Raw genomic sequence first — 72,089 nt, 5'->3', positions numbered from 1 at the left:
TAACTGTAATACAGCACAAAGCCAAAATTTTACTTATCAACTAATCAAAATGTACGATTACATAACAGTTCATATTAATTCAGAGATATGTGTGTGTGTGTGTGTGTGTGTGTGTGTGTGTGTGTGTGTGTGTGTGTGTGTGTGTGTGTGTGTGTGTGTGTGTGTGTGTGTGTGTGTGTGTTTGCATGCTCCTGAACTGTTTGCTCTTGGCCCATGATTATTCCGCTGGAGTAGGCTCTAGTATCACATGGCTCAGCCTCTTGACGCCATTACATATGAACTGGCGAGCTGACTCTTGTTTCCTGCAACCATTTGCAGTATTGCCTCATAATTCTCTACAATGCTTCTGATGTAGTGGCCACATTGGGGATAAATCTGCCACTGTAGTTCACTAGTCCCAAGAAGCTTCAGCAGCATTTCCAGGATGACCTGTGTTCTCTACGAAATCAATCTTTGAGTTTGCTGCTCCGATGCTATTTCACACACAATGTAGCCCCTAAACACAAGCTCAGTGTGAAATAATTAACACTTCTTGTTATTGACTGCCCTTCTGAGAGTTGTTGTTCAATCCTGAAATGACCCGTAAAAGACTTCAGCTCTATCTCATGCTCTATCTACGAATGAGCATTGCATTCACTACAGAAAGTTAAATGACAGAATTATTTTTTGTAATTATGACTTCTGTGTCTCATAATTATGATTTAGCATCTTGTAATGAGATCCCATGATTACGAGACATTTATCTTGCTGTGGCAGTTGCAATGTGCAAAGTATGTGTCGATTATTTAATATATGAATCAAGGTCACTGTGTATGTTGTAAACCCTTCATCAGAACTCGACTGCTGTTATTGGATGATGATTCTGTAATCCCTGTTGCTGTTTTATGATTAAGTTATGGCTAATGTTACGCAACTGAAACACTTTGTTAAGGTTTGGAAAGATTGAGGTTATGATTATAAACATTGAATGTCACTGTTGGATTGTGACAGAACACACACCCCCACCTCCTGCATGAAAGGTATTAAAGTTGGAAGCATTAAAATGGGTACGGTTAGGGTAAGGCGACTAAAACACGTAAGGGGAAGATTGTGCTAACGTTTTTAATAAAAAGCAACAGATTGTGGCAAGATTGTGACGGGTCACAAGCTCCGGTTTCCAGTTGTTCTACCACCCCAAGGTGCGACACATAAAAGACACATTATTTCCTCCATCAGCACTGAACGCTCGCACTGGATGTGAACCGTGTGCCACAGAATCCCCCTCTAGGAACATGAGTATTAGGGATACTGGGCTCGCCCCACACTTAATCATTATCAGGTATCAGGACATCTCAGCATGCATTTGTATGTAAACTCCAACATTTATTTGCAAATGGCTAGAAAACAAAATACAGAGACAACTGTAAAAAAAAAAATGTCCCCGTGGCAACTGTTGCTACGGTGAGGCGGCCTAATTCGCCAGTAACTAAGGTCTGCCATCATTTCTCCTCCCCACAGCTACGAGTAACTCCAGATATTCCTCTTGGAAGAGGTGGCCACACCTGGACTAACTGGCTGATTTCACACTTCATAGGATAAATCAACATATTCTGGATCAGCTCCAGAGCTACAGGAACCTGGTGAATCCTTATCCTGGTTTTGAGAAGCCTAAATGTGCGTCAGGGATATGTCTGCCATTGTTGGTTGGCTTTAATGATGTAATAACTAGTCAGAAAAAACCCAATCTGATGATAAAACATGTAATGGCCTGACAAAAATAAAGAATATGCATCATGCTCTCATTATCCATTACTGTTGATGAGACGAAGAAACCAAACCCTGCAGACACGGTTTCAGTGCAGCAGTGTCAAGAATATAATCTATAATCCCAGCTCCTCAAAGGAGAAATAACTGAGAACGGCAGGTGTGTGGACGGCAGACTGATCAGAAACCTTAAAAGGTTCAAATGAAGTCTACAGAGATATAAATACCAAGGGTACTCAATGTTCCCTGTAAACATCCAAAATGTGATCAAAGACAAGAAAGCCCTCAGAACCAGGATGCTTATACTAGTTTGATCTATTTCCACAATTATGGTTGGCTGCTGCTTTTGGAGCATTGTATTATTATGCCACCTTGGCGCAGGATATTAGTTGGTTGGCTGGTCGATCCACCACTTTAGTTTAGATTGAAATGTCTCAACAACTATTGGATGGATTGCTGTGAAACTGGGTTCAGCCTGTCATGTTCCCCTCAGGATGAATTGTAATAGCTTTGTTGACTTTAATTGGTTGTATACTTTGCTTTATGATCAAATACCTGCAAAACTAATGACATTCCCATCAGTTTAGTACTAATTAGCAAATGTTAGCATGCTAACATGCTAAACTAAGATCGTGAACATGGAAAATGTTATACCTGCTAACATTAACATTGTCATTGTTAGCGGGTTAGCATGCTAATATTAGCTTTTAGTTCTAAAAGACTGAAAGTGAACAAATCTTCGTGCTCTTCCAACGCTCGTTAGCAAACATTGTGTAAACAGGCACCACTTTCTCAAACATACTATATGCCATATTGGGGACATAAAAAAGGGATCCCAGAAACTACGATAATGGTGTTCTTCTCCACAGACTTGTATCCACTCCTGGTTATGACTTAACTTACTGTTAACCACTGCATCGCTTTCACCAAGTCATTATTTGAGGGACATCTTGCCTTTAAGTTCAAATCTTTTGACTCTCAACACCATGGCACCACCTTCAGTGGGACTTGAATATGAGTCTTGTTAAAAACATATTTAAAAAATATAAGAAAATTAACTTTATGAAACAGAAATGAAAGTTAAAAGGATCACCAGAAGTGAATAATTCTCTAATTGATATATTTAGGGCCCAGCATTAGGTTTAAGTTGGGTTTCTGCTGCAGTTTCCCATCACTTTCTGTCTTCAGAGACATACCCATGTTTGGCCACCTGGATACTGCAGGCTCTACTGGTCTCACTGTGTTGAAAGAATAATACAAAGATAGTGCTGAAATGATGAGTTGCAATCTTATCTTATAACCAACTAAGGCAAAAGTACCAAGCTAAATTATTCTGTACTAATAATACCAATACCAAACAAGTGGTTCAGCTTCAGTCAGTAGTTTTTGACACAGTATAACTAAATAACTAGTCAATTAATGGGACAACTCATCAACAATTAACAATTAAAATTGTCATCAGGCCTGTAGGCAGATACATGTAAGAAGTTCTTTAAAATAAATGAAACTAAAAATACATTTAAACTACAAATGTAAATGAATGCAAGGTTTGTATTTTGTTACACAAAAATAGAAATTGTGATTTGTATAGAAATCTATCTGCACATATTGCGGCCTCTGTACAACTCTGCAACACCTGGCTCCGCTAAATCAGAACAACCCATGCAACCACTGTAACACTGCAATAATGCAGAGCTGAGGGCCTGTCTTCTTTGAAATAAAATTAACTTGTGTCCCAGAGCAATGCATCAAGTCCGAACAAACGTCGCATTGACACGCTGAGCTAGCAAACACTGCGTAGTATATCCTGACTGCTGCTGCTGCTGCATGAAGAGCAGCTGCCTCGAGACAGAATCCTGATGAGGATGATGTCAGAGGATGGGAACACATTTGTCCAACATCTGCCAGCAGGGAAGTGACTGCAGGACAAACCCACTGCATCCCTCTGGCACATAACATGCACTCGCAAAAACAGAACGGCATGCTTTATAAGCTCCGAATGGTTAAAAGCAATTTGATATGTGCACAGATGCAAAAATACATGCACAATACATGTCGTGCTCATCTGTATGATCATTGCAGTAATGTCACGTTAACAGAAGTAAAGAGCGGTTGCAGAGAGTGGAGGTGAAATGCATAATCGGATATGTGTTTCCCTGCAGGCTAGTAGCCGTAGCCAGTAACGTTACACGGTAGTGCAAATCAAAAGCCCCACAATGTCTTACCGCATCAGTCCGGACTGCCAGCCTCTGCTGATCCATTCTATGATACAAGGCAGTGGGATAGTGATTTCCCAATGACGACATCGGACATGTGCAAAAGGTAAAATTGCAATATCCGCCTTATTGGTCAGACTCTCCAGAATCTTTCCTCTCCTCTTCCCTTACGTTGCATCGTTGGTTGATTTCTGCGCATCCCCAGTGCACCATCCTCATCTACGTGGCCGTAACCACAACCCACCTCTCTCTCTCTCTCTCTCTCTCTCTCTCTCTCTCTCTCTCTCTCTCTCTCTCTCTCTCTCTCTCTCTCTCTCTCTCTCTCTCTCTCCATCACGCCTGCTGCACTGACATGAGCACACTTTAAAGGTCCGCCAAGGAGACTGTGGTTGCCTCCATCCTCCATCTGTTTGCCTGTGACGAACATATTTCGATAGGGGAAATCTGTTGTTCATGTTAATCCTATCAGGAAGAAACCTATATATGTTGGTGACAGTCCATGACCTTGCTTGTTTTGCATGTTGTAGAGGATTAATTGATGAGTCACTCGACTTGGTCCTCTATAGGCTATATTCAGATAATTAATAAACCAAAATATTATTTGATTGAGAAATTAATCAGCAGCACATTGCATCGACACCTAAAAGAAGTTCCTTTTTGCATCCATTCATAGTGGAAATGTCTTATTTATAAAAAGGAAGACACAAATTTCAGGAAACAGGTGACAATTAAATATATACAGTATATACATATATACAGTATATATATATATATATATATATATATATATATATATATATATATATATATATACAGTATATATATATATATATATATATATATATATATATATACAGTATATATATATATATATATATATATATATATATATATATATATATATATATATATATATATATGCATTATGTATTACATAAATAAAATAGATATTTATTCTGATTTTCCCATTTAATGTTATCCCTGCTGAGTCAGCACACATGTAGGCATGATTTACTTTTCTGACCTTTGTTTGAGGAAGTAACCACTTTAAATGTGTATGAAGCACTTATTCACATTAATGATGCATTAATTAATTTGTAATTATTCATTCAGCAAGATAAATTCTGTTGAAGTTCAAAACAGTCTGCACATTTAAAACATATCCCACATATCTGTGTTTTCTGATAAACTGAGAATGAAGTTGTAATATGTGTAATGTGCAGACTTGATGCATTGCTCTGGGACCCAAATTCATTTTATTTCATTGTTGCAGTGTTACAGTGGTTGCAAGAGAAGACTGGCAGAATAGCAAGAAAAAAGAACAAAGTGGTGCATCAAATTCAACAGAATGCAGGAAATTAAGTGTTTGATGCTCTAAATTGATCAGTCAAAAGTTAACTGAGTTTGTTGAATATGTTATGGCCAGGTTTCAATAGCCTTTATTTATAGGCTTGGGTACTACCAAAAACAGTACACAATACAGCTGTATTCACCCTCTGTCTGAAGAGTAGTGGTTCAGCGCCTGTCTCTTTAAGACCCCATCCTGAAAAAGCGCAGTCTGCTCTGATTGGTCAGCGTTTACGGGTCTACACTGAGCTATGTTTCAATATGGGGGCTGAGTCGTCCGAAGGCTGCAGCCCCCGAATTGATTGATTCAGGGGCTGCAGCCTTCGGAGGACGCAGCCTTTGCGGTCTTTAGAGGCCGGGTCCTCCGTATATCGCGAAGGCTGAACCGAGCGGTCTACAACATGAGACGGTCCTGTCTACGGGGGACTTCCTGGTACGTCACCAGTTGTTCACGCCCCTACCTTTTGCCGCTCCCGTCGTCTAGCAATTCTCAGAAGTTATCAAGCGCAGTTGACGGCTTACTTGAGCATTTTTTCCCAGCGAACGGAACCAGAGATAATACTTTCATTTTTTAATTTTCAATCTTAATTGAAGATATGCTTTATCACCTGCGCATCATGTATTTAAGACGGTCTCTGGAGACCCCCCAGATGATGCTCCCCATCAGGAGACACAAGGGGCTTTATTGTGGCATCCCATCCAAGTCCAGCAGCAAACTTTATCTGTATATACTGTAAATGTTATATTGTTTTATAATATATTTCTGTTTATAATCAATTAATCATTTTCATTCATTTTCATTCATTGATAGTTAGTTTTCTAAATTAAATAATCCCTTTTCTAAATTAATAAATCATATGTACAAAATAAATCCTTCATGAACCTTAAAGTCAATTAAGTTTTCACAATATATTCATCATTATATATATAATTTACATTTAATTTGTCAACAAGTTTCTCCAGCAGAGAGAAGAGTCTGTCCATCCTCTCCCTGCCTCCGAAGGCTGCAACCCCGGAATTGAGACACAGCTACTGTGTCCAAAACACAGACATGCTAAGGTATTGTTAGCATGTCTGGGTGGGAGTTAACCTGAAGTCTAAACAAGTGAAGTCAATGTAAAATTGAGAATTACCACTAACCGCTAGCTAGCTGTTCAGCTATAGTTAAATTAATGTTTTGTCCCTGCCCTGCACACAGCTTGAGACCACCACTGTTAACACTGATCTTTTCAAATAAAATGAGTGCCTTCAATTGCATTTTAGGGGATTAATATTTCAGCTACAGTGACATTTTTAACAGTCAATACAGAAATGAAAGTTTGTTTGTTAAACGTTACCTTCAAACTGCACCTTATTTATTATATATATCGACAACCTGCCTATTGGCTTTTTTACCTATATCAACAATTATTAATTAAGCCTGAATTATTCAGTGTCCACTAGTTGGTTCTTAACTTGTTATACAGTAAAGTCAATATCTATCACTCATTTACAATGATGTGTCAGAGGTGTTCCTTTGGCCAAAGCAATTTACAATTACATTTATTTGCAGCAATTCGAAAATAATACATCGAGTTGAGTTCACTTAACTACAAGGTATCAAAGGCCTTGTACTACAAATAAAACAGCATTTTTATTTGACAGTTAAATGTTTGAATATGTGAAAGCAATTGAATGTGAAAATAAAATTAGTTGCAAATGGTTCAATATGTTGTTTTCATGTTAAAAGTTAGTATAGATGGTGAGGGTAAGAAAGGACAAGTAAAAAGTAATGTTTATATTTCTAAAACAGTAGAAAATATTTGCAGCACCTAGAATGAATCCATATCTTTTTGTAGTAAAATCTAAATAAAAAGGTTTACAATGGTTCAATTAACTGTGTTAATCTGCGATGTTTACGAGCATTTAAGGTCTTCACGTCTTTATAATGAAACATCCATCATGGTGCTTTTGTCACGGTTCAGGACAGGGGAGGACCCAAATGCAGGATGCCAGACAAGGTTTTAACAAAAAGAGAGCTTTATTTTACAAAAGCTAGCAACAATACAAAGTAACAAATAAAACTGGAAACACAAACTCACCAGAGGTAGACACGAGGGAGCACACCATGTAACATCAATGACAAACTGACAAGGAACAATGGGACAATTGATGAATAAAAAATATATTTTGACGGCAATAGATTACATTTGGGAATAAATATTCTAGCACATATAGCTGATAGTTAAACACGTGTCAGTCTAATGTAAATGTACAAATTATGTATATCGTTGTTATTACTGTCACCTGTCCATCACTTTGGTCAGATTGTCAAAGAACTGTCACAATGTTTATTTAAACAAAGCCAAACAAAACATACAAAGCAACAACTGAGGGAGTAGCTATTAAATACAAAAAGAAAAAGTAAACTGTAAACACAAACCAGGAAAGACACGGGGGAGCACGGGGAACAGACAAGGAACAAATGGGATAGCCAGGGATATATACACACAGACACTAATCAAGGGAACGAGACACAGCTGGAGGAAAAAGGCAAAGACACAAGGGCAGGGTGAATGGACACAGGAGGATCAAATCAACAATCACAGATTTGCCACTGATCTGATGGATTTTCCACCCTTGACATTATTGGCTGCTCTCTCCATCTCTTCAAGGAGTGTTGAGCCCCAGTTGGTTTTCCTCTTGTAGATTCTTGGCATCATAGCTTTTCTAAAAATGTTTAACATATGATAGACCTAACCAGTTATGAAATACAACAGTGAAATACAATGTAATGCTTTAGAGGCATAACTTAGCTTCAGTATATTGTGGAAGGGTAAGTTGAACCACTGGTTCAATTTACCCCACAGCATTTGGCTCAATTTGCCCCATAGCCAGCATTTTGGAAAACACTGCCTAGGTTTACCGTTCAGGCCAATCTTTAGCGTAATGATTCACATGGTTTTATACATTGGCAAATCACCAATCTATTTAATAAACATTTTTAGATCTGGATACATTTTCTTTAACATAACATTCATTATAGCTGACATGCAGACAAGGTACGTTCCTGAATTTATGGTCACATGACAACAAATGTGTACAGTTGCTTAGAAACTGGGTAAATTTACCCGCTGGCTCATCTTACCCCACTCTCCCCTACTATGTCGGCGAGGAGGATGAAACAAAAAAACGAGTCGTTCCCTCGTCTCTGCCGCTCGGACCCAAGCCAACATACAAACTATCAAAATGTAATGTTACACGGAGCGTACAGACCCAGTGCCACAGCAAACACACAGATATATAAGCCCCACGAGAAGATTAGAAGATAGCAGTGATATCCGACTCTCAGAGTTTCAGCAGTATGCTCTAATGAACTGACTGACTGACCGACAGACAAACAGGCTTACACAGGAGTAAAAAATACAGAGTAAATATATCAACACTAGAAGAGAGCGATATAGTTGTAGAATACAATAGTCAGTACATACATCAGAATACTCAAAAACTTAGAATACAATAAACCCTTAGAAGGACCAGGGTTTATTTTACCCTTCTATTTGCATGACTTTTTCCATATCAGCTGTTTAAATAATGTAATTACAGTCTTTATAGATTATACTCTCAAGGTGTATGCTACAGTGTAAAAATGATAACAAATCAGTGTTATCAAGTATGGAGGAAGAAATTGACTACACAGAACATTTGACTTTGAGTGTATCTTTTGAAAAAACATGGTATACTCAGTAAAAGATACAAGTAACGACCAAGTGTGACCACAGAGACCTGGGGCTTGTCGTGTTCTTTAATTTGGAGTTAGAGCTTCTACCTTGAATCAATCCAGTAAACTTCTTAATTATCTCAAAGCATTTATTAAAGTGATATGACAGCATAGAAAATACACACGGCCATGGATAATTCCCTTTTACCAATCCACAGTCCACATTTAAGTAGTTTGTCAGTCTTTTGGTTCAAAGAATTGTGTCCTCTCAAAGCTACACTTCCTTCATATATTCTTTCCCTAGGGTGTTGTCCGCTCCCATTTGTTGGCTGGGGCCAGGTCCGGTTGACCCTTTTTGGCGCATAAGCTTGTCCACGCCTCTTAGCGCTGATGTCTTCCTTGGGATTCTTCAGTTGCCCTCTAGCATGTTGACATTAACATCTTTTTATTTTGAAGTTATATTTTTTGGGCTTTTTATGCGACAGAGAGAGAAGTGTAGATTGTGAAAGGGGGAGAGAGAGAAGGGGAACGACATACAGCAAATGGCCACGGGTTGGACTCGAACCACGGGCCGCTGTGGCAAGGACTCAGCCTTTGTATATGGGTCGCCTGTGTGAAATAAATAACTCCTGAATGTATTAATCCACACTTGATAACTATCATATGTATTTGTTTACCTCAATCAATAAGTATTATGCACTGAATGTATAATTAGCACTGTAATAAATATGAATGTAGACACACTATTGCAGTGTTACTCATTGCGCGGCTCGCCAAGCTTTAATTGGTGGCTGGCGTGGCAGTGGGCTAAATAAAGGGGTGATATATATGATTATGCAGTCAATACAGATATTTCATAACAACAAGCAGGGCTATTACATACAACCCATTAAAACAATGAAAGTGTCTGCTCTATTAGCCTACAAATAATACAAATAATGAATAATAATAATTGATAAAAGAAGCAACTATAGACTAGAAACAAGATATTTAAACTTGCTAGGCACTACACTGACTCACTGTGGAGTTGCCAGTTTTGGCGGTCTATCCAGCACTACAATGGCGAATGTGCTCTTGGACGGGTAGATACGTGGTGGGCTAGTAGGCTATAAATAAACTTAAGGTCATCAAAAATATGTTAACATGAACATGCTTATGAATATGGACATTTGCTAAAAAAAAAAATGTATATCGCTAAATTGGAACATTTAAATTGGAGGATACTACGACCAACCTGGCACTTCATACTCGCGTTAGCTTGGCTCCGGTCGACTCGTTTCACCTTTAGGCCTACATGCTAGTTAGCACGTGTTTCTACAGACGTAAAATGGATCGATTTCTTATTAAAAAGTTGCACACCAGGTGGACAGAAACAAAGTGTGACAAACGAGGAAATTTAAGATTTGGCTTTGGCGCATCCAACAACCGCAAATCGAGAGGAAGATGCTGGAGATGTGGTTTGTGGACAGACAACAGGTGCTCCCGTTAAAAAAGAAAGAAAGGTACGACCCATACAAGACGAGCATAGGAAAATTCAAGACAAGTGGACAGGAATTTTTATTTGTCCTCCACGAGTCAAACCCTTCGTTCTTAATGTGCAAACAAACCCGCTCTGGTTTCAAGAGAAGTCATTTGGAGCGGCTTTTCCAAATGACGCATCCAAAATTCAACAACATTTACGCACCTGGAAGAGAAATTAGGAAAAACTAAAATAGAGCAGCTTTCTTCTGTTTCTGGACAACAAAGGCTCATACACAGGACAACTAATACAGCTGAACAATTAACTGAGGCATCTTTTGAGATCGCATGGATTTTGGCTGGGGCAAAAAACCTTCTCAGACTCAAATATTGTGAAAGACTGATTTTGGCTACAGCAGAAATATTGTTTGCAGAGTTTGACAACATCATCCCAGTATTAAGGTAATCCTGTTTTTATTGAATGCATTGGTTGGCTGCATTGCATATTGTATGTTCTGGGTGGGATGACAGATTAATAAACAGACGTGCTTTTCATACTTTGCGGTAAAAGTGGCTCTCCTATTGACTTTGTCCTATCAATGTGGCTCGCACGTAAAAAATAGTGAAGACCACTGCACTATAGGTACGCTCCTCCTTCTGAGGGTGACTGAAGAAAATGCAAGCTCAGCATGACTCAGCGCCATGGGGTGTGGACAAACCCACACGCCAACAAGGGGCCAATAGGAGTTGAATGTAACGACACATTTCAGTGAAACCAAAAGACAGTAACTGTTTCAATATGGTCTGTGGCTTGGTGCAGCTGAATTGTCCACGGCTGTGTGTATTATCAAATGCGGTCATTATCACTTTAATAAATATTATACGAACATTAAGAAGTTTGCTGGATTGATTCAACGCAGAAACTCCGTCCTCCAATTTGAACTCTGACACCTGTGCTACCGGTTGAGCTACCGGGACACCCTACACTAACATTTCTTTACCTGAGTAGTGAATACATTCAGTACAGAATACTTATTTTCAGTAGCAAACTATTACAAATTGTGGTAAACAAATACATATTGATACGTTCAGGAGTTAATTATATCACAGGCTGCTGACAGGAATTCAATTTTATTTGTTACACTGGAACAGCAATGGAGCTGCTAAAGCATAACCTTTTTTGGACCAGCGCCTCCCTATCCATTATCCAGGTCCCTTACCTCTCCCCCATCAAATATAATATAGGCTAATTGTCTCCCAATTTTAATGTTGATTAATATTCTGTTTGTATTATTATGATTATATAGTATTTATTATTTATATTACATATTGATTATACTATCCATCCATCCATCGTCTACCGCTTATCCGGGATCGGGTCGCGGGGGCAGCAGCTCCAGTAAGGAACCCCAATCTTCCCTTCTCCGGGCCACATCCTCCAGCTCCGACTGGGGGATCCTGAGGTGTTCCCAGGCCAGTGAGGAGATATAATCTCTCCACCGAGTCCTGGGTCTTCCCCGGGGTCTCCTCCCAGCTGGACGTGCCTGGAACACCTCCCTAGGGAGGCGCCCAGGTGGCATCCTTACTAGATGCCCGAACCACCTCAACTGGCTCCTTTCAACGTAAAGGAGCAGCGGCTCTACTCCGAGTCTCTCACGGATGGCTGAGCTTCTCACCCTATCTCTAAGGGAGACGCCAGCCACCCGTCTGAGAAAACCCATTTCGGCCGCTTGTACCCGTGATCTCGTTCTTTCGGTCATGACCCAGCCTTCATGACCATAGGTGAGGGTAGGAACGAAGATCGACCGGTAGATTGAGCGCTTTGCCTTCTGGCTCAGCTCTCTTTTCGTCACAACGGTGCGGTAAAGTGACTGTAATACCGCCCCCGCTGCTCCGATTCTCCGGCCAATCTCTCGCTCCATTGTCCCCTCACTCGCGAACAAGACCCCGAGGTACTTGAACTCCTTCACTTGGGGTAATGGCTCATTCCCTACCCGGAGTAGGCAATCCACCGGTTTCCTGCTGAGAGCCATGGCCTCAGATTTGGAGGTGCTGATCCTCATCCCAACCGTTTCACACTCGGCTGCGAACCGATCCAGTGACTGTTGAAGGTCACAGACCGATGATGCCATAAGGACCACATCATCTGCAAAGAGCAGCGATGAGATCCTCAGGTCACCGAACTGCAACCCCTCTCCTCCACGACTACGCCTCGATATCCTATCCATGAAAATCACGAACAGGATTGGTGATAAAGCGCAGCCCTGGCGGAGGCCAACATTCACGGGAAACGAGTCCAACTTACTGCCGAGTATCCGGACACAACTCTCGCTTTGGGCGTACAGGGATTGGATGGCCCTCAAAAGTGACCCCCTCACCCCATACTCCCGCAGCACCTCCCACAGTATCACCCGGGGGACCCGGTCATACGCCTTCTCCAGATCCACAAAACACATGTAGACCGGATGGGCGTACTCCCAGGCCCCCTCCAGGATCCTTGCGAGAATGAAGAGTTGGTCCGTTGTTCCACGAACAGGACGGAATCCGCATTGTTCCTCTTCAATCAGAGGTTCGACTACCGGCCGAACCCTCCTTTCCAGTACCTTGGAGTAGACTTTACCAGGGAGGCTGAGAAGTGTGATACCCCTGTAGTTGGCACACACTCTCTGGTCCCCCTTTTTAAATAGGGGAACCACCAACCCGGTCTGCCAACCCCTAGGCACTGTCCCAGACTTCCACGCAATGTTGACGAGGCGTGTCAACCAAGACAGCCCCTCAACACCCAAAGCCTTCAGCATTTCTGGACGGATCTCATCAACCCCTGCGGCTTTGCCACTGTGGAGTTGTTTGACTACCTCAGTGACTTCCATCAGGGAAATTGACGATGATCCCCCATCAGCTTCCACCTCTGCCTTAACCATAGAGGGCGTGTTAGTCGGATTCAGGAGTTCCTCAAAGTGCTCCTTCCACTGGCCGATAACCTTCTCAGTTGAAGTCAGCAGGGTCCCACCCTTGCTGTACACAGCTTGGATGGTTCCTCGCTTCCCCCTCCTGAGGTGCCGGATGGTTTTCCAGAAGCACCTTGGTGCCGACCGAAAGTCCTTCTCCATAGCTTCTCCGAACTTCTCCCACACCCGCTGCTTTGCCTCTGACACGGCAGAAGCTGCCGCCCTTCTAGTCCTTCGATACCCTGCAACTGTTTCCGGAGTCCTCCCGGATAACATAACCCGGAAGGACTCCTTCTTCAGTCGGACAGCTTCCCTGACCACAGGGGTCCACCACGGTGTTCGAGGGTTACCGCCCCTTGAGGCACCTAAGACCTTGAGACCACAGCTCATCACCGCAGCTTCAGCAATAGAGGTTTTGAACATCGCCCACTCAGGTTCAATGCCCCCAACCTCCACAGGGATGGCTGAAAAGCTCCGCCGGAGGTGTGAGTTAAAGATCCCCAGGACAGGAGCTTCCTCCAGACGTTCCCAGTTCACCCGCACTACCCGTTTGGGTTTACCAGGTCTGTCCAGAGTCTTCCCCCACCCCTTGATCCAACTCACCACCAGATGGTGATCAGTCGACAGCTCCGCCCCTCTCTTCACCCGAGTGTCCAAAACATGCAGCCTCAGGTCAGATGATACGATTACGAAATCGATCATTGACCTTTGGCCTAGGGTGCTCTGGTACCACGTGCACTTATGAGCATCCTTATGTTCGAACATGGTGTTTGTTATGGCCATTCCATGGCTAGCACAGAAGTCCAACAACAAACGACCGTTCGGGTTTAGATCAGGGAGGCCCTTCCTCCCAATCACGCCTCTCCAGGTGTCTCCATCGTTTCCCACGTGTGTGTTGAAGTCTCCCAGCAAGACTACGGAGTCCCCTACTGGAGCCCCCTGCAGGGCTCCATTCAGGGTCTCCAAGAAGGCCGAATACTCAGAACTGCGGTTTGGGGCATAGGCACAAACAACAGTCAGAGTTTTCCCCCCCATAACCCGAAGGCGTAGGGATAAACTCCAACGTAGCGGCGCTCAGCCGGGGGCTAGTGAGTATCCCCACCCCGGCCCGACGCCTCACACCTTGGGCAACTCCGGAGAAGAATAGAGTCCAACCCCGATCCAGGAGTACGGTTCCAGAGCCAAGACTGTGCGTGGAGGTAAGCCCCACCAGATCCAACTGGTAGCGATCCAACCTCCCGCACTAGTTCCGGCTCCTTCCCCCACAGAGAGGTGACGTTCCACGTCCCCAGAGCCAGCCTCTGCTGCCCGGGTCTGGTCCGTCGAGGTCCCTGACCATCACTACCACCCATGTGACAGCGCACCCGACCCCAGCGGTTTTTCCCATGAGTGGTGGGCCCACAGGATGGATGGATAGGAGGCACCACGTAGCTTCTTCGGGCTGTGCCCGACCGGGCTCCGTGGCAAACCCGGCCACCAGGCGCTCGCTGTCGGGCCCTCCCTCTGGGCCTGGCTCCAGACGGGGGCCCCGGGCTTCCTCCGGGCAGGGTCTCTCCTTTCCTTTCCCTTTCTTTCATAAAGTCGTTTTTGATTATACTAATTTTAATTAATTAATAATATTACATTTTTTACCTTCAATTGCCCTAATACACCATGTACCCAGGGAGCAAACAAAGCCATTTTATTCAGGAGTGTTAAACAAATGCAACGGTAAAAAGTTTGAGATTCAAACTTTAATCAGTGTCATAGACTGCAGCCTGTCACACGTTCCATCCACTATTAGTTTGTTTTCATTTTGTTTTACCTTGTCATTAATTCTCTTATCATTTCAGATCCTGTTTCACCCTCACTGCCTGCAATCAACTAATTCCCCTCACCTGGTTTCCCTCATTAGTCTTGCAGAGGATATATACCAGTTCACTCCCACTTGTTCCCTGCCAGATTGTCTTGTGTTTTCCTGCCAAGCTCTCCAGCGATCTTCTAGTTTATCTGTGTGCTTAACCTGCCTGCCTGTTTCTGGACTCCGATTCTTCTGCATGCTCCTTACTGGCTTTGTTTGCCTATTGGACTGACTTGCTGGTTTTTGACCTTGGATTACTGTGTAAACTGAACTATATTGTATTCTGCCTGTCTCTGTGTCATGCTTTTGGGTTCAGGTCTGTCAGAAACGAGTAAGACATTCAAACTAAATCAGAAATGCGTAACAATTTGCACTCTTAAGTGTTCCAACGATAAACGAGCACAAAGGAACAAGTCCGAGGCACTGCGCCAGCCAACGGAACCCATTTTATTATTATTTTTTATATATAGTACCAAAGCACAACTGACTTTTCACATTGAACAGGTGCTCTTTTATTAAATAAACTAAACGCTCATGTTATCCAATTTAACGTTTCAGTGTTTACTGCGTTGCGCATTCAAATTCTCTTCTCTTCTCTGCTCTGTTTCGCGATGGGCGGGGACACACACACAGAGCGGAGAGAAGTGCAAAGAAGTCAAAAATCCAACACCTTAATTATAAATGGAGCGACGTCGTCGACTACTACGAGCAGCCTGAGTGCAGCTTGTCTGCTGCTGGTCCCGACCAGAGCGGTAGTTTTTTTTTACCATCAATTCCATCCATCCATCCATCCATCGTCTACCGCTTATCCGGGATCGGGTCGCGGGGGCAGCAGCTCCAGTAAGGAACCCCAATCTTCCCTTCTCCGGGCCACATCCTCCAGCTCCGACTGGGGGATCCTGAGGCGTTCCCAGGCCAGTGAGGAGATATAATCTCTCCACCGAGTCCTGGGTCTTCCCCGGGGTCTCCTCCCAGCTGGACGTGCCTGGAACACCTCCATAGGGAGGCGCCCAGGTGGCATCCTTACTAGATGCCCGAACCACCTCAACTGGCTCCTTTCATCAATTCCGATTAGTTTTATTCATGATTTATCCTTGGAAAAACATTCAAGCATTTGAGCAGTGGTGGCTGAGGTGCTGTTCTGTTTTTTTTTTGTTGTTTTTTTCAAGCAGCACTATCGATCAGCAAAATAAAAGTCTAAAAACAACACAAAGTTGCCTGAACACTGGTCAGAATCAATTCAGAATTTGGTTTATTGCCAAGTAAATTTACACATACAAAAGACTTTGCCTCGCTCTTTTTTTTCTTTTTCAAATCTTAGATTTAGCAACATAGCAGAGCCTATAAAGCAAACGCCCCCCTTACACACACTGTCCAGCTAGCCGCTACAGCAAGTGTAACTATTACACTTATGTATAATTTAGTCTAGGTCTAGGACAACAAAACAAAAAAAGTATTCACCGTCACATGGAAGACATTTAAAGGCTTTACTGTTTATTTCTCATCTGCTCTGATCCACAGCTGTCTCTGAGCTCATTCATCTCTGTCTCTCTCTCTTAGACTTAATGGAGTCATGGATGAACACATTGTGGCAGGGGGGTGTGGTTAGGGCACCGGCTGCTGGGGAGAGATGGGAGTAATAGAAGAGTCCAGCAGTGACTGGTGCTACCCCGTCGTGCTGGTTCGTGCCACACAGAACCGTATTGACCAACGGGTCAATACGGTTCTGTGTGGACTATCGAGGTGTCCTAAATTCGGTGATTACCTGATTCCGTTCAGCTGTCTGGCTTCCAGCTGAGACACTCCCATCTCTCCCCAGCAGCCGGCGCCCTAACCACCCCCCTGCCACACACACGTTTTACTGCGGGCCCCTCAAATGCCAGAAATACATGTAAGCAAGACTGCATATGGAGAAAACCTCAGAGAACCCCAAAGCTATTCGCGTCTGACCAAAAGGGGTAGGATCACCCAAAATGTGATACCACTATAAAAATGCTGTGCAAGTGCACCAATGAGAGCAGGGCATGTTGTGGATAAAAATGAGAACACAACCCGCACCTGTAGTGCATTACCGGTAACATACTCGGGTTTGTCTCGAATGAAGAATGAACTCAATTGCAATTGAACTTTCATCTCCAGTGAATTTCCCTTTGAACCTGTTTTATGTTTAAATCTATAAAGGCTCCAATAGCTATTTATTGTAGTGAACTTACGGTGTTGGCGAGGAGGTTCTGACTCTACATCTGGCCCAGTAGTGGACTTTTCTCATCCGACACCTCCCTCCCTCTGTATCATATCTGTCAACCCTCCGGTTTTTCCCAGGATTATCCCGTAGTTTTCCTTCTATCCCAGCTGTCCTCCCGTTTAAATATTTTCCCATAATTATCCCGTATTTCTTACCTTTCAAAAGTAGAAATAGGCCTAATTTAAAAAAGTGCAGTGGTAAAGTGGCCTCTGGTAAAGCAGGTGGCAGTATTATGTTTAACTTTAGCTGAAAAACGTTATCCGCCAGTAAACACACAGAAGAAGAAAACAGGAACAATATCACAGAAGAAGACGAAACACTATGGATGAGAGTCACAGGGAACGGGAGATAGATGGAGACGCAGTTGTACCTGTTGTAAAACAAAAGCCACACAACTAAAAAAAACACAAAAAATAAATATTGCATGGTTAGCAACATTGTTGTTTTATTTACAGTGACAAGGCTAGGGGCCCTGTTCCCGCAATTGGGATTGAGTGAGGATAGGCGGAGTCCGTCAGAAACCTTCCCTTATTTTGAAATTCCAATGTTGACAGGTATGCTCTGTTTCTGTCTTGTGTGTTTTTCAAGTAAATATTAATCTAGCTGTCATCTCAAAGGGAGGTTTGTGCTCAGACAGTGAAAGCCAAACTGTCTGATCCTCCCAGTTAACAGTGCATCTGGAATACTGCCATACAGCCCAGATCCATGGAGTGCTGTAGTGATGGTTGTCCTTCTGGAAGGTTCTCCTATCTCCACAGAGGATCTCTGGAGCTCGGTCAGAGTGACCATCGGGTTCTTGGTCACCTCTCTTACCGAGGCCCTTCTCCCCGATTGCTCAGTTTGGACAGGTAGCCAGTTCTAGGAAGAGTCTTAGTTGTTCCAAACGTCTTCCATGTCAGAATGAAGGAGGCCACTGTGTTCTTGGGAACCTTTAAGGCAGCAGAAATTGTTTTGTAGCCTTCCCCAGCTCTATGCCTCGACACAATCCAGTCTCCACAGGCTTCCTTTGACCTCCTGGTTTGGTTTTTGCACAAAAATACATTGAGAACTGTGGGAGCTTACATAGACAGGTGTGTGTCTTTCCAAATCATGTCCAATCAATTGAATAACATAACAATATGTGGAAAAAGTGAAGGGGTATGAATACTTTCCGGAAGCACTGTCCAGGCCTGAAGCTCTTTCCCATCTCTGTTCATTTCAGGGTTATTCCTTATGACTATAGGTGACTGTGTGAATATATGTTTATATCCTGTGTCTACAGTTAGGTTCTGAACCTGTCCGTGCATTAAAGTCCCCACTCAGAAGGTTTTTGCCTTGGGCTTAAAAGTCTCTGTGCGTAGGGAGCTTTAGAACTCTTCTTCATGGTATGGTGACTGTGATGGAGGGGCGTATATTGTATATACAAATGGCTATCTCTCTGTCTCTCCCTCTCCACTGACACAATTGACTCTTAAAGGTCAGGTTGGGTTACACACACCTGCAAGTGATACAGGCTCATAAATATCTTGCTCCTCATGAATTATTCCAAAGCTTACCAGTTGTAATGAGCATGTGCATCCAGGCTGCCGTCAGGTGAAGCGGTCAGTGTGGATGGAGCAACAGAGCCGGGATGGACATCTCTGTTTTGCCCAACAACAACCACCCAGAGAAGTTCCTCCAGCTGGACGTTGGGATGTTGCCGGCCACACATGGCATGTTCCAGGTCGGGTCAGTCCTAACCAGTCAGAGATACTGGCAGAACAGAGTCTACTCCCAGGTACGGACCATGTCGCAGTCACAGCCACTCTTACTGTATGTTCATCTCTCTCTATGCTTATGTGTCTCGTTTCTCTCCTTTGGAAAGGATAACTGTATTTGTTCCTTAAAAATGATTTCACAATACAACCCAACCCAAATACATTTATGATGTGAGTTTAGTCTGCTTGAATGATCTTATAGCAGAGTTCATCATCAGAATTTGGTTTGAAACAAAAGAACAGGACAGTGCTGCATGCTTTTATTAGCCGTGCTTGCGCCTGTCGGGTGTGCGTTGAGAAGCAGTAGCGCCGAGATCAAAAAGTGGCTGATGGTGTGCTGCTCGTGTTCCACCGGCATATACCCTTTCCTAACGGCAGGTGCAGCTTGAAAGTAGTATGTCACTGTCAGGCTGTCACACCAGTAAAGTCCACTGATGCATGTTTCTCATAAATTAATATTTTATTTTATTTATTGGCAATGTTGCACAACATAGCGCCGTAAATAAAGAATTTTATAACGTTGAGTTTCTCTCGTCTATCACCAGTCTGAGTACTAATCAATAACAGAAATTAAGAGCCAAATAACTAAACGATTCTTGTATTATCAGACTCATAGTGAGAAAATTCCCCGTCTATCATATCTACTAAGCTGGTAGAAAATGTCTCATGCCAGAATAGCAACAAGTACTCATTCAAAGTATGGTGAATAATTAATGTGCCATGCGTATGCCTGGTTAATGTTCCATGATGTGGAGTTGTATTTAATGTGTGATCGCATTCTAATATTAAACAAGCCACAAATAATACCAATAAAATGTAGTTAGTTGGCTCTAAATTTCTGTTATTGATTAGTCAAACTGGCTACTGTGGCTAGGCTAACATCATCTGTGTTAGACTAGCCCTTGTATTATGTTAAGGGTCAATTTGACCCATTTCAGTTTTTGAGTTGACCAAAGTTCTGGTTAACTAGTCATTTTCTTCCTGAAATTTTGTGACTTTTCCTCATTTAGGGTGATGAACTGGGGTGTAATATCTGAACACTTAGATGTGTAGTGGAATGTCTGTGCAGAGTTTGTATACAAAGATGATGTCTGGGTCATTTTGACCCAGACACTTTGATGTGGGTAGGTAGCTGTTCAGATGTCTCTTTGATGCACTTTATTTTGATTGCATTTGTTTACATATTGACTGGCTCTGAACACCCATTTAGAACCAAGTGTGTGTGTGAATTAGGAGGAGGAGCTTTCTCACGCTTGTCCTTGTCAGTGTTGTAATGTCATCTCTCTGAGACACACAATAAAAAATGAGCTCCAAAAGATTTACAACTGAAGAAGCTTTATCACAGATTCTGGGCTGTGATAGTGATGTAGAGGAAGAGGTAAAATGGTCAACATCACCACACCAAAGACGAGGAAGACTGTCATTTTCCAATGTCATCAGAATGACTCCAGGCCCTACAAGATTTGCTGTCACACGAGTTGATGATATTCAATCAGCATTTCAGCTCTTCATATCCCACCAATAGAAAGGATCGTACTGGACATGACCAGCTTGGAGGGGAGGCGTGTATTTCAAGAGACATGGAAGCCACTGGATCAGATTGACTTGTACATTGTAATCCTGGTATTAGCCGGAGTGTACAAGTCAAGGGGAGAAGCAACTGCCAGTCTATGGGATGAAGAGAATGGAAGGCCAATTTTTCAAGCAACAATATCTCTGGAGTCATTTCACCTGATGTCTCGGGTGATCTGATTTGACAACCATGATACCAGAGCTGGTCGACGTGAAAGAGACAAACTACCTGTGATCAGAGATTTATGGGATAAATGGGTCGAAGTTCTTCCTTTGTTGTACAATCCTTGTCCCCATGTTACTGTAGACGAACGCCTTGTTCCATTCAGTAAAACAAGAACTCTTGTGTGAAATCCAAGAATTACATCTGCAGAAAGCACACAGTCACATGATGCCCATCATGTGGAGAGCATTGACAATGTGAGGAGAATATTTTGAGAAAAAAGTCAAATTAGTTTTTTTTTTTTTAAAGTAATGAGGGAAAAATGTTATGTAATGAATTGTTAAATATAGTGTTGGATTGTTGGCTGTTGAATAAAAAAATGTATTGTCCCTTTTCTAAATGTTCATATGATCTAAATTGAAGTTCTTATTGGTTTTACCTGGTTCTTTGGCTGTTTTACACAGTAAGGGTCAATATGACCCTAAACCTAATTAACGTATTTCTCTTTTCAACATAATACAAAGGCTGGAGAAACTGTGCTATGTTGCGCAACATTGTCAATTAAAACAGAAAAAATGTTCTTTTGGGGAAATATGTATCAGTGGACGTTACTGGTGTGACAGTCTGACAGTGACATACCACTTCAAGCGGCACCTGCCGTTAGGAACCGGTATATGCCGGTGGAACACCAGCGGCATACCACTCCAGGGATTGGCATATGCAACTGAACCATAGCGGCATATCATCAGCCACTTTTCGATCTAGGCTTCACTCCCGGAAAGAACGTTTTGTTATGTTAAAGGCAAATTCACAATTAATGTGAACGTAAAATGTATGATAATGGTACCGGGTTAAGAAGATGTTAGTGTGCGACTATGTCTGTGTGTACAATACTAACACATCACCTGGCGAAACAACCTGATGTTACCTATTAGCTCAATACAACAGATTACACAATACAGTTCAGTGAATAAAAACCAAATCAACACATGTACATACATTTACAACAGTTTAACAGTTCTATGTTTACTTAACCGTGTAAAGTTAATGTATACTCAATAATACACTATGCCCAGTGGAGGTTTAGTTCATGAATGGAAAGGCTACTTAGCTGTTTTAGCTTAGCGGCCGAATCCTTTGAGATGAAGAATAGCAGACGTGCTGTCTTTGTTGTTGCAGCGTGCTCCGGTCGAGTTGTGGTTGTTGTTGTTGTTGCTGTAACAGTTCAATGAACTGTGTGCAATACGGAAGAGACTGGTCACTCCGTTTGTTACCTTGTAGAATACAGTTAGCTCCTTGCTAACTGCTTGTTGCTCCTATTGTGAAGACTAGCTGGCTGTGGGGAGCCACTGCATGTACTAAGCTTTGTTACTGAAGATTAGCAGTGCTGGCTAACTGGAAGCCACGCTACGGTAACCAATCGCTCCTGTATATTGAGTCCTCAGGTGGAGTTTAGGGCACTTTCGAATGCAGACACAGGAAGTGGTTGCACGTTTTCACACCCATAGAGGATCATGGGAAATTGAAATCCATGGCTCAGTCGTCATGATGTGAGTCCCAACACCACACCATCTATCCTTCGACCCTGGTCATTTAAGTGATTGTGAATGTGTAAGAGAATTTGCACAACTAAAGTACAATTTAACTAAGGTTACTTTCACACCAGTTGCCTGTATTACAACACAAGTTCAACTCTGGCTGGCTGTCTTTGGGTTGCTCCACTGAGCCTAACATCAGTCATCCTACATGAAGAATGCTATCTCTGGCTTTAACAATCCAGCTGTGAGCATGTTCATGTGAAAAAGGCAGAATTCTTCATCACAGCAGCATCATCAGAACCATGAATGAGTACCCAAAGGAAAATGTACCCAAAGGAAAAAAATGTACCCAAAGGAAAAAACTTAATCTGTCACTTTGTGACAGATTAAGTTTTTTATCTATCTCTAAAGATAGATCTTAGATCTCTTTTTAGCCAGAATGCATTTCACGCTCATAATGTCGCATTCATTATCATTGACGATAATTAACTGCTTTTTTTCTTTCTTTTATTCTTTACATTTCCTTTTACTGTATCATCACAAAGTCTCCTCATTTTATTCTGAACTGCAGTGATGGAATAAAAGTATTGAAACTGTCAGGAAATAATCATCATCATGTAGGATATGTGTGTCTCCAGTGTCTTCTCTTAAAAGCCTAGGTGGATGTGGTAAGATTTCAAATTGCTGCCTCATTGTCTCCACAGAGGGAGCGAAGGGGAAACTCTCCTCCATCCCCAGAGGCTACTTCTGTGGTGTTTGATGCCAGATACCTGGAGAAGCACATCACACCTGTCACTCTGAAGTCCAACATTAAAAGGAATCCTCTCTACATGGACATAAGATCCATAGAAGTAGTGGACAACAAGAAGTCCAAGCCTTCTTGGACTGTCAAGGAGTATGACACACAAACAATCCACGGAAACCTCTCCGATTATTTAAAGGTAATGTGTGGAGCGGAGGAGACGCCGTGGATGATGACAGGATGAATGGCTGTTAGGGGGATGGATTGGTGCAAAAACAAAAAAGACAGACAGGTGGACATTCACTGTGTAGACTGTTTGTCTGATTTCATAATGTTAGGGAAAAAACCTCCAGATCTGTTGGTGCTACTCTGCAGACCAGTAACTATTGTAAAATGAGCCAGAGGCTGAGTCAGTGCTCTGTGCTGTATTATAAGGACATGTGCACCATTTAAGTACAATATCAACCAAACAGAGGAACATCTGCACTTCCTCAATTGCGAGGCATGGTATACGTCGTAGTTTTGCTGACTGACATTTGTTTTAAATCTGTGTTGAGTGAACAAAAACTCTCTGACCAATCAGTGGTCTGCAGGGTTTTTACGTCACCTTTTAGTTTCGGCTCAGCTCACTTGGAACCTCGGCTGAGATAGTACTAATGAAAATGTACCAGGAAACGCAGCATAGGGTAAATAAGTAGCTATCAACAGTTTTGGATAATTGCCAATTTACACAGGAAAGTTTAACCTAGCCTGCATCAAATGGGAAATATGGTGAATTTTGAAATATTGACATGTAATAAATAATGAAAAATATACTGGTAAGTTTCTGCAGTAATATTAGTAAACGACTGCACGACACTGATAAATCACAGCATTACCGTGATATGGGGGATCAGCTTTTGTGCACTGCCGAGGTGCTCTAGAGCAAGGCACCGGACCCCCACACTGCTCCCCGGGCGCTGTATAGTAGCTGCCCACTACTCCTAATACTACGATGAGTCATATGCAGAGTCTAAATTTCACTGTGTGTGCGGTGCTACCATTTCCATGGAACCACAGAAATGCAACTGAGTCACCTCATCAATCAGGTAATAAAATAAAAAGATACAATTATTGGTATTCTACTATTTATTTATGTGTTTACACATTAAAAAATACAATTATTCTAAAACAATATGTCGATATGCCGTACACAAACACCCTTTACCTTAATGTACTCAGATAAACTTGAATTTGAAACCAAAGTTTGTGCAGGAGAAGTAGGAAGCCAAATGCTTCTCTTTAAAAATAAATCTATATTCATGAGTCATTTATATTTTACTGGCTCTTATGTTTTACCTGCTCTCTCTGCTCCAATGTTTTACATTTTCTCATCAGTTCTCTATTTCTCTTTTCTTGTGTGAGAAGCATGCGTCCTGAAGGTTGGGCACTGATACATGATAAACATACCATTACTTTAGCCTGGAATCATTCATATCATATTCAGTCGAGGGATGAATTATTTCTCTGCTTGTTGTATTTGATGTAATGAAGTAACACTGCCACCCGCTGTTCATTCTTAACTTCACTGACTCATGGTTCATACACTCCTTTCCATTGCTATAGTGCCATCACCACCGATGGGACTAAATTTGAATGTAAAATTAAACCAACTGGATACATTTAATATCCATCCATTCATCGTCTACCGCTTATCCGGGGTCGGGTCGCGGGGGCAGCAGCTCCAGTAAGGAACCCCAATCTTCCCTTCTCCGGGCCACATCCTCCAGCTCCGACTGGGGGATCCTGAGGCATTTAATATGAAAACTCTAAATAGTAAAAAAAAAGAAAAAGAAGAAGATAGTAATAATATTTCAAATACCAAATGTGCCCGATGCCAACTTAAAATACACCCTTGTCTTATTATATAAGTAACAAGGGACATTTAGTAAATGTTGACTTTAAAGTTATATGCAGCTAAGCATGGAAGCATTTTTTAAGGTATTTTATTACTTTACAAGTAATGTGGAAATCATTCCGTAAATTGAATTAGTAATATTCAATTCAATTGACAACTGGTTTTCCCAAACTTCGATTTTGGCTACAAAATGACAAACATACAGCGAACAGGCAGGATACAAACTAATAGTGTGTACAGGTACTGATAACAAATCACTGGGGTTACTTGTACATGGTTATGTTTTCATTTTCTTTGCAGGAGGAAGAGAAGACCCCTAAAGATCTGGACTTTTGGCTCGAGGATCTCTACACACCAGGATTTGACTCTTTACTGAAGAAGAAAGAAGCAGAACACAAAAGAAAAAGACTTTGCAAAATTCTTTCTTCAATCATTTTGTGTGTTTGTGCAGTACTTATTGTTATCATAGTGCCAGTTGTGGTTCTACACAAGAAAACTGATTGAGGACATTGCCATTGTATAGTGCAACTTTTAGTACATCTTCTTTACTGTTGCTAATATATTGTTCTTTTCTCATTTGATTTTGACAGAGAACTAGAAGTAGAAAAGTGTCTGGAGATATAATGCACATGATTTGGTTGCACAGCTGCCACACTCTCCCTGAATGAATGGATATCTATTGGCAAGCTGCAATCTGCAACACTGGTCACCTGTCTGTACTTCCAACATGTTGGAAGTAAAGTGACCCACTCGACCTCTCTATGGCCTAATTTGTGTTTATTGGGTAGTATTTTTGATATACACTCCTCAATTCCTTATTTCATATTTTTCCTCAAAACATATGATAAGAAAGTAATTACTCCTCACCATGGGGCGCCTGGTTAAGTTTTAAAATGAAGGAGTAAACTTGGAAAACTACATAATTGGTGAGGTGGTCTGGGAGGCTCCCCCAGAAATAAACACATTTCCTCAAATCAAACTGCTCTTGGATAAGGTCAAGCGCTGTCAGTGTCCTCACGTTATTATTTAAGAATTGTGTTTCACAAATGTATTGTGGCCAGTTGAAAAGGTCTGGTTTAAACCTTAAAGGGGACATACAGAACAATCTGGAGTGCCTACCAACACACAAACTGTGAAATAGGACAACCCAGTCAGTGTTTTGTAAAAACATGAGATCTAACAAGCTTCTGTCAGATTTGGCTCCCCTTCCTATGTCACTCGAGGCTCGTTAGAATATACGTGAGGATTTACGCCCATGGCTTCCGTTGCAATTTTGCTCGCAAGCCAATCAGGGCAGACTGGACTTTTTATCGAGGTGGTCTAAAAGAGACAGGTACTGAAACTGAGCGTTTCACACCCACAATACAAGTATGAAACTGAAGATTAGCACAATATGTCTTTTTAGGAATATTTCTATCCACTGTGAAATGTGACTGGTTATGCTGACTGTGTAAAACACGGACATTAAGCCTGACATACCTTCGAGTTTGGATCTGGCTGGAGCCTAGTTGGAAGGAGTTGTCTTAGACAGTGCAGCACACAAACGTTCCAGTTGCTTCACACAGCAATTTATCGCCAAGTTGATTTACCTAAAAATTCTTAATTCCTAATCTTCTGATGTAAATTGCGAACAAAGAAAACTATGGATCAGCAAAAAGAAATTGTACGCCAATAAATTCATGATGTGCACCCTTTTTTTTATTTCCTATCATTATAGGCCTAGTTGTTGATAGGCGACCCTCTTGCTCATATATCACCTATGCAAAGGATTGTGGGTGAGAAGCATGCTGACTTGTATACTTCAAAATGTAGGCGGATGCAGTTGAACATTAAACCTTTAAAGATTACAGCTAAAAAACACACAAGCAAAATAAATGCTGTTTATTTTTTATTACTATTTAAATTATTTTATTTTTATAAAGGCTTTTAATGTTTGCACTTAGCATAAACAATGTGGAACATATTTTAAGTCTTAGCAGATGGATTTATTTAGTTTGAAATTAAATACATTTGACTTGTAGTTTGTTGTTGTGCACGTTGTACATTTAAACGATGTTGAGCAATTGTTTTAGTAGTTACAAAGTAGTTACCTAGCTTTAAACATATTGTAACCACTCTTCAGAAATAATACAGAGCACAAAAGGAGACTTCAAATGTACTGATTTCATTTGATTGATTTATTGCAATAAAGATGTACAAAGTATTGGTAATCATAAATGTTAAAATGTTAGAAAAAGCATATCTGTGACTGTTAACAGTACAGTGTATCAAAACATTACTGCTTCAACCGGCTGGGTCGATTTCATCCACATTAGTGTGAAAGCAGGAGAAAACAGGTTTGATCTGCTTTTGACGTGATGTCTTTTCTTCAAAAGGCATTGAAAAGATAGAAATACAGACTCAAAGAGAAAAAAAAAGACACAATTTGCTAAAAATCAAAAAGGCAACAAAACAATAAGATAAAAATCAACATGCAAATTAACTTACAACCAAAACCCAAATTTACCAAAGAAAAACAAAAGATTGTGGAGAAAATCCTGAACTAAAATAAATATCTTTCTCCACATTGAAATTATTCCACTCCCTTAATTTATGCCAATAGACTAAGAAGTGTATGTACAGGTTAGTAAGTTTGCAGTGTGGACAACATCATGGCTCAACACATGACTGATGGGAACCGGAGAGGAAGGGGGGCTTTGGCAAAGAATCCATACAATGATTTGGAGATGTAAAAAATGATGACATGGTGGCCGACACGGTAGTATCGTCAGACAGGGTTCTACTATCTATCGGGAGCTGAATGAAGACACACAAACACTATTATTATGTTGTAAAATGTTGACAGGAGGTCTTTTTGTTTCATTTAATGTGACATATCAAAGACAAAGATCCCCTCCAGGTCAGACTAAAACATTTATATGTGTTTATATAGGCATATATATATTCTATAATATACAAATATAGAGTAACCCGTGTTCTTGTTTGTAATATTGTTGTTCTGTAACAGTAAGGGAGAGTGAGTGCTTCACAGCAGAAGACACACTCCTAGATGTTGTTATAATGCACAATAGCCCCCAAAAGTCAGAATGTCTTTGTAGATCACAATATTTTTGTCCCAAATGCATACTACGAATAAAGTTGACTAAAAGTACAGTATGTGCTGTATACTTATTGTCATAGTATTTTGTTGCAGTTAAACAGAGATCAATGTATGAAACCAGTTTGTACCAACAGGCGATGATGCAACACTGACGTCAATCGAAGTGTAACTGCAGTGACTTTGTGTTGTGCTTTATAAAGTCGGGTCACTGGCAACTAACAGATTTATTTGTATTTGTTAATGGACAAAGCAGCAGAGGTAGAAGTATCTTGACTTTTAGTCCCTAGTTTTGGACAAGTATACTTAGTGTTGTTATTTCTTAAGTTTAAACACAAACAGTACATACATGTACAAACCAAGATCACAATGTAATTCAGTCTGATTGGATCCGCCATTTATAATACCAACATGGATGTGGCTCCATCAGCTCTGCGTCTCTTTGGGTCCACCACAGTTTGGATGGTTCTCTTCTTTTACACATGACGTGTTCAGGAAGGTTTGACACTAAGACCTCTGCTAGCGCTAACAGTGAGCAGGGCAGATATTTTGGCATTTAGGGGATGCTATTGAACGCTATAACTTAAGCAGGGAGTGTCTTTGACTGTGCCTTCAATCAAAAAGGTTTACATTTCATCAAGAAGGACATACTTTTCATACTTGGAAAGTACTCAGGGTATATTTAATACACTGGTGAGCATGAATGTGTACATAGTTAGTGTGTCTGTACTGGATGCATATGCACTCAGAACAACCTCTCCTCACATCACACACATGCATACATATGTATATAAGTCCAGGCCTACACATTATGCAGGTGAAGCAGAGATGCAGCTGATGAAGGCCAACAGCACAATGAAGCGGACACACAGTTCTTATACATGTTGGAAAATAAAGAGACTACAGCTACTTAGCTACAGTGTTCATTATTATACAGTACATTCAACTAACCTAAGCGTCGTCACAATCCCCATTTGAAATTGCATACAGAGAAGGACAGAGTACATGAAAGTAACAAGCTGAATGTTGAAACTGCCCGTTTCTGGGGGACACGCAGAGAAAAGTACATAAAGAACCCTGTTTCATCCATTGGTTGTGAGGCAGTTTCTAATCTATAACCAGAATAGAGCTTTTCTTCTGAATTGTGTTGCAGTTTAGGTCTGATCTCACTTCACACTTAATTGCTGACATTAGCAAAAAGTGGAAGTATGGGATAATGCACAAGGAGCGGTGCAGCCATTTGTTGTTGAACTGCAGTTAGCGACACATTATCCTGCTTAGAGCAGACTCCTCATTTATTCACAATTCAAAATAATGATTAATTTTTCAACGCTCTCAAATAGAACATTTATGTGGGCTAACCTTAAACTGTGTTCACACTTAACACATTGTTGCTTTATGTCATTCATGCAAATGAAGTGTTTCAATAGTCCATGTTTGTTCTCCTTTAAGGACAGCACCGATGTTCGTTGTAAGCTAGCAACTCCAGTTTCAAAACGTACCAGTAACTTCCTGTTCGTTCTTCATTTCTCTTAAGACTTATCTTGTCTGCCTATTTTCATGAATTGGAACTCCTTGGGGTAAGTAAGATTATTTTACCATGTGTTGAAACATTTTAACTGTAATGTCTTTGCCTCAGATTGGTCTGCCCAGGGTCAATTTTGCAACCACTTGTGTCTTTGCACTGATTTTTATAAACAATGGTGGAGCTTCAAAAAGTACCTTTGCACTCAGTCTGAAGGCACCTCTAGAAAAACTTTAGAAAAACCTTTAGAATTTGGGAAAACTGCGTCAGAGCTGTGTGGTTATCTGAACATAACCCTCACTCTCTGGTCAAGTCAATATTCTCTAATATAGAACAGGGGATACATCTGACCCATTTACAAACATCACATTTAAAATGTGAAAGGGTCTATACATGGCTTTTCTTGGAGACATGGTTCCCCTAAGAAGGCTACAATCCAGTTCCTAACGTGGCCTTTATATGAACTGAGGCGAGTAGATCCTTTCACATGGACATTTATTACAAGCACTCACGCAACACAAGCTCATATGCATAGAGGTATATGTTCACTCAGCCTTGACACATTCTAATGTCACATTCTTCCTGCCAGCAAGTCTTCCAGTGTGAAGCTCGTGTGTTGTTCATTCTCTCTGCCCTTCTGGGCTTCATGGGAATGGGAGACCAACAGTCCGTCATGCACACAGGCGTGCACAAGTGCAACACTCAGGTACTGTGGCACTAACTTCCCCGGCAACACGCAGGCCTACAGTAAGCAATGTAACAGACTAATGCAGGTGGACTATGGGAAGAAAATTAAGATGCATATACAGTAAAGAAGACAATTGTGCTGAAACACTTCTCATAACATGTAACCAAAGGACCTCTATCTGCATTCACCCACAAACCGTCCAGCCAGTATGGCTTATAAGAGAAAAGGAACTCATGACAATCGTTAGTTCTAGCATTAAGGCAAGGTTTTAGCTAGCTCGTTGGGTAGAGCAGTTTCTTTTGAGGGGAAGAACGTACATGTGGACACAGAAACACAAAGGATGTTGAAAGAAAGACTTAGTAAGTCACTCAGCAGCTACAAGGGAGAGTCTTTCCACCAGACAGGGCTGATGGGAAACTAGGTTCACGTCATCTTTTCTGACAAACAAGACCTCAAATTTAAGACCCAGATAAACATTTTTAGGCACCGAGCCTAAAAAGTCTTGTGAGCAGCTGAGGTTGTTGTGAATATTCAACATCTTTAAAAAAAGGAAGACTTAAAAGAGAATAAAAAATAAAAACACCATGGCCCAAAATAAAAATATTGATTAGGGTATAAGAGAAAGTCTTCAGGTGGACACCCTTCATTAAATTCATGCAACCCACTCGCATAAATACAATGCGCCAACTAAGAAGGAATCACATTTACAACTCAATAAAACTAACTATTATCCACTAATATAATAAGTAATATTGTCAATCTGGATAGAGATTATAATTTTGTCATCTGATTCAACTGGAAGGCACATCCATAAGGCTTGTGTGTGTGCAAAGCGTTCTGCATGGTTCTCTCCCAACATTTAAGGATAACAACAGGGTGATTATTGCTGCATCACAGACAAAACAACTGGTCCAATTTACGTTACAAGTATTATGACATCAACAATATTCCACATTATGAAAACAACAACGGGAACACTGTGCCTGACAGAAATCAAACTTTGACAAAAAATGAAATGAGGAAATTAGAGAAGAAACTATAACTAAAAGAGAAAAACTGGAGACATCTTGGAATAAATAGGAAGAAAGGAGCAGAGTGGGCAACCTTACAACAACCATCCCCACCCCAACACTCCTCCATCACTTGTAGGCTTTTAGACATCCAAGTGTGGATTAATCCACCGTGGAAAATAAATTTCTTCATTCCTTTTTGCTGGGAAACAACTTTAAATGAGACCATGCATGTGATGCTGGTTCATAAAAATACAATTGATTTGAGATTAATTGAGATCATTTGAGACAGTTTAAGGACATAAAGGGCCCAAATTCAATACAGTTTATAGCCTCTTACAGAAAGGACAAATAACTCGGCGTTGGCAACATTTTTGAACAATTGTCGAGAGGTTCATTAGAAGCATGTGCTTATCAACAGCAGCTAACAGAGTGCACTGAGCCAACGCGGCTGGCTGCTGTTAGTTGTTGGCACTTGCTGTGCGTGTCTACAAGAAGTTTGTACAAAGCTTCCTGCAGAGCTGCTGTTTGCCGTTTACTCTGCGATATCCTCCAGAGCAACAGAGGCTGAAACCATTTTCCTACCTGCAGCAGGTATTGTGCGCCCTGCCTCATGTCCTCTGCAAACACCGGCGTGTAGAAAGCCTTGGTCTCATTCTTCAGGAGCCAGCGCTGGTACCGCGCCTGGTCTGTGGCCAGATCTTTGAAGTTTGGCCTTCTGTAGCCCTGTGGACACACACAGAAAATATAACTAATCCCACAACCTTACATGGAATTCTGCATTTCCACGGTCAGTAATTACAGAATGCTTCTTTTATTCAGATCAACAAAGTCCTGCTCTGAATCTCCTCATCAGGTACTTTGTTTATTTCTGAAGAAAAGCGCTCACAAAGCGGCTCTTCAGCCAGGAAACTGTAATGCCATTAGCAGAGAGTGTTTACACCGTTTAACAGGCAGGAAGGTAGATCACAGCCACAGAGCTGCTGGACTGCACAGAGCCTGCATTCATCCAATCAAAATGGCCTTTCCTTTGTGAAGCAGTTATGCCTGGCAGGGGATTTGCGAAAGGCTTTTTACACCGTGTATACGAGAGTGGAACAAACACATCAACTGTATCCCCACTGATGTGCTCATTTCTGAGCTCCGAGGTGACGCACGGAGTTATACTGCGCCTGAGCAAAGACAGGTAAGAAATCACACAACTGTGATGATGCTTTCAAAACGGGAAAATTATCTTAAAATGAATAAACAATGAGATCCGTAGAGCAAGAACAGAACATATTGATCATTAGCTGGTTGCAGCAGCTGTTGGTCCTGATATAATCACAAGGAACCCTGGACAGCAGAGTCAGTATCTGCTAATATTACTTACTTACTTACTTTATATATTTATTTTTTTCGCTATTCACAGGGACGCTTTTTTAATTGAAATTGTGCAAATTCCCAGGCTTAACTTCCCTTGTTCTGCCCTCTGTAACTCTAGTTCAGCCTCTCACATAGCTACATGCCAGCTGCTGCGTCAGGAGGGTTAAAAAAAGAAAGAAAAATACTGATTTTTGTTTCATTAGCTTCAAATCAAACAGACATCCCTGATAAGGTTAATTACTTTGTGCTGTGTGACACATGTGCTTTCATCAATAATATCTTATATGTCTGAGTGGAGTCTCTGAAGCCACGGTGCTGCATGTTTTTAGATCATCCGTTTAATAGCCACTGAGTATCTACTCACCGTGCGAATATGACCACAGATCATCAGGCCTACGTTCTTGGTGAAGCTGTAGACCAGATCCAGAAGAGCTGGCCGAGAGTTGGGGTAACCCGTCATCACCAAACACTGGGGTCTGCAGTCACACACATCCAACAGCAAACATCAGCACGTGTCCCTTTCCATTGTATATATCAAATATTTCATCGTGACATGTGCAGCATGACCAGCTTTTAAATCTGCAGCCACTTTTTCGTCGGACCTTCACAGTGGCCTCTAGCCTCCTCAGCACAGGACAGAAAAGAAGCAGAGTAGCGCACATCAAAGCAAATATGTTAAGCACCATGGGATTTATTGGAGGCGGTGAGAGGAGACAAGAGGGCGCTCAGAGAAACACACGAGTCCTTCTGAAGACACAGAAGATCAGCTGCCTCTAAGCTCCTGCTCGGTGTGCTGCCATGGGAACATAATCACTAATACGTCCCCACAACATGTGCAAGCATTCAGAGAATGAACACAGGGGACATGCTGGATATAGAAATAATTATACCTGCTTTAGGTTTTATTCATATTGTAGTTACATCCTGTGAGGATACTAAAACATATGTGGTCTCCATCTCCGTACATGAGTCACATGGGACACAAATAGGTCTGGGTGATTCAGGGGAATCATATCTCCACATCTGTTGTTGTCCGTTACTGAATACAAGCACGCTGTGAGTCAAAACTAACAAAATACATTTTTCAACTTTACTCATGTTCGGCAATACAAAGCAACAGTGATTGCTTATTATGTGATGTTGTGTACATTTAACATTTCATGTTATTTTATATTAGCCATCTTATATCAATATTTAAAAATATCCTATTAATGTTCTAATAGTGATTTCAAAATTAAGTTCAAATTTTCTCCCCACAACACAAAACACTAAAGTGCTTATTCTGTGTTTTGATTGACTGAGCATTAGTGTGTGGTGCAGTGTAAACTATAAACCGTTTGACACGACGCCTCATTTCCCTGTGCGACATAACTTGATCATCTTTCAACCAACCTTTGAACATTTCTACTGACAGAAATGTGTCTTTACACTATTTTAATAAGGTCACGGTCTTTATTTAATACTGATGCATTGAGAAGTTGACACATTACATGGTAATGTTCCCCAAACTAAAGTATCAAAAAAGCAACTTTCTCAAATGATACGCGCAGCATACAATTTCAGGCAGCACCGCTGTATGTTTATGGAAGGAGCTGTGAGCCTCCAAATATTATTACATAAAGTCATACAACACCACCAAATATAGTAAGTAGGCCGTTCTATGGCAACATGGTCTGACGACAGCTTATTCATGAGGCTGTGGCTAATGTTTTAGCATGCTAACAGAGGTCTGTCTGATTATATTTCCTCTCATGGGATGCAGCCCAGTCCAACTCTAATGACAGTAACTACAGGTGTGTGCAGTCCGTAGGGGTGCTCCTTTGTGTTTTGTACCTGAAGTTCTTGATGTGGTCCTCCACTCCGCTGAGGTGCAGAGTGTGGGTCAGGGCCTGGTGGTAGGTCAGCGCCTGGGTCGAGGAGCCCCAGTTCACATCTGGAGAGGAGGACGCATGCAGGCAGAAACACACAGTGTGTTTACGGCTCGTCCTGCTGGGCCAAAGGCCGTGTGACCCATGTGGTGTTACAGGCAATGAGAAGGCCTCGCATGTGTGTGTAGCTGCATGTCAAACTGAGTGTGCACACAGGTGTGTGTTCAGAACTGCTTTGTGTTTGAAGAGGTGCACACATGTGTGTTGTGTAGCAGTGGGACGTATTCATTCACACTTTGTTCACTAGTTTTCACTTTAGTAAACAGAACAGTCCAACATTCTTGGAAATGCCACAGCAGACATTCTATACGTCCATTAAGACATGCAGCTCATTATCACACTTTGTATAACACCCCTTCAGACTGCTGAAGATAAACTACAAGGTTAACTTCTTTTTGTTCTGAAAACTAAAATGGCAGTTGGTCAAACTGAATCCTGGATTAAGCAGTTTTCTACAAAGTTCAGATAACCTAGTTTACCCTGATGGAGTATTGTGTGTTTAAAACAATATAGAGAGATTTGTTAGACATTTAGCTCATTATCAAAATATTTCATAGCACATCTTCAGCCTGATGTTAATGTTTTGGTTTATTTATAGTAGCCATCTTTTTTGTTTTGTTCTGAAAACTAATATGCTAGTTTAAAACCCTGTGTTATTTTAATTATATTATTATTTTTAGACAAGTGACATAAATAAATCATGATGATCAGACAGCCTTGGAGTCGTCAGACACTGTGTTTCACTTTAAGTCTTTAAAAAAGGTTTCATTTAATTCCATATAGAAAGACTTAAAAAATGAGTTCTTAAATGAGCATGCAACAAAATAACTAACAAGAATAATAAATAAAGTATCATACATCGTCATAATGACGCCACTTTTGTATCATGTTTTTATAATTATAGCATTTTACATTATTTGTATGGTATAAATGTTTGTTTGATGTGTGAAATCCATTCATTCTGTAAAGCAGAAATGTAACTCACCTGGCTTCTTGTAGCTGACGTAGATAAAAAGCCCCAGAACGATGACGTTGGTGAGCAGAGCAGCCCACCAGTTGATGACAAACATCACCACACAGCACAGGACGGCTCCAGCAAGAGAAACCCACATGTTGTAGTATTTGAAGCTGGGACGCCATCCTGCAGCACCAATGAAAACAAGTCACGACATTGCAACAACAAAAACACACTCAGAGTGCTCGACACGTACTGTTTCATAATGTTTGCAATATTAATAACTATGGTAAAGTGAGGAAATGCACTTCATGTTAAGGTTGAGTAGAGGTCAGGTTTGTCAAAGACTCCTTATTAAGTCAGACCTGTAATTAAAAAGACTAAACATCAGGAGCCACTGTGGTCATCCTCCTTGAAAGGAAACATTGTCTTCATTAACATGGTCTTAGTAAATGTTGCTGTTAAAGAGCATGGATACAGTTAAAGTTGAACATGTGCTTAGGTTAAAGAATGGGAGTTAGCAGGCTGAAGGTTATACCAGTTATTAGACACCACTTGTGTTTGCTGGGTACCACAGAAACTAGACTAGGAGGATTTTAGTGATGGGGAACAGTCAGACTGTGTGTGGTTACACAATGACAGAGTCTAAAACAAAGCACAGGACATAAAGGGTACATTGATGGTGCTGCGCCTCTGTGTGTCCCGAGTAAGGGAGAGAACACCAAATGAGCAGAATAGTTTGTGGCTGCAGAGGCAGTACAATCCACAAGTCGACGTCTGTATTACAGCTTGCCTCTAATTTAGTTGTGTACCATTTAAGTCCATGTAATTATATGACCTGCCTGCAGGAAATAGAAGCAGATAAAGAATCTGTACCTGGAGTTCTGCTAGAGCTTTGGTATTGTGGGGGGAAAAAGCACACAACTCAATATATAAAAGAAAGCATATACATTTCATTCAGCTATTCTCTACAAGCTAAAGGGCCAGTTCACACAAATTAGAAAAAAACTTGAATATTTTCTCACATACCCCACCATGCAGATGGATTTCACAGTCTGTGTCTGAGATTACAGCTTCCAATGATTTCCAGAAACAATCTCATTTGAATCTAGTATTGAATCCCCTTATCTAACCAAATATGTTCTAATCCATTATCTAATCTTTTGATGTCTATAATAAGGATTTAGTTAAGATCTAGAATCATTAGCTTTGAGTGTCATTAATGTTGACTCCTACACCTTTCTGTTCACCAGCTACCTATACAATACTACATGTCCTGATTCAGAACATTACATTTATAATATTAACATATTGATATGACAACTGAAGTAGACGTGATGCAATCAGCTAGAAACAGTCCATGAACCATCACAGAGCCTCGCTGGCAAAGAGCACAATAACCAGACGACAGACGTTTGACCCGAGGTAATCCCTCCAGCAGCTGAAGTGACGGCCAGAAGCCTGAGAAATGTACAAAACCTCAGCGTTTTGTACATTTCTATTCGTAGTAACTGTTACTGGAAAAAGTGGGCGATTTAAGTTCTTCTTTTTTCCAACTCTACATGCATCACAAACTAAATTCCATTGGAGGCAGATATCTCAAAACGTGGACAAACAAAACCAAATGTTTTATATCCTTGGAGCTACCCGAGAATGCCTTTTTCGGTATTTTGGTGAACTGACCCTTTAAGAACAAATAACTAGATCTAGCATTTTGCACACTGTACAACATCACCTGTGAAATACTGATATATTCAGATATTTCTATGTAGTTGTAGGAGAGCAGAGATCCTCAGGTGTAAACTGATGCGACTACATTGTCCCGATGCGTCGGTCATTAAACAGCAGGGCCAGACTAAACAACAGCACTGAAACTATGTACTCTTTGTTCCAACACAAGTCTTACTCATAATCACGACATTTGTCTCGGGGTTGGCGTATTTGGGAAACATCATCTTGATGAACCTGATAATAAATATCTGAAGTTGATTACTGCTCTGAGATTTTGTATCATTTTGACAAAAAAGAAAATGCAAACATACAAATCTTGATTGTTGGACAGCTGACGATGAGAACAAGTGAACTTCCAGTCGAGATTTGTCAGCTTTTTAAAAAACTACCAACAAACTATGTGAACCTGAAACTCTCTAACCCTTTGTTTAGACGGTTTAATGAAGAGGTCATTTGTAATTTCCTCGCAAATTTAATGACAAACAAACAGTAGTTTGGAATTATGTTGTTTATATGGTATGATCATTTTTAAAAGGAACTTTAATTGATCGTAAAATTGTTACAACCAAAAGGTCATTTATGGAATATTATATATTATTATTGACTATATTATATACATTTCCATAACTCTCTAGCTTATGTACACCAAACTACAATGGCGGGTCACACCAGTATTTTAAACCACTACATTCTGAAATGAAAGCACTTGATTCCAATGAAATGACCAGTCAGCGGACCGGCTCGCTGAGTTTAACTTTAGTTAACGAACAGCAAACTGTTTTCACATCGCTGACCTTTGAGGAAACTAAGAGCCAGAGAGTCTAAAGCAGGAGAAGCTGTCGTAGCCTAGTAGTCTAGTATCTATTGAATTAACTAGTGGTCAGCAGTAGTTTGCCATGAGTAGCCAATACATCACCACATTTACTGCCTACTTTTAACCTGCCTTCTCTTGTTCTGACATTTCATTTTAATGGATAGTTCAACATCCGGCCATATGACAACAGTATACTGTAAGTTGTTCATGTGACTGCAACTGCAGTACGCCTTGAAAACACACATGTCAGTCTAGGATAGGATCTGGCTTGCGAGCTGGAAAAGACTTGCTCTAAGCTCTTAGAGCAGTTAGACGTCCTGAGCTGGAGAGTGCTTCACAGTAATTCCTTTTCAAACCGCATCACGATCATTGTTTAACACCATATGACTCGTGACTGTAAAGACAAGTAATGACAACCTCCAACGATACGTTTCTCTGTAGCCTTAACTTCTGGATCTAGCACATTTAACTGCTTTGTTGATCTTACCTGGGGAGTTAGCCAGTGAGGCATGGAACACAGAAAAGTTGATCAAGGCATAGGACGCCAAGAAGAAGTTGGAGATGATGGGGGCAATTACGTTCAACTGAGCTGCAAGAAGAAAAACATACAAAACAGTCAGCTGAGAATGAGCCAAAACTCAAGTTTCATGTCCTCTAGTTTAGCAAAACTAATGGCTTCTAAGTGGATTTAAATGAGACATTCTGGAAGAAGACGTTGTTTACCCTGCTGCCATCAAGAACTCAGTGCAACAGTGCATAAGTCCGTTCATTAGTTACAGTTACACAATCAAATACTAGGGTCCAGTGCAAAATATATCAATCAATAACATTGCCTTCAAATTAGGTAGAAGATACTCATGACTCCTAATGTTTCTCGTGCGCTGACATTTCCTCTAGGGCAACAGTCAGTATAAAAAAAATGTCTCCTTGACCAGAACTTGGGTCAGAACTACTGCTCATCTGCACCTCAGGGTGAATCCTGGTGGACTTGATCACCACAACCAGTGGCATTGGAAGAACCTTAATATTTTCTCAGTCTGCTTAACAATAAGGTCTCTAAGAACAGTCAAATCAATAATGCTTTATTCTAGAGGTCCATAATTATATAATATTTCACATTTTTGTAGAAGGTTTTCAGAAAAGAACTACTGTATGTAATTTGGTACTGATTATATGCAGAATATTGGACATCCTTGAAATTATTAGTCCATTCAAACCATTCATTGTTTTTACATTTTTACATATCATTAATGAATATTGCAGCCCCTAGATTTGTAATAGTCTTTTGCCTGTCACAGTACAAATGAGTAGTGTGTGCAGCCGTACCGATGAGGATGAAGGCCAGAGCGATAACGAAGGTCAGGATGTAGCCTCGGAGGGGCTCGTTGTTCTTGCCATAGCCTTTGGCGAACATGGCCAGGCCGGGGTAGATGTTGTCCTTACATAAAGCCTGTGGAAATATACAACATCATGTAACGTTAGAGTTTTAATTGTTCATAATCAAAAACTTCTAAATTAACTAAATTGCTGGCAGTTTATTAGTGTAACTCATAAGATGCCTTGATGCACTTTGGGTCGGATCTTACCTGAAAAACTTTAGGTGCACTGACTAACGAGGCCAGAGCTGAGGACAGAGTGGCAGAGAAGATTCCAGCAGTGATGATGGGCCCAAAGCCAGAAACCATGCTCATCACCTGAACCAAAGAGTAAATGTAGATTCAATGGTTTAACTTTTGCAACCAACAAACACTCTAGTATTGTAACCCCCGTCTCCAAATGTTCCTAATGAAGGAACCCGGTGGAAACCTGGCTAAAGACTTCAAACCTCATCTTCTGTTAGAGCTGCTTCATACCTGGAAGTCATTCTGGAGTCCAAAGTTGCAGCTCTCTGTGTCGCTCCTACACGTAGAGAAGTCATAGCCAAATTTGCAGGCAGCATCAGTGCAGTTCGCCATGAACTGAGAACTGACGGTGTCATTCACATTTCCACTGGCGTCTCTCACGATACAGGAGCCTGGTGTGACATGAACACTCCGTTAGGAAATGTCCTTCACCTAAAGTGCAGATTCTTAAAGCCACAGACTATATCACATATAACAGGTACTACTGCACCTGTTGAAACAGCAACACCCAGGTAGACTATTCCTGTGACCACTATGGCCAGAAGGGTTCCTCTGGGAATGGCCAACTGTGGGTCCTGCAACAGACAACACAAGCGTTTGAATTCTTATCAATAAAGGGCTTTTACATGAGGTCAGCAATCCTCTGACTGCCAAACTCAATCTACACAGACAGTTTGCTTGGTTTGACAGCTTTAGTCAAATAAATTCCATCAGGGTAAACCCCTTTAGATATGTCCTCTCCGTTTCAGAATTACTTACAGCCAGGTCTCCTGAAATGTTGGCTCCGGCCAGAATACCAGTGGCTGCAGGGAAGAAGATGGAGAAGACGGAGAAGAACGTCTCGCCTCGGAAGTCAGGACCCATGTTCTCCCACATGATTGTACCTGATAGAAAATAGAGTTTCAGACCTCAACGTCAGCTGACAGAGCCTTAAGTGCCAACACTGCCTCAGAGTTAGCAGCTCGTACACATGCTAATCATGCTTTTAAAAGGTTTCACTTGAAGACAATCAGTGTGGTCATACCGTCATAGCCAAAGAAGCCCACAGATTCCTTCGACTTGACAGGAATGAAGGTTCCGATGAAGTAGTTAATGATGGCTGCGATGAGGACAATGAGCAAGAATATCTGGGCCTACAGAGAAGAAAATAACCAATTCATTAGTCACAACGGATCTCTTGAACCAATATGAATGAATCATAGTGCGTCTTGAGTCTGATAGAGCTTTCTTAAAGTCTGTCGGAATGTTCATCGGGGCTTAGACGTGAGTAGGGTTGGGTATCGTTTGAGTTTTAAGGATTAATATGCCGGTTCCAGTTCTGCTTTTTGATTTTGATTCTTTGAGGGATTCAAAACAGGTCACATTCATATGATTTTTGGAGCCTGTAAATTAATTTGAAATAGTTTAATTTGGTTGCGTTATTAAATATTATGATTCAATAATAATAATAATAATAATAATAATAATAATAATATGTTCATATTTATTTATTTATTCAAAAGCTGGTTCTGATTGATCCAATTTTAGATGTAAAAATTGTAACCCTGTAACTGCTGAAGTGACACAGACGGGGTCCAACATACGTTGGCCAGTAAACATCAGCCAGTTGGCCTGATCCCGTCACTTTTAGCAAAAATATAAACAAAAATAATTTGCTCTACAAGCGATGTGACTTCGCTCTGCTCCGCCTGTCTGTCTCACAGTCCTGGGGGAGTGAGTAAAGCGCGACAAGCGGGTTTGTTTACTTCATAGATGAAAAGCCGGTCAATATAAAGAACACACGACTGGATTGACAATGACGAATGTTATTGTGCAAACAGCTGTTTCAGAACAGAGGAGAAAAGGCGCACGACAATCATCGAGACTTGTTTGCTCGCAACTCTTCTTAATCTTCCCATGTCGAGACAAAACAAAGTATCGCTTTGCGTAGCGTCATCCGGTCCAAAGAGTGTGCCGTGAAGCGGTTTAGGAACCGGTAAGCAGAACTAAATCTTTGTTTGTTTTATAGGTATCTGGTTCTGGGCATTTTGAATTTGGTTGTAATTTGGAATGGAGTTTAGGTTACCAACACTAGACTTGAGCAGTTTAAGTTAGACGTCAGCGGGTCAGAGATGGGATCCTGCTCGTACCTTGGCCTCCCATTCCATTCCTGCCACAGAGATGCCCAGGAGAAGGATCACTGTGATGGTGCCGATGATACGAACATCATTGAGTTCATCAGTCATAATGGCATCTACACCCTGAGAAACCACACATGGAGTTGTTAAAGAGTAAAACAATAAATACTGATGCCTAAAGTTATTTTTACTTACTTTACAAAGGTTTAGACACAATGTGTGTGCATATGTGTGTGTGTGTGTGTGTGTGTGTGTGTGTCCAATGAAGCTCACAAATGCTCACAAATTAAATTACAATTTGAAATGTTTAACCTGGATCTCTAGGTTATACAGGAATATTTGTCTGAATAGTACAAAGACCTCCACAAAGCAATCAAATGTTATTGTGTCATTATTTTGTGCTGGAGGAGCACTTCAACCCACAAAATCAAAAAAGCCCTCCAGCTGCGTGTAGATTTAGTTCTTATGACAACAATATCTTGACAACATATCACCAATCTAAGCGCCGTTGTATGATGGACTAGAATCGTCCCTCTGCTTCTGAAAAGCGGAGAGATTTTTCAAAACAATAGTCAGGTGCCAATATGAGCACTGAAACAGATGTTGCTAGCTGTAATCATCCCTCCTGTTCATATTGGCCTTGAAGAGATCAACAGGTCCCCAGTCCTCCTTTGTGCAAAAATACATTGCAGAGTTTATCTGAAGATAATATGAGGCTTCAGTAGTCTGAATCCATCAAATCAAGTGAGTATCTTCCAAAGTTAGTCTTTCTGGTACAGAATTCACTCTGTGTTTCTGTGCCGAGCTGCTGTGAAGGGACAGGAATCGGCTCCAGCCCCCCGTGGCCCCAAAGGATAATAATGGACGGACGGATGGATGAAGGGCGAATAAACAATGTTGGTATTAGTTAACTTGGCTAAACTAAAAAATGGAGTCGTATTGCTACCCATTCTCTCTCGGTGCACAGCAGCAAGCCGTCAGTCTGCAGGGCTTGGGAAAGGTCAGGTATGCTCAGATGAAGCCCGGAGAGTCAAACTTGTTGAAATGCACCAACAAGACAAGAGGCGCAGTAGTAACACCAACCTAAAGCACCATTAGGCACAAAGAGACTTACAGCAAGAAGTTCCACAACAGTTTCAGCAAAGCCCACCACATACATGGCTACAGCCACTGCATTGGCAAAGGCAAAGATCAGACCAATAGAACCTCCAAACTCTGGGCCCAGACTCCTCGAAATCAAGTAATATGCTCCACCTGGAAATAAGACAATAGACAAGACGTTAGTAAAAGTTAACCGTTGTGAAAACTTGGAACAAATTTGAATTAAACTCATAGTATAGATTTCTTATTCTTTTATTGGCTATATGTATACTGTATTATTTATACATACAGTAGGATGATATTGCATAAATATGGCAGACTAACAGTAAAAGTGACTCCGCCCACACAAGGCAATATTTTTACATAATGTAACCATGGCAAAAAAAACAACTGTACTGTAACAACCCTCAACTAATATCTGCTTTGACATTTCATTCATCTCTTATCTCACTGAAACACACAAAGAGAGCTCAGCTGAAAGTAACTTATTAATTACCCTCAATGACTCCAACGTCTTACATTTCGACTGTGACTGTAGCAGGAATGCCAGGGACAAACCTAACATCTAAATGAGGCCCCTGTGCAAACCCTCCCTGAAAGTCAAGATAATGAAGGAATAGAGAAGAAAGCAGGTGCTAAGAGGGCAGCTAATATGGGATGTGCTAGTGTAATGTTGAGATAAGTGGCTGTGCTTGGACTGGAAGGCTGTGTTAACACTGACATGCAGTGCATAAAAAAAAAGGCTGTAGTCAAGCAAACTAGGTGAACCAGGCTCAACTTTGGCTGCAAAGCCATGTGAGGTCCTCCAGCAAGGCGCTGTGTTGGCCAATCAAATGCATGTAAGACAAAATTCCTGGTAGATTACTCTGTAGGGTGACCAGGGTAATACTACTATTGACCTAATCTGATTGACAGCACAATAAATAAACCCCCTGGCAAAGCCTGAAACACATGGAGCTCTTACTCACAGCAGCACCAGAGCACCTGGAACATTCTGTCCTCGGACGCTTAATGTCCGCTTGTGTTCATGTTGCTTCCAGTGCTGCTGGAAACTAAACCATGATTCTAATTTACACCAAACAATCCCAATTCAAGGTCCACATCCTCGCCGCTTCCTGAGCTTTCGAGCGCGTTACACGGATGACACAGGCTCCTGGAGATAAATCTGTTGATCTGTGAGCTCAGTAGCTGTTGTGATTTAGGACTTGTCTGTGTCAGAGTGAACTCCCTCTGCTGATGAGGACCATGTAATGAGGATGAAAGCTAATCAGTGCACCTTGAGTCAACGATGAACTGTGTGCTTAGTCGATTTCCTTTAACACGTCGTGCCCCTTCCTCAGAGTCCGAGTACAGTTTAAAGAGCTGCCACTGCTTCTGTTCACTTCAACATGAAGTGTTGCACACTGTCCTCTCATCTGACTCATAATGCTACATTGTGATGGATAACTGATGCTGCTTCATATCACACAGCAGGAAGAGGAGGAATCTACTAAAGAACGCTGTGTGTACCTCCTCGTACAAATCCGTTGGTGGCGATGGCGGAGGTGGAGAGACCAGTGATGGTTGTCACTACGGTAGCCATGGCAACAATCAAACAGGCGAGAGCTGTGGAAAGAAGAAAACAAGGTAAAAACTTTAAGAAACTCTTGAATGAAAAGAATGTGCAACACTGTTAGCAGTTTTCTAGCAGGCCTTCCGATACGCTCTGTGAAAAGTAACAGCGCTGCTGCACTGAAGTCGGCCACATGTGTCACTCTGTGGTGATATTTCACATCAAAGTGGAGAATTATCAACAAGTGCTGGGGGGGTCAGGACCAGTGGGGACTTGTGTGATGTGTGAAGGGAGCAAAGAACTGACACAGAGCGTAGAACATAGCCACCCCGCGAGCTGCTAACTTATCGGCACAGTGATATTTGAATTAGTCAGTTGTGTGCAGTCTGTCACATTAACGTCAAACATTGGCTGTGTATCAAACAGGCTCCTGACCGACAGACTGCTGTCATTCCATCCAGCCCGAGTTATCTAACATCAGTTAAAGGGAAGTATCGAAATGAGCAAGAGAAGGAAAAGACCAAAATAACTAACTCAGTTTCACACGTCTCCAGCGGTCTCTTTTATTTGTGTCCAGGTTTGAAGATGTCTGCCTCCATCCAAATACATAGCAGCCTGACTCCGTATAATCTTTTTAATCTCGTCTACTTCACAATACTGTTAGTTGCTTTGTCTCCTTATTGCTTTTATTATAAGAATCTGTTTTACCCAATTGGGTCCACTTGATGTTTTTCCTCATCTACAGATTTCTATTCGACTGTATTGTTGCATGTTTCACACAATGCACATTTGACATTACTGAGACTTTTACAGTGTTTGTCCTACTCGTCAGGCTGCACTTCATTTCCAGTATGAACATGATACAGTTTTATTCATTAAAGGGAGGTTTTACCAAAGTAACTGTTGCATAGTAACAGCTGTAAATGCTCAATTATTTTTGAAATTTGCATTGCATCATTATTTGGCAATGACATTGCCCACAATAAAAGCGGATGTTGACTGAAACCAATAGCTTTTCAAGCTGACGACATCAGCGTGTACTGTAATCAACTGAAAACAATGGCTGCCTGGAACATAGAAAACAACCTCAATAACTTAAGTTATGTTTGGGAATGTAAAGTAATGCAAGTTAACATTTATAATAAATGATCCAACTTGTGAAACACGAGGCGTCTGGTTGTTAGTAGCCCTTTAGTTGGCACTTTGTATGTTTTGTACATCTGTTGTTCAAAACAACCTGTTTGTTTCTCAGCATGGCATTGCAAAACAAATGTTTTCTACATTTGTGAAAAGGAACAAGAAGTTACACCATCAGCTCTTTCTTATGTTCACTCCTTCAAACACAGGCAACAAGGCACAACACAAACACAGTGAGAGCTCAACAGGGCTCCAAACAGGTGATAACATTTCATTAAAGCAGTCAGCTCTTCATAGGTGATCACTGCTTACCGATTCCAGCCTGACCCACGATCCATGACATGCGGATGAAGAGCATCACACCCCAAATGTTCAACATGCAGCGCACCTGCAGAGAGGAGGGACTGTTACTGTGGGTCATGGAGGAGGGGGGGGGCAGCATCAATTTAACCAAACAGTTAGGTCTTCAATTTCCTGGTGATGGCAACTGCTGGGTTGTAACTAATGATATTATATATTATGTGATATTTATAATATTTGGTGAACTTTTAAAGCTTCACTGCAACACATGGCACCATTTCAACATACATTTGTTCTCGAAGATTGAGGTAATGTTGAGAACCAATTTAAAGCTGCATGTGGCTCATGAGAGGCATCTGTAGGAGACATGAGCTGCACAGTAAGCAAACAGAGAGGAAAGGTGGAACGCTGCTCAGTACAGATTCTTTCAGAAACCAGATCCCTACTGTGAAGGCTTGAACACCATCACACCACTGCATCCTCTCAGATTGGATTTGTACAAAAATGACTCGTGGGGAAAACCCCATAATATAAAATACAAGTGAAAAAGTCACAACATTATCAGAATTAAGTTGAGAAAGTTGCAATACAATACGATTGATCGTCTTTAATTATTATTATAATATTTAACATTTCAACTTTATTTTCCTAATTTCTGATCCATGACTTTTATCTCTGACAGGAGTTAACTTTATTCTCCTAACATTACTGCTTTTATTTTATTTTTTAGTTGGAACCAAAAATGCAATAACAATATTAATTCTGAACTTCACTAGAACAGGGATTGTATTTGTGTCATTGGTATCGATTGCCTGGATGCTGCTTATAAAACTGTTTTCATATATAGTGTTTGCATTAAGTAGGTTAGAATCTTATTGTCTGTTTGTCTTTCCCCTCCCACTGCATGGATCACTCCGTGTCAAACTTTAAGATTTTATTCAGAAAATATCCTACACTACTTGATAAAATCCATTAGAAGCCAAGAGACCTGAGGATAAGTGTGAGGTTTGTATTAGAGAGGGAGTAAGGACTTCTCATGTCAAAATAAAAGCAGGATGATAATATCCAGAAACGAGTCATCCTCTGCTGACTCTACTTTCAATAAAACATGAACCACATCTCTCAGTTGTTGAGTGATCCTTCCTCAAGCGGTTCACCACCAGCCAACCTCTCTGAGCCAGGAGTAATTCACACTCATGGTCCACAATCCTGAACAGAGTGTCATCGACCTGCACTCACAGTTCAAATTATATAGTGGCACGCTTATCACCCGTGAGCCACCTTAGGGAGTTTACAGAGGTCACACTTAGAGACATCTGAGGAAGACCGGTACAACTATTTCTCTTACATTATGTAAACTGCAAAGTAACATTTACTTTCAGGTTTGCAGCTTCCTTAGTGCTAATATTTTTGTTTTATTATATTGTGTTGCTCAGTGTTGCTATCATACACTGGCTATTGACTGGGTTAAAAAGTATTTTAGAATATTTTAGAATGGCAAGCAATTGTAACCTCAGAGTAATACAGGGCATTAGTTGACTGTTATACAGTCTTGATACATAAGTTTGCATGTATTATGCATCATATCACTTTCAATATGCGTTAGTGCTTTAGGCTTCTAGTACAATATTGATTCTAATAGCAGCACTAATATCATCTCTGTTATCTTTTACATATTCCCTGCCTTTACATCTCTATACTTCTGGGTTACTTGACTTCTCTTGAAACACAACATAAAAGGACGAGAGAAGCTGAAATGACCACAAAAGAAATTATTGTGTTTTCAAAGTGACTCACCAGCACTCCCTTAACCCAGCCAAACTTGACCACTCCTTTGGACTCGGCTGCTTCTTTAGCCGCAGCCTCCTCAGCCGGGGACAGCTCATCACCGTTAGCAAACCCATCCTCAAATGGCTCCTGAAAAGCACGTCAAATAAAAATCATGTTTAGATGTGGAGAACCATTGGTGTCATCCATAGCTTGCTGAACAGACATTTTGGAAGCTAGAACATTTAAATTACTGTCACTGTGGGAGGAAGCAATCCCCATAGTGGAGGATGATTGGTCGAGACAAATATCAATCAAGCACATATCAACACAGCCTTAATATCTCCTTAACAGACCAATTATTCCAATCAAGTAGAAGTAAACAATTCATTCTAACTGTAAATTGAATAAACTAAATGTTGTGTTTCCAAAACAAAGTTGGAACTTTGTGTGTGTGTGTGTAGTGTTTATTAGGTTCACTGTACAGGCTGAGGGAACCAGTAACGCCACACATTTGAGTATTTTTAAGGTTTATATCTGACCTTGTAACAGAATAAAGACTGCTCTTTAAAATGCAGTTTGGATAAGGTAGAAGATGTAGGGATCTGACGTGGCTGTATCTCCACGGGATAGCTAGGCTACTTTTAATTAAAACACCATAATATGACTATCTGAAGGAACATTCAGAGGCAAAATAACCATGTAATGTCAATGTGATAAAACCCAATGGCTGACCGAGCTAACTTCACATGTCTGTCCTTGTGTTACTACAGCAGTTAAACACAGGAAGCCTCCCTCCTATGCACAGACAATGCTGTGACGTTGGTGGCCTCCCTGCCAGGACAGCATACCGTCCTTTCTGCATTTATAGCCCTAATGATCTCAGGATGAACACAGGATGTTTGCAAGCCAATCCTCTGCACCGACTGAGGTTTTCACAGCATTTCCTCCCCCACTGGCCAGGAAGATTGTACATTATAGGGTGTCAGACAAAAATAAGCTTCACTGCATGACTTCAGAGCAGCTATTTACAGCAGCTGAAGAAAAGTGAGTCATGACCATCATTGTCATGGAATAATGTTATATGGCAGTTAATTAGCGCAATGCTTATTGATCGACACGATAGAAGTGAGGGTTACAGCGAAAAATAGGGTTACATTAGAAAGATAGGAAAAAAAACGAGATTACACATTTCTGAGGACCATGATTATGTTTACGTGCCAGTTGGGTTTAGTAAAAAGGCCATCGGTTCACCAAACCACACATGGTTCACCCCGGGGAACAATGAGCACCCACTGCTAATTTTACAGGGGCCCTGTGGAGTTTTCTGTAAACAAACAAAATTCAGTTTTGAGAACCAAAACACATTGTGTGTATCCTTGAGGTCGAACAAACACATCGAGTGCATTTTCTTCCCCATAAATTATTTACATTTTTGTATGCATTTTAAAATCCAGCCGTGTTTATACCCATGTTTACTAGCTTGCAGTCTTCCTCCTCCCATCTTTGCAGGCACACTATTGGTAGGCATGAGGTAAACTTGGACGCCCTAATAAAAACACAGCTCCCTAGCACTACATGAGTTGTAACACTTCACAGGAAGCCATTTTCTTTTCTACTAAATTGGCAGTATAGGAAAATATTGCATTTGAGAGTATCTGTATACTGGAAGCGTATATTTCTGGACAGATACAAAAAATAATTCTCCTTTGTACACTTTGCAACTGTGCAAGATGCAGTCATGAAACATGGCATGTATGTAGCTGAGATTAAAATGAAGGCTGAGTTTGAAGATGGCTGTGGTAGGAAATGGTGAAGGGGCCATTGGCTCCTCCACTTTACGCTGGGAAAGAAGCATGAACGGCCTTTATTTGTTTGTGACCGCATTCATTTGAGAATTAACTGTGAACTAACATGGCTGCATGGTAAAGAGGAAACATGAAACAAAGTGAATGAACATCTCTCAGCACAGAGGTTCTGTTACAAATATAAATAGGTGTTATAAATTATCCAAGAGTGCCAGGCCTACAGAGCTGAGCTGTGGGAGGGAGGGTTTGAGCATCACTCAGCATCCTTTCACCTGGGCCATCTGTCAACATAAACACCCTGCCTTCTGGCTCCGGCAGCTCGACAGGCCGCAGAGAGCCAAGATCCCTCTCCATGTCAGGTTTGGCTTCTGTTCCAAATGGATTCTTTCCCTTCCTCATTAAGTCAAAACACAATGTTGGGGTATTCTGCTCAGGGGCAACAATAGAACTAGAAGAATTAAGCAGAAAGCATAAGGCAAAGTAGCAAACACGGAGCAGGCCACTGTGAGGAAGTACAAAAGCTTACACACTTTAAAAACAAAGCAGAAGGTAGAATATTTATAGATAATATTAGTGTAGGACTTCAGAAGTAATTCCAGACAAGGGACACACTGGGAAATCAGAGGAAAGTGTGTAACTGTGGTGATTGAATGCATTCAGGGTATATCTTACAGATCATATGTGGTACCTGCATTAGTCACTATCCCACGACTAATGGGGACAGTAAGACAATAGGAGGATGTACACTGTCGCCCTAAAGGTTCACTCCTGACTAGCTCAACACAAAAACAGATCAACTCTGTTGGTATCGAACGCAGACATCAGTAAGGGTAACATTAAACTCTCGGCAGGAGCTGTGTTGGCATTAGTCCAGAAGAAAGCCGGTCTGCCCGGGACAAAGCAGGAAATGAAAAGAATAATTATTTTATTAACAGCAAATATGCTATGACACAGGCAATGTGCTCTCACTGAGTCACATCCATCCTTTACCTCAACAGCCTGGCTGTCTAACACATTGTTCTTCGTTAGAAACCCTGCATGAGTCTAAAGACTGGAGGGCAGTGACCCCTCTAAAGATGTCATGATATCATCCAGCTCTAATAATGACAGCCTCTGTTAATGGACTCTTCAGACGCATGTTCACAGAACATATGATCATGAATACACTCGATCAGGGTTGGTACTGATGAACCTACATGTTAACTTCTTCCATGCCGACTCCAACTAATTCACCCCAATCTCCCAATGATTTTATGGTTAGCTAAGAACACTGTGATTTCAATCAGGAACTGCCTGATCAAAGAAAGCCTCATTTAATAATACAAAAGCAACAACTAATAAACAAAAAAAGGGAGGATAAAGTTTCTACTTTACTTTACTCAATGAATCTGACCAGATGCCAGCTTTTTGTTCTTGCCTGTTTTTGATACTCCGACAGTCAGAACCAAAAAAGTGTGTTTCAACACCAGGCACTAAACCAGGGGTAGCCAACGCGGTGCCTGCGGGCACTTTGTCGCCCGCAGGGATCACATGAGTGAATTAAATACAATTTTAATACAATTAAATTAATAGCACTAGTCACCATGGAGCTCAGTCTAAAATGTGTCAATAATCAATAACACTTGAATTATTCTTTATTTTAAAATGACAATATTGAATATAGAATTTAAAAAATGAATGCGCAAACTAAATCTCCATTTCCCTTTTTGCTGAGACAAGCTAGCGGGAGCAGCTACGATGGGGCGTTTATTACACTAAACATGGCAGAAAAGCGAAAGAACAAACTATTTTCACAATGATTGGGAGGAAGAATTATTTTTTATAACAGTGAAAGAAAAGTGTGTATGTCTCATTTGCAGGGCGACGGCAAAGCGGCACATTGTGGAGACACTTCGGTACCAGTCACAGAAGCTACCATGCTAACTAACTAACTAACTAGCTACCAGCTGCAGCACTGCGGGCAGAACAAGCCGTGAGGTAAAGCAGCTTTGGACAGCAGCATCTCTTTTCACCAGGCCGGTGAACAAGTCACAGAAAGCAACAGAAGCTTCATTTAGAGCTGCACATTATAAATATAGTACAAGAAAGCCTTTTCGGACGGAGAGGTCTTGAAAGGTGCAATGATGTTATTGAAAACACTGTTCAGAGACGAGAAGAAAGGTTCTGATGTGATCTCCACTCTCTGATGTTACAAAGTTAGTGTTTGTACAAACAGGGTATGATTAGAATATGTGATTGTTAATGATTTCCTTAATGTTTTTACAGAAGTGATACTTTGTACTAAAATATAGCTGGTGTGATTTTTAACCAAATGCTACAAATATTCTCATTCATACAAAACTGTCAATAAAGATATTTATTAAAATATCAGAGATGTGATAACTCTGACTTTCAAATGTTGAAATAGATTGAGAACATAAATAAATAATGTTGCATGTTTAAATATATTTGTGTTTCCTACCATAAATCATTGTTAATAATCATTGTGAGGAATAATTAACATTAACATGTGATCAGACAGTCTCTTCACATAGATGAATATTTATTCTTATTATTATTATTATCAATGATAATATTATCATTAAAGGTGAACCATGCAACTATGTTATTCAGGTAGTTTGTATCAAACAAGTAGCTCTTCGTATTATTCAGTACTCTTGAAGCAGCTCTCAGTATCAAAAAGGTTGGTGACCCCTGCTCTAAACAATAACCAGGCTTTGTTCGTCATTGGGCGATTTAACGAAATACATTGGAATGGCTGTAGCTTTTGAAAGGCAAGCTGAGCTGCAGCACACTTTTATTTAGAGTGAGGATGGATTAACAATTCAAAGATAATTAAATCTGCTTCTGGCACAAATTATTGGAGCAGCTGGGCAATGGGACACATTCTTAACTAAGAGTGATGTCAGGTGATGCTGCCGATGTCGTTATGCAACACTGAAATTGAGGTCTGCTGCCCTTCTGTGGCATCAGGGACACCAGGGAGCATCTGTTGGTTGATTTGTTGATGGGGCTAAAAGAACTCCAGCCTGCCTCCGTTTCTTCATGTCATCTCTGATGGAGACCAACAGAGCTCCTCACATTGTGAGTATTATAAGCAACCTTCTGTATTTCTTCTACAGATGATTGAAAGAACACTTTAAAAACACATTCATGAGGCCTGTTTGCTTTGACAGATTTATCTTTATGACACTAATGATGTTGAAGCTCAGGAATGTGGAAACACTGGCTTCTCCGCATCATGTTCAAACACAAATCTTTCAAAAACAATAAAAGGGTTTTGACAAATTTTGTTTACTGGGTTAATTTGTTGCAGACACGCAGTGAGTGGAGCTGGAACGCTGTAAAGATAGAAGATGCCGTTTTGCCCATCGCAGCATTTCTTCTTAGAACAATTATAATATCCCTCGGGATTAATAAAGTATCTATAAAGCAGACTACAGCCAGCAGCATGAAATCAGAAACTGGAGATTTCTCTGTTGTGTCTTGGTTTTTAAAATGCACTAATGATAAGTCCTTAAAATACTATGGTATACATCAGTTATACATCATGTCCTCTTTTCAAATGGCAAAGTGTTTTTATATTTGAAAGTAATCCACGCTTCAGGTAGCCACCCTTCATTAACTGAGAAAGCTCTGATTTACTTCAGGAGTTTTACAAATCAATGCTGAATCATTAAAGACAGAATCCTTTAGTATCTCTGATCTATATCTAACAATTCATTTATGTTCCCACTCCTTAGAGCAAGTGAGAAGATCATAGAGCTGCAGGATCAAATAAAAAGCAACCAGCTGTTGATGAGACACAAACAACCTGAAGATGTTGCATTGCCTCCGTTTCAGCGACACATTTGAGTTGGAAAAAGTCCTGATGTTGACTTCATTTACAGCCTTTTGTTAAGAGAGGCTGCCCAATCCTTTCTGCCACAGCCGCCACACTAAATGGATTAAATTACGACAGCACATTATACAAAACATCATGTTCTTGGAAGCAGGAGGGAGTTACAAAATCACTAGCGAAGACTGAAACACTTCCAGTAACAGAAAGGTGGAGGGAAAGGAGGAAAGCTACACTGGAGACTGTATATGAGCACACTTTGTTCTCAAGTTCACTTGCTTGCTCTGTGTGAGAAACCGGTTGAAGTCATCAGTGCTGAAGACAGCCCTCACATTCTTCTACCTAGCAGGTATCAAGCAGATAATCTAGCTTCAACTCAATAACTGTCTGGTGTGTAGAGCTCTCACTGCTGAGTGCACAGAGGACAGTGCAGACGGCACAGGATGAGTTGGTGAACATTATCTACATGGCTGAAGCAACACAAAGACTGGCTTTACACAACAATGACAAAGCATCGAGAGCTTAGCACGGCAGTGCAAACTGTACCATGAATCGCCCGGACATAGTTACAAAAAAAGAAAACCTAATGACGCAATTAGATTTTCTAAACATTAACCTCGCACAAAGACGCTTTCAAAGTAACGTGAGGTTTTCAGAAACCTTTCAAGACTACAAACCCCGTGCAATTAGACGACAGAATATCCAGGAAGGACAGAGCATTTCCAGGAAACACTGGCATGTTTTGCTGACTACATACTAATGAATAATAATAATAAACCATCAGGCTGACGCAACACACCTAATCATAAAACAAATAAGGCTCCTGTTGTGTCAGTGAGGCTGGTATTGCACACCACATCATGGAAAAACAGACATCACTGCAGGCACATGCTGAAGGTAACTTACCTAAAGGAGTTTGGAGATTCAGTATTTTGCAATCAACAAATTATTATGGAGATTATCAGATTATTATTGTGCACATATGATGATGATTGTGTTATTTTAATTCTAATTCTCCTCAAACATGTTTTCCAAGGTTTCTGATGACATGGAAAATGGAAGAGGCCCTTTAAATAAGACGGGGCTCCTCAGAGAGCAGCAGGCAGATCATTTCCAGGAAGACACAGCAACACAACATATAGTGTGTAGGGCTCAAAAGCCTAGTCCAGTGACCCACTACTTGATGTAGAGAAAATAAATGATCTATTTCAATAACTATATAATTGTTCAAGTTATTTATCAAGTATAAAAATACCAAACATTCTGTGGTTGCAGCTTGTCCATTAAGTATTTTGGGTCTTTGGACTGTGATAATGTAATAAGAGTTGCAGTCTCTATGGGCTCCATGGCTTGTTAGACTTTTAGTATTGGTTAATAATATCTCAATAGCACTGTCCATTGGTACACTGTGTCCGATATACTGTACGTATTAGTTTACATCGCGGTGGTCAGCATCTTTGGAGCCGGGCTGATGCTGATAGATTTTCAGATACCTATTGAGACTGACAGTCCCCCACCCTCCCTACATGACTCTATCAGTGACTGAGAGGAACGATCAGATGTCCACTGTCTGAGACATCTCACCATTGTTTGGAAAAACCTCCCACCACTCAGTTCATTATTCTTTTACTGCACTGAAACTCTCCCAGAGTTGGATTCCCTGCTGCCCACTGAGGCCTGTTGATGGAACCAAAATGAGCTGTCCTGACACTGCGGAGATTTTTGTTTTGGAATTGTGTCAAATTACTATTTGACTATGGCACTAGTGTGAAAGAAGTGACGAGTGAGGCACCTACAAACAGTGAGGAGCTTTGTTGCTCGCCAAGGTAACGGAATCTGTGAATGGACTCGGACGGGGAGGGAGTTTTGGGAATACTGATCAGTTTTGATTTGGGGTGGAATGGAGCATGTATTAGGCATTGGAAGCAGGGATGGGCCCCATTAAATGGTTTCAGTATTTATTTGCTGTCTTCAGCTCCTGACCTTAGCTGATGAATCTGAAGAGGGGTTTGGCTGCTGTGGTCACTCTGCCTTCCCTTGGGCTGCAATTCTTGTATGAAAGGTGCTATACAAATAAAGCTTATCATCATTCCCTTGTGGCTAATCAAAATAAAACTGCTACTTACGGCAGCAGTGCCGTGTTCACGGTGTCCTCTGAGAACAACTGTAATGTAACAGAAATGGTTGGCTTCGATGTTACCATCAGACTGTTTCACCACAGTATATAGTACAACCGGTACGCCTCTAAATGGATTCCATGTTTTTGATACAGAGATTTACAAAATAGAGAGATTTTGTCAAGAACTTCATCAATCTAGGTAGAAGGCGCAAGCGTACAACAAAACATTCTTGTAACAGCTACAGGGTTTTACAGGAGACTGTGTGTGTGTGTGTGTGTGTGTGTGTGGACTCGTTCACAAGTCATCAACTGAGGGGTTAACAAGGTCTATCTGACAAATTGGACAAACTTGAGGTCTATGTCTCAAACGGCTTTAAAGTTAACAGGGTCTATGTGCATCACTAATTTATGCAGATTTTGTACATATTTGCTGAGTCAGTGAGATCTACAAAGGTCTATCTCCACATGTTCAAGCTAAATTTTAGTATCACAAAGGTCTATCTGCTGACAACCAATAGCAGGGCGGGAAATGAATCATGTGATCATTTTAAGCACAGGAATGATTTATTCAAAACGTTTTGCTGCCAACTGTTTTATATGTATGTAATCTAGTAGATAGTAGTTCATGTTAAGATCATTAGTAGTTTAATAAAAAAGTCTTAAAAATTCAGATTTTTTGCAAATATAATTTTCACTTTTAAGTTTCCTGCCACGTGGAACTTGTGTAAACATTTTGAGAGCTTAAAATGAAGCTAAGTTGCATAAAATACAGTTGAGGGTTAAATTTTCAGGTGGGGAAATGTCAGATAGACTTGGGACTTAACTTCACTACCTAGTGTGTAGCATGTGATATGTCAAAATTGGTTGGAATTGGTTTTATAGTGTCCACTATATATAAGGAATAAAGTATAACAATAAGTACCAAAACTTTACCCTTTACACTTGGGGCAGCAGTCCAACGTTCTCTCTCCTTCAGCTCTCAGCCTTGCGTCTCTCCAGCTGCTAAGGCTATAGCTCGAAAACAACGAGATGAGTGGTAAGAGTAAAACCAAACCAGTAAAGCTGCAGCCGGACAGCTAAACAATGTGTTGAAACTTACTATAGCTAAAGCTTTTTAAGAATGTCCACTAGTCAACTGACATGTTTTAAAGATGCGCCACGGCCTGTGTGGACACCACACGCGTGAACGACTCAGCCGTTCCGCAAGGCAGCAGTCACACGCCGCTCACACAGGCAGTGTGGCCCGGGTGTTTATCGGTTAGATTGCAAAACCATATGTGCTCCTCTGTTCCGTTAACTTCTATAAACAAAGGCTTCTACAAAGCACATGTGATGGAAAGATAGAATTGGGCCACCAAGAACGACTTCATTTAGCAATTAACTGGAAGTGGACCGGATTGTGGGCACATCCTGCCATACGGCTCGCATGTGTACACACAAGCGCACATGTGGCAGCTTGTAAATGTATATATAAAAGGATTTTTGCCAATTTTCCATGATGCTACATACACGCTCACAGGAAGTTGATTTTAAGTCCCTCCTCGTGGAACGAGCTCCTTCAATAAACAGAGGGAGCGGCTCCTGATGTTACATCAATCTGACCTCCAAACATCTTTGACTTTGTTTCCTTGTGAAAAACAAGCACATGCAAACATGTCGTACAGACACAAGCTCTCATTGTCTATGTGTCCTCGGTTCAAGGTGAATAATTAAGAGCTGAACCATGACTTTCATTTTAGCCCATAATTGAAGGTAACAAGAGAAAGCACTCATTTCCTGTTTAGAGGCCAGGCTAACTTGAACGAAGGGAAGAATACTCCTAAAAATGTTTTCAGCCTTTCACTGTGTGTTATGATTATCTAGTGTTAGATAAATTGATGGCTTGGTATCTTTTTAAATGTTTTGAGTGCCAGGACGGTACACATGTTTTGGTACACATACAAACAAGATCTTCTTTCAGTACTGACTGATGAAGAAAAACTTTTCCATTGAACAGAAGAAACTAAGGATCTCAAATGCTAAGTGTTGTCTATACACAAGCATGAATGAAATGCAGTTTAAAATTGCGATTTGAAATCAGAAACTTTCTGATCAAAGTTTGAAAAGAAATGGAGCAAGCCTTTGCTATTTTCAGCATTTTCTAGGAGGCATTTTGGCACTCGATTATTAAAGAATTTCTTTATCAGGAAACTCAATTTTCTGACACATTTTTATCTCTACAGTTCAGCATTTGTTGCAGTATGTTGTGTGGACTGCAGTCATTCCTTTTTTTTTACGCATTTCTTTGTTTTTCTTCCAGTATCACAGTCATACCCATTCATAGCAGCCGTAGAGAGTTTGTTATGCCACTCTACGGGGGTGGGGGGTGGTATCATGTGAGAAAAGGATGTCAACATTCATCCCTCCTACTGTGACTGAGCCCCTAAGTGAAAATAGTACATGTGCTTTGTGAAGTGCTGAGCTTAGCAGTGCTGGGAGCGGACAGTCGATCTGCCGTGCAGTGCTGAGTGCTGCAGGAGAGGACTGCAGGCAACAGGAAATATGGATATGAAGGTCGTCACTGTTGTGTTCCTGGAAGGGCACAAAATTACAGAGAAAGCCGACGCAGGAATATGTGTGCATTTTCCATGTGGAAAATGTTATTATAGTCCACCTTTTCCTGCTGAGTCCAATGTGCCTCAAACGTTTGTTGAAAAACGAAATTTGCAATAAACTTTTCTTAAGCTTTTCTTGCACATTTTCCAGATGTTTAACCAAAGTGTTTCATTTGGATCTCATACACATCAAATTCTACCACTGAAAAGGATTCCTTAAAAAAGGAAATCATCAATTTCCAAGGTAACACTCATAAAGCACTGTACCCCAGCATGTATGGGTGTTACGGCCACGGCCTTGTTTATCTGCGGGGGATTACTTTGTGGATGCATGCACCTTGTGTCCCTATTTAGGTATGCAGATTTGGATGCGTGACCGCCGCCCGCTTGATTGGCTGCAGCGACACCTCCTCCTCCCACCTTGATGAAGACCGGCTGTGATTGGTGTGCACCTGTTCTGGCTCTCCAATCCGAGGCGCACTGGAGAGACCGGTGGATACAAATGCCAAGCCAGCTCGACAGTCGGGGCTGCTGGTGTTGTCAGCCTAAGCATATGCATTTCTGTTTGGTCCGAGACTGTCACGCTCTCATAGAGTACATTGAATGTTGCATATTGTGTTTCGTGTTCCGTGCAAGCTGTCCGCGTTGCTTAGGTGAGACAGTTTGATCGTCAGCCTGTAGAACAAGCTGTTTAGGGTTATTTGTTAAGCACGCTAGGTGCTCCGGTGCTGTTATGCCTTTTTGTTTGTATTTTGTGTTAATCCAGTTTTCACCCCGAGATTTGTTTTAGAACTGTTTAGGTTGGGGTTTATTTTTGTTAGTTGGCTTTTATGCCTTATTTGCTCTTATGTTAAGAGCCCTCCTTTTGTTCTTTGTGGCGTCATTAAAAGCAATTGTTTGTCAAATTGTCCACCATATTTAATAAATATATCTTATTTTGCCATCGACATCTGGTGTATGTTACTCCCTTTTCCCTCGCCGAGCCGGGGTCGTAACAATGGCTCTATACTGATATCGCTCTTTTTTCTAAATCAACTTACTTATATCACTTTGTACATTACAATTAAAAGCAACCCACTCCATTTATTTTTTAGCACTGGTCCAGTCGGGACAGTAGGCTCTTGAGTGGACTGTCCCAGCGTGCCTTTCTGCTGGCCTCAGGCCATTATTGTTCAACCCTGGCATGTCAGCTTTAGTCAATACAACCACACTGTTTGCAAATTGGAGTACATCTGACAGGATCCGATCTGTTGTCACTGCTGCACCAACTGCTCCATTTCAAACACTGATTCCATTCAAAACTACATTTACAGATATAAACAGTGTAACCTGACTGGCCAACAGAGATCTCTGGACTCACCACCTTTGAGCTGCGTTGATGACACGTTTCCTGACATTCAGGCCAACACCAAACTGTGCACAGTATTTCTCAAAAGCTCATGTTCTTAGCAGCATGACACAATAAAGCTGCATTCCACAAGTCAGCAAATCTTCTTTCATCAGCAAGGTTTTCCAGTTAACAAAGAAGCAGCATTTGTTATTTGGACATTTTGGGCTCTAATTCACCGCCGCGATCATGGCGTGCCTACGGTCCAAATAGTAGACCATTGTCGAGGAAATTGTTCCCAGTTTGGAAAGATGGTGTCAATCTAAATCATACAGTCTTTAGATAGTACTAATATCCTCTATTTTAGTCAACAGTTTTGACTGAACTAAGCCTACTTGGTTTGTAGTTTGGAGAAAGAAAAAGGACACAGAACCAGACTCCATTGAAAAAAATGTTTACCCTCACAGAACACGGGAGTTGCTGGTCTACCGCTGCCTCGATCGGTTAGTTAGTTTGTGTTATTGTGTGACTTTGGTTAGTTCGGATTCACCAAAGTAGACGTGTTGACGGGCGGTCTTTAGGGATGACAAACAGTAACGTTACAAATCTTAATTGTTTATTTAACTTAGTTCACAGAACAACTGTTAAAAGTTTATTATCAGCCAAAATAAAAAGTCTTTCTTTAAGAGTCATACGTTATGATTTAGGAGAATCTTCTGTGGAATCCACATCTGTTAAACTGAGTCTGGGAAGTAGTTAGGCCGGTGGCTGGACTCTGGTGTGTACTGACCATGGTCCTGCGGGTCGCAGGAGGCAGATTTAGTCGGTGAGTTTTTTGACATTCATTTATTTACCTAGCTGAACAGCTAATGTGATTCATCTGAACACACTTAGCCTACTTGTGTTATAGATTGTACGATTGCACTAACTTGAATTTCCAGAAGGGCTATTTTAAGTTACAGGAGTCTGACAAGTCTGCTGTTTAAGTTATCAGCGCTGTGGGATGTGTGATGTGTACACCGAGGCAGCATGGTATGGGTGGGCTTTAGGGCAATACTGCAGAGCTGTCGACGCAAGAGTAAAAAAGTTAATGGTTTTTTCCCTAGCGGCTTGAGGCCCAGGACCATCAACTGGCTGGCTCGAAGATAGCGCTAGCTTGCAATGGCACGAAAGTGGAAAAGCGCCTACTGAATCTGTATGGCTGTACCTATATTTGAATTTATTCTCAAGGTAAGGGGGGAAACAAACTCCCTTTACTCCCAGTTTAATTACTGTGAATGTACACTGGCATAAATGGTCTTAAAAGGGGGGGCGGGTTGTTTCATGTGACGCACTTGGAAGTAGGGATAAGAAGGAAGCCAGGTCCTTTTCACGCAAAGAGCACACACACAGAGGTTTACGAGCTGTGTGTGTGTGTGTGTGTGTGTGTGTGTGTGTGTGTGTGTTACAACAGCTGTAAGGCCATCAGCCATGGCTGAGACAAAAGGACTCCCTCTCCTGTCAAAGGCCACACCAGAAGCCTGGGGCGTCATTTGCTTCCTGTTTCTGTGTACAATCTGTGCAGCAAACAAAGAGAAGGGGGGAGCAGGGTAGAAACAAGGGGAGGAAAATTTGTCCGGGGGGAAAAAGCTAAAAAAAAAAACTTGTAACACTCTAACAGCGGCTCCATTGTGCAAGCTCACAACCTCTCCTGTTAAGAGCAGCAAACTCAACAGCTGTACCTCACTGTTTGTCAGGCAGCGTGGACTCAGAGCAGAGCAGCTGCCGCCTTGTTTTTCTCATTTAAGTTCATTTTGAATCCGTCACAACCACAGACATTCATGGGGGTGAACCTAAAAGTCACATTTCATGAGTAATGACCTGATTGAATCAGTACACATGTCAGAACCTGTTGTTCAGCAGTAAGCCTCTCACAACTATTTATTATATCTTATACAACAAAAAGCAGCTAAGAATGGACTTAAACTGGATTTTAGCACTACATCCAGCTAAAAGTTAGTAGTAAAACTTACAAGAATCAAGTACTGACTTTCAATCAATACCAGTGCTGAAAATATACCGAAGTTTCAGTGTTACTCTCTTTAAGTTCTGTATTACTCATTGTACACACAGCACATGTACCAGATATCCCTGCAGTTCTACCATATTCACACATTTAAAGGTAACCCAAATTCTACAATAGCAATTTAGGCTAACTGTAGGGAAGACTACTGAGCCATTGCAGGTGTGTGTGTGTGTGTGTGTGTGTGTGTGTGTGTGGCTGTTTTACACTGCTAAGCAGACAGGGCATAACTTTATAGACAATGTCAAAGAATCTGTTACAAGCAGGAATAATAAATTCAGCCATGGGTACAAATCAGTCCAGAGGATGTGAAATTCAGTTTCTTATCTTTGATGCAAATGTTGTTCACTCGGATACCGTGATTGGAGATTGAAAGAATAGGTCAGCTGTAAAAAATAAATAATAGACCGATGGCTTGGAGGGCTTTACATTGCTCAAATAAAGTCACGAGAGAGGACAGCAGCAGAGCTTTAGAGATGCTGTTACAGCAGCAGCTGTAAGAGTACTGACCTGAGCATACCTACAGGTATCTGCGAAAACACAACATTGTGTTTATAGCACAAAAAGCAGTCCAAAGACCTAGTTATACTCATCCTTTTGCTAAACATGTTGGTGCCCAAAAACTTAAAGAGTGGGGTCAAATGCAATTACAGTGCTAGTTCTTAAGTCTGTAACAACTGGTGGAGACAGCGCATGTGTGAAAGGTTCCAGAGACACTAACTGTGTAAAGAGTAAAGGCAACCATCTAAGAGTCAGCTCAACATGGGATCAGTTGGCTTCTACCTTTCCCAGAATATTGAATATAGAGATGAATTGTTAAGACCTGCCGACAGACTTTTACCTAACCAGGCTGGAGAAATCCAAGAGCAGGCATTTCATATTTCACAGAAGCAGTCCGAGTGAAGGGCTGGAGCTGGAGAGCAGTAATCTATGCAACAATATATTTGAGTGCAAGCCTCAAGTGCAAATCTACGCACAAGCAGGGACTTCTTGAGTGTGATGGAATGGTTTTGGGGAAAGGCATTACAAAATCTGAACGTGAAATCAAGGAAGCATGCTCGCTAATTGAAAAACACGTTCCTGAATAAAAATATTTTAAAAAGCTCCATATAACGATGGCTTTTCAGACACGGTAGAACTGCTACACAGGAGCAACACTGAGGGGGCATCAATATTTAAGCACAGCGCGTTTATGCTTGGCCGCTCCAGACTGAATAAAGCTGCCCCGTTCCCCCTCTGACTCGTCAATATGGACCTACATCACACTGCAGCAGCTGCTGCTGCTGCCTGATGCACCAGGACAGTGAAACCCTCCTGCCTGATTCTGCTTGTACTGTCCCACCAAATACAACCAATGTTCTACTTGTGGAGCTCACCATCTGTGCCTTTATCAGGTTACATGAAGAACCTGAAGTGTTCAGTGGTCATCAGGGAAATGCAGCGGCATCAGTCTCTGTAACTGTCCTGACCGTACACTGAATGACTCATTGATTGCTGTGAAATAGTCCATGGGCAACAGTCAATTGGTAATGTGGAATTTCCATTCCACATTTCGATCTGAGCATGCAGTACAAAGAGGGAAAAACCTTTCAATGTTAGAGGATACACTGGAAACACCAGGGTCACCATGACCTTCAAACCACCACAAACATTGTCATTTCCCAGATATTGAGCCAAACAGTGCTGCCTCTATGAATGTGAGCCAACCACAGCAGCTAATTAAATCCTGCCGTCTATCAGTTGATCGCCCATATCTGCTAGCAGAAGTAATTTTGTGGTGATGAAACAGGCTCGACTACTAATAGTGTACAACATACTTGCCATGAAGACCCAATATATTCTGACTAGGGAACACAATAGAAGCTCTCTTTTACAACCTTCAGAAAATAAATGACCAGCTTTTCATCACAAACTACTTGATGGCTGGATATGGGAAAAGCTCATCAGCTGCTTCAGAGATTAAGGAAGAGGGAAGGAGATTGTTTTCACCATTTTTCATTTACTATACAACTGACCGGAGGCAGTGAACTTGGGAAAAAACATCGCTCTACATTGAAGGGCATAAACAACCTCGTTAATCCAGAACCCAGCTCGTATCCACGTCTTTAAGACCTGACTGAACACTGCTCAATTTAACCAAATTAGAAATCCTAACTTGACCTAAAATCAAGCTATACTTGATATATACAGGCCTGCTTCCTTCCTCCTACAGTGTTGGATTTGACTTCATCATGCACATGAACACTACATTCAGTATATCAAAAGCTATGTAGGAGGCTGAGGTTGTCCTTGACGTCTCGAGCGCTAACCTGTTCCAGGAAGCAGGTGTACAGAGTTATCTGGACAAACTAACTGAGCAAAACCCAGAAATCACTTTCAGTTCTTGATAACTGAACAAACCTTTCAGCAGGCCCGGGACAGGAACAACTTGCAGGCTAGTGCTGGCTGTGATTTACTACTCCCAATACAGCAACAGCATGCATAATCCATTGGGTGTTGTATCACATCCTGAGTATTGATAGGCTCAACGGTCATACCATTTCCAGTTAGAGTAGTAACAGTAAGCTTCAGGGCAGTAAATGTCTTTCTAGATTTGTATGCAAGTCAGCATGTATAGCACCACTTAAGTCAGGCTCTTAAAAGCCTAACCAATACTGGCTTTTTGAGGCAGATAATGTCGATATTTGAGAGTAAAATAAAAATCTAAATATATTTTTTTCTCCACACATATTTTTGGCATTTGAGTTGTGACAAACATATGGACTGATGCTGGATATTTTACAGCTGAGCCTCTAAAATAGGATTGTTCATTTGGATAACATTTATTTTTTCATAATATAGTCAATCTCTGGAAAATCTATTGAACAACCAACCTGAAATTAAAATAACCAGGAATTATGTTTTGGGCTAATCCATGGGATTAAAAACCTGACAAATCAAGATCGTTCCATCACACAGTATGAAAGTATTTAAAACACAAACAACTGATAATAGAACCACAACAGATTTTTATTGTTTCACGGTTTAAAATCATCAATTTACAAATACGATTATCAAAGTAACCACAAATAGTTTTAACAGTTAAATATTTTTGTACTCAACTAAAATTACAAGTTAAAATACAGTTAAATAAAAATTTATTTAATTAGAATATCTGCTTGCTGCAACATATACAATTTGAGCCCGATTTATTAGTTAGGCACTTAATGTCATAAATTGGTGCATATACTCCGGACATTGCATTTTATTTAATTTGCAGTGGTTATTAACACTGACTTTTACTATCCCTATTGTGCTAGTATGTCTACACTTGAGGGACTTCTAGCGCAGTGCCGAAGACAGTTTGGAAAGTGTTCTTGCACTTGGCCATGCTGTTTATGTCCCAACCATTTTCTTTCTCTGAAATCATATCTCGCTCTGCAATGTTAACATTGCATTCCACATGATGGCCTTCCCATGAACAGCCTGATACTTCAGCTCACTAATTTGATAAACTAAAGACAAGGTCAGTGGGACTTAACTACTACATATACTGCTCATGATTTATGAACAATAATCAGTTCTTACTTGGACCCTGGACCATGCAAAAGCTAGTCATTGCTTTTGCAAATGGCCTCAACATCCTGACAAACACTTACTGAACCTCTGGACAGAAAACTGCACCCATGACATGTTGATATAAAGCAACGGTCTTGTGCATTTTATTACTTCCTTTGTTATGTTAAATCCAAAAACTGGTACAAAAGAAGGGTCAAATACCAGTTCGATGCATTTGTCACTTTTGCAAGCAGCAATAAGCACTTGATCTGCAACTTTTCACAAGCATCTAATGGAGCCCCTTTTCCATTTTTATGAACACTTCTCACAAGTTATTATATTCATGTGATGTGTTACAATCATCTAACTAGTGGTGACATGAAGATGTGTGAAATGGAAGTTACTCAACACCAACAGAGGACTTTTGCAATATATTATGTCATTCTGCACCTTAACTACCTTACCTACCACAAACATGACAAATGAACATGCAAAATGTTCAGAAGTTGCAAATAGACAGTCTTCACTGTAAAGTTCTAATGCTGAAGCTAACTGATCATTGAGTCAATATGAACTAGTATTTCTTTTAGAAATACTTGTGGCAATATGATACCTGAGTTTCTCTACCAAAACAGTACTTTTTATTACCTTCAATATAAAGGAACCATTTGATAATAGAATAAGTAAACAAGATTAAGAGTTAGACCCGAAATCCTATACCAACTTTCTGAATGTTTGATACTCTGGCTGCAGTCGAACAGAAAAAGATCTTTAACAAACCACTATTGCTTGATCTTGATGTAAACAGTCATGAGGTCAAGGGAAGATGTGAAGGAGAATTCATAAGGACAACCGCAGTGCAAAGATAATCCCACTGCACTTACACGATGGTAGACGGTGTGTTTTTGTTTTTTTTAGCAACAGAAAATGATTAGGCTCCAGTGAAAACCTCAATGCAGTACAATTTGGGTAAGGATTCCTGTCCAAAACACGATCACACCTTCTAAGAAGGATGTTTTCAATTTATCCATAGTGTACAATTAAACAGATGTTCCTGATGGCCGAATGGTGTGTCGCTTTAAATGTTGCTGCCGCATGAATTGTGGGACGATAATGCCGTCCCACAATTCTTGCGGCAGCAACATTCTTAAAAGAATGGTCAGTGATATTCTCCAACTTTGTCACCAACTATGACAATCATCTGCATCAAAGAACTGTACTTTTAATTTAGAAAAGGAACTTAGAGATAGAAAGTTAACAGGTTGCCAGAGTTTACGTACTCCATTATTTTATGAATGTCTTCTATTCATAGCCCAGATGTTTACAGTACAGGCTTTGGAATAGCTCTCTATTGAGTAACCAGTGCAAATTCATCAGGGCTATGATGCATTAGCCAGGCTGCTGCTGCCAACTGTCACTTTGAAGTTTATCAAAATGTAACCTTGACTATAAGCAGCAATTCCGGCTCAGATAAACATGCTCTTATTCAATGCACTCCAGTAGAAATTACTCTTTAAAAAACATTATGGGACATGATTGAAGCTCATCAATGTCACTGAACCAACTGACACATTAGAGGACAATAGGTGCTTTATAGCCTATATCACATTAGTTTGTTTGAGACCCTTTGGTGGAAGAGTAGTCATAAGTAGCCACTTACTCTATGGCCAAAAACATGTCGACATCCAGGCCCATATTCTATATACTACACTTTTGGTGTGGGCACTTTGTGGCCTGGTCTCCCTAGTCATTGAAGTGGAAACATTATGCTCCAGCATAAAATGAAACCAACAGTGTACTTCAAACTGTGTGGTAAGGGTTTGGGAAAGACCTCGTCTTGTTTAAACATGACACTGTCCCGTGCAAGAAGCCAGCTCAATAAAGAAATGGTTTGGTCTGCACAGCGCTCGGACCTCAACCCCATCCAACACCTCAGGGATGCAAGAGATGCTGGCTGTGAGCCAGGCCAGTCAGAGTTGGAACTCACTAATGCACTTGTGAATTATACGGAAAATTGTGAAATAAGAATTCTAAACAGACCATGAAGTTTTCATAACACACTACAGAATAGTGGCTTGTAACAAAAAATGGTTTTGGATCAGAGTGATCAAACTGCATTGTTCCTTTAATACGTTTACTGTTTATTAAGTAAACGAAAGGACAGAGCAGCACCGTAAAACACCTGTCACCAAAGGTCCTGTCACTTAAGAAAGACACCACCTGTCAGCAATAGCTTCGGTCTTAAATCTCTGAACTCTACAAAAAACAAAGCAGTTGTGCAGACTTGCTGTGACCTAGAAGGAGCATTCAAGGAACAGCACATGATGCTTCGGTCTTCACATGTGCCAATATCTAAGCACAACACATGGCCTGGAATGACATGATAGGGTCTGTAGCATTTGTGGATGAATTGAGAATGTGAGCATTTGAATTGATCGTCCTCTAGAAGTCATGGTGTGCATTCCTTGTTATTACCAAGACTTATTAACGATATAAACCGTTATTAACCGGGATAATCCTATTTACGATGAGCGGCGCCATGCCCGTTCCCTCAGCCCACACATGTGGGGGGCTTACCTTGTCTAGCTCGTCGTGCAGCTCCGACAGTGTGGGTCTGATGAGTTTCTCCCCCAGTGGCGCTGCTGTCTGCCGGTAAAAATCGATGTTGGGCACGGCATCGATGGTATTGTGGCCAAAAGTCCTCAGGTAGTATGTGTTGGTGTGGGTGTCATAGTGATAGTGATGCTGGCCTCCTGTGGATGAATGCAAGCTGGTCTCGCTCATCACTGTGTCCCCGTTCTGCAGCCCATCAGCCGGCGCCTCCGGAGAGGCCGGGCTCCCCGCTTCACTCGGATCCGCGAAGTTCACCACACGAAACCGGCCTTTGGCTTCCTCTCCGCCAACACCTGGGTCAGCACCAGGACCTTCCAGGGGGACGACGGGAGTGGCCTTATCGCCGGATGGGACAGTGGTGGAGGCGTCTGAGCTCGGAGACTTATCTTCGGTGGAGCCCGCTGCCTCAGTCACAATGTCTACCTGGAACCGGCTCTGACTGGGCGTCGGACCGGGCGGCCTCGGCCCCGCATCCGGGGCTAGAAAATCATTTTCCGTCGCGGCGCTCTCTGCCGGGGCGGAGGGTGTGGAGGATGGCGCTGACATGGCACAAAAAAAACACCAATGAACGTGAAAAACAGAGTTGGGAAAAAACACGTTATGGCGCACAAACTAAATGTAGGAAGTGTGGAAGCCCGGGGGTCACCCCGTGACAAACACTCAACTGTCTTCTTATTCACAGGGAGGAGCACGCTGCTCTGCCTGGCCAGAGAAGGCGCAAAGCAGCAAGCGGGGAGCGCTAGTAGTAAAGGATAGCTCGTTAGCTGCCTCGGTACAGGATGGAAACTTTCAGCCACTCTCCTCCTTCCTCTTCCGCGGCAGGAAATCGCCAAAAAAAACTCTTAGTACTTAAACTCGGACTAATTCCCGTCCACCTCCAGTCTGTCTGTTGTTCAGAGCAGGATGCTGTTGTCGACCTTGCTGCAGCTCCTCCTAGACTCCCGGAGCTGCCCTCACTGCTATTATACACACTGCAGTCGGCATCACTGAAGGGTGGGCTCCTATTGAAGGGGGCCTCGCGAGATGTCATCGATCGCGTCAATCTTTTTCTGGGGAGGGAAATGTCGCGAGAACACATCACATTACCCAAACAGTAGGCGTGACGTTAGGCTTCTACGGAGGGAAGAGATGTGAACGAAGAGGGGAGGGGGTGAAACTGCACCAACAGGAATACAGGCATATTATCTGTCTGTCTGTCTGTCTGTCTGGAAGCTTCCTAAATGGTTTCACGTGAGTAGGCTGTGACACGTTTTAAGGTGTCTGCTGCCATACTGTGGAGTTTAACAGTTAATAACAGTTTTGGATGGATCACCTCTTCCATTCTAGTAGTGTATTGTAGCAAAGGAGGCCCAGAACGGATTACATTTGTTTCACCACAGAGCACACTTCAACATACTGTATGTCTCAGAAACGGAAGTGCACATATGGTCACACAGCATTCTGAGTAACCTAACCTCTGTAAAAGAAAAATACAGCTGTTACTTTACAGTACATTACTTTTCATGCTCTTAGTGACATTATAACCATAATAAAGTCTCTAAACCAAGCTGTGACTGGAATGACAACTTAATATTTTAACTCCAAACCACAATGCATCACTCAACCAGAAAGCCTATTAGATCAATGAAGAAAAATAATGATTAACTTAACCAGGTTATATTTAAATCTATGTGGTACAGTTGGCCTATATATAATGTAATACAGTACAATATATTTTTGTAGAAAGCACAAATATACAAAATAAATACAAAATTAGTAAAGGGCACAAGACTATTTTTAATCACAACATGATTATTTGGTTGGGAACCCTTGCTGGCTGAAGGGTATTGCTGAAAGAAGTAGATTCATTCATATGTTCCACTTCAGTTAACGTAGCACAACAATAGTGTGAAATTAAAAGTTAAAGTCCTGAATTTAAACCATTAAGTGAAAGTACAGAAGTATTATTTACAAAACTGCACTTAAAGTATCAAAAGTATTTATGGAGGAGAGGAGAGGAGAGGATGAAAGGGGAGGGGAGGAGAGGAGAGGGGACAGTAAACCTCCTGGGGGTCTGGGCCAGAGGGCAGGGTGTGATCTTATTATTTGATATTACAAAGCCTTGCAAAGATATTACTATACTATTTATGCAGAATTTGTTTTCATTGTTATGCTGGATTTTGCTTGAATTTAAGAGAAGGTAACTGAAGTGGTGAATGAAACTATGAAACTAGTGCTACATGCTACTACAAACTGCCCCCTCCACAGACGTCACAGCTTGAGTAAACAAATGTTATTTAGTATGTAAATAATTCTTAACCGGGTTGTTTGTATACTGACAACAACCATCTTTTCTCTGGCTAAGCAGTTAGTGTTTCTGACAAAGGAAGGATTGGGGGTCAAGTCGGGAGTCATGAATAATATTAATATTACATTAACAAGCCACCCATTACACAGACGTGGGCATGTGGAAACAGCTTTCAGTGAAACTGAACAACCTTAGAGGCAGTGTCACACAGTCATTTTCAGTAATTGTCATGACAAATATACTCAACTACCCATTAGAGATATTTCTTGCATACAAGTGGATATTGTGGAATGTTGGTGGCACTAAGAAAAGTCACTGGATCACCAAAAACATTTTAGACTGGTGTGAATGATTATCCACAGCAAAGCTAATGGCCATGTGCCCATCAGTGTTTAAAACATGTGGTCATGAACCAAAGTACAGACAAAGAGAAATTTGGACCAGAAATAAGTTCAGTTCTACTCATTCACTCAGTTTTAGAATTATATATGAAACAGAATTGCCAGTAAAATGTTATATAATTATAATAATATATTTATATAACTGTGGGTCAGATTATCAAGTAATGATCAGAATATGAGGAGTTAGAGGTGACAGTCACAAAACCACATACAGCCAATTCCTTGTGCTATTGGCAGCTCAGATGTTTAACGTGAACATTTTTCTGTTGATTGCAGTGTCTGTGTTTCAACAATCCACCAGAAGTCTCTCTCAAAACCACAAAATCAGTAACATGCATTTATGGGGCATGAATGTATACAGATAGAGAGGGAGAGAAGCTCGGTCCCTCCGACAGTCTAAGTCTATATAGCTATATAGTCTATAGCAGCATAACTAGGGGCTGGTCCAATGCACGCCTGAGCCAGCCCTAACTATAAGCTTTATCAAAGAGGAAAGTCTTTAGCCTGCTCTTAAATGTGGAGAGGGTGTCTGCCTCCCGAACACAAACTAGGAGCTGGTTCCACATGAGAGGAGCTTGATCGCTGAAGGCTCTGGCTCCCATTGCACTTTTAGAGACTCTAGGAACTACAAGTAATAGCTTTTCCTCAAAAACAGAGATACATTGTATGTTTGTAGGAGGGAAAATGGAAGAACCATTTGTATTTGCTCAAATAGCACACAAGTAGAACATGAGGACACAGAAGCTAATGCTCCATGACATGCTCCATCAGGTCTAAAGTTTCCTCTGGCTGGCTGTCTGTACTGCAGCAGGGTGTCATGCTGATAATCACACTGTGACAGGCTTTGCTATATCATTTCACAGCAGTGGGGAGGTCAGACCCCCCAGAATCTGGGGGCTCATTATCCTGAAGGACTGCTAATCCAGTTAATGCCGGATATCATTACTGTTATACACACTCACTCACCCAGTCCTCTGCTGCTCTGCCTGCCTCCACACTGTAACACATAACAGTACATGTCTGCTTCAAATAATTACTCACTTGACCTATTCTGACCACAATCTTAAAACATTCTTTTAATGTAATATATTTTTTGAAATAAATATTTTATTTGGAAAGTACAAGGCATACAATATGAAGTATCACAACCTTTGAACAATAGACTTGTTTTCCTATTTTGCAAACGATTTACAAAGTGTTACCTGGTCTGTTGAGAATATGAGTCATGCCACTGCCTTCATCATCATCATCATCATCATCATCATCATCAGAGCCATCAACTACACCTGTCATCGGATTTACACAGAACATTGCTGCACTTACAAAAGTTTGTGAGTTTGAGTTAAAACACAACATGTACTTTTTTCATATTGAGTTGGCTGTTTTGTGAGAAATAGAGACCTATTCTTAGTTGTCCCATACTATATTTATCTGGTATATTGGATAACTTAATCAGTTATTGGTCCCCATGTGGATGGCAGTTTGTTTTCATGGCCTAAATTCTTATAGAAGTTTGCATCAGTTTAAAACATTTTAAGTGCAGAACTGACAATGAAAGCAATTATGTAATGTTATTGTCGTAATAAATAAATGGAAATACATCAGAAAACAGTTGAGTAAGAAGTATTGAGTCGTTGGTGTGAGTTACT

The 72,089-nt window shown here is 41.1% G+C and overlaps 3 protein-coding genes across 3 annotated transcripts in view; 1 reads left to right on the top strand and 2 right to left on the bottom strand.

The window, feature by feature from the left end:
- ajm1 (apical junction component 1 homolog) overlaps positions 1 to 4,122 on the bottom strand; it is a 17,220-nt gene extending 13,098 nt beyond the window's left edge. The window contains exon 1 of the mRNA XM_029445532.1: positions 3,969 to 4,122. The gene's annotated coding sequence lies outside the window, so the exon portion shown is untranslated. The remainder of the gene's footprint in view (positions 1 to 3,968) is intronic.
- Positions 4,123 to 19,106: 14,984 nt separating this feature from the next.
- On the top strand, positions 19,107 to 30,488 carry minar2 (membrane integral NOTCH2 associated receptor 2). Its single transcript, XM_029445135.1, has 4 exons — positions 19,107 to 19,253; positions 23,211 to 23,447; positions 25,455 to 25,532; positions 30,357 to 30,488. Exons 1-4 carry the CDS (start codon positions 19,107 to 19,109, stop codon positions 30,486 to 30,488), a joined length of 594 nt encoding a protein of 197 aa, XP_029300995.1.
- A 239-nt stretch (positions 30,489 to 30,727) lies between these two features.
- slc12a2 (solute carrier family 12 member 2) lies at positions 30,728 to 69,031 on the bottom strand. The gene is made up of 18 exons (XM_029445133.1): positions 67,717 to 69,031; positions 47,885 to 48,004; positions 46,100 to 46,175; positions 44,608 to 44,703; positions 43,112 to 43,251; positions 42,010 to 42,120; positions 40,905 to 41,013; positions 40,640 to 40,764; positions 40,371 to 40,455; positions 40,112 to 40,272; positions 39,845 to 39,952; positions 39,585 to 39,708; positions 38,746 to 38,847; positions 35,744 to 35,899; positions 34,664 to 34,763; positions 33,195 to 33,306; positions 32,051 to 32,191; positions 30,728 to 30,751 (listed from the first exon to the last, which is right to left on the bottom strand). Exons 1-18 carry the CDS (start codon positions 68,296 to 68,298, stop codon positions 30,728 to 30,730), a joined length of 2,472 nt encoding a protein of 823 aa, XP_029300993.1. The 5' UTR covers positions 68,299 to 69,031.
- Between the last annotated feature and the right edge of the window lie 3,058 nt (positions 69,032 to 72,089).

This window comes from Cottoperca gobio, chromosome 12, assembly GCF_900634415.1.
Source record: "Cottoperca gobio chromosome 12, fCotGob3.1, whole genome shotgun sequence".
Taxonomy (NCBI): Eukaryota; Metazoa; Chordata; class Actinopteri; order Perciformes; family Bovichtidae; genus Cottoperca; species Cottoperca gobio.
Note: the sequence above shows the minus strand (reverse complement) of the source record. Positions and strands in the feature narration are given on the sequence as shown.

Bases quoted from the DNA above. Each gene is read 5' to 3' on its own strand.
- slc12a2 (XM_029445133.1), bottom strand. From the start codon at position 68,298: ATGTCAGCGCCATCCTCCACACCCTCCGCCCCGGCAGAGAGCGCCGCG. The intron at 48,005-67,716 runs GTAAGCCCCCCA...CGTGCTTTTCAG, and splicing joins TGCACGACGAGCTAGACAAG to GAGCCATTTGAGGATGGGTT. The intron at 40,456-40,639 runs GTAAGTAATTCT...TGTCTGTTGCAG, and splicing joins ACATTTCAGGAGACCTGGCT to GACCCACAGTTGGCCATTCC.
- minar2 (XM_029445135.1), top strand. From the start codon at position 19,107: ATGGACATCTCTGTTTTGCCCAACAACAACCACCCAGAGAAGTTCCTC. The intron at 23,448-25,454 runs GTAATGTGTGGA...CAGGAGGAAGAG, and splicing joins ACCTCTCCGATTATTTAAAG to AAGACCCCTAAAGATCTGGA. The intron at 25,533-30,356 runs GCAGAACACAAA...TCTTCCTGCCAG, and splicing joins CTTTACTGAAGAAGAAAGAA to CAAGTCTTCCAGTGTGAAGC.